A 72,089-nucleotide genomic window follows, 5' to 3' on the forward strand; every position below is an offset into this window, starting at 1 on the left:
GGATTTCTTATTACACATGGCATTAACATCATCAGATAAACCTCCTACTCCCAGTTTGGATACTTCCCCTGTCAATCTAATGAAGTCTGCACATCTCACTGACTGTGCGAGTCTCAACCTTGTTAGCAAATCATTAGTCTCACACACATTACCCTGATCATTCTCTGAGGATTAGCATTGTAGACTCATGTAGAAGCCTGTGCAGGAGCTGCACACCACACTGCAGTAATTGACAGAGGCAGCACCACCCTCCTGACACAATGCACTCATTGATTCCTCTTTGCTTTTGTAAATACATGCAACATGCACGCGTGGAAGCCACAAAAGAGCTGTTTTAAAGATGGCAGGAGCTTTTTAAAAGATTATCCTGTCCGCAAGTCATTACCGGGATTGATAAGAGTTTGTCATCGTGTGGTAATGTTCCAGAGATCCTGTTATTCCCCTATGTTGCCCCTGCCTAGCCCCTCGCTTCCCGCTTTTCTCTCTCTCGCTGATGCCTTTCTTAAATGGGAGCAGTGCGGTGTTGTGGGGAGGTGAGGCCATGGTCTGCTGAACACTGTGACATTCATCTAAATGGAATCAGATAAAGCTGGGGGCCTGAATACCTTCAACATAAACATCACCTGGAGCCCCCAGCAGGGGCCCAGGCGCTGCTGGGCAGCCAACCAGAGTCTGCAAACATCAGGGGCGCAACCAACAGCAGAGGCTGAAAGGAGGGAGGGAAATCATTTCTAACCAATCTGAGGAGCGACTCGCTCCAGATATCAGATGAGATCAGGCCTGTGGGTTCCTTCCACGCCAGGCGATACACCCAGATGTGGGCGAGGGGAGGTGATGTGGGATGTGAGAGGGAGTGTGTGAGAGAAACACATGACCTTTACACATGTAGATCAGGTTCCCTGTGGAGCGGACTGGGAGTAAAAAACTGTTAATATGTGGAGAAAGGTGAGGAAAGTGAGCCACAATTACAGTGATGTGGAGAAGACGGACAGTTTGGCTGTAAACAGAAACATCCAATAGGATGCAGGTAAACACAAAGGAAAGAATGCACATTTAATGCTATTCAGCACAGGTCAAAAGGACAAGAGTGAAACAGCAATCAACATACCTAGACAAATAATTATCCCCTTAAAAAGTGGAACAGCCACTCAACCCCAAAAATAATTCCACTACCTGGGGTGTGAGCTGCCTAAAGAATGCTCCAAAATGTCTGGGGAGGGTGTTGAGAAAACAATGGAAGGTGGGATAATTACAGAGAAAATGAGGACTGAACTCAGTGGTAAACCTCAGCAAGGGAAGGGGGGGGGGGGGGGGGGGAGCAAACTGGAAAACATTTCACACAAATGCAAGTAAGACACAGTTGTGTTTTTGTAAATTTGGCGAGCAGGCATGGACCTGCCCATCCTGGATGAAGCTGTCTGTCAGCACCAGAGGAGAACATGGTAACTGTCTGTCTTTCCCACACAGGCTGAGCAGCATTGGCTCTGCCTCTGCTTGCTGCACATTGAGGCCTGCTTCGATGGCTACTTATACAGATGATTGAGAATGCCTAACAGCGAGACTACCGTGTACGATTGATTTGGAGCCGGCTGTTCATTCTTGCCGTATGTAGCGTGAAACCAGTGAAGGCCAGTGATTTCCATCCGTTAAATGAACACAAGTGCTCCTCGCAGCTCTGGGTCCAAACACACTTAATCTTGTTTCTGACACTACTTTGAATCTTATTTCAGGAGGTGGGTACTGAGAGGTGAAAGCCAAGCAGCAGATGGAAACAAGGCTTCCAGGAAATTGGTGGAGGTGGGGTGCAGCAAGAACATGAGTTGGCATGGTGTTGGTCTGTTTTTTTTAAGAGGAAGAAAAGCAGGGACTGAGAGAGAAAAAAAAGGGGAGATACAGTACATACAAGGTGGAAAAGGGGAGTGACAAGTGAGGACGGCAGGATGGGAGTTGTTATCAGAGCCACTTGGCTAGCTGGGTGGTAGCCTAAAGTATAAGCAGTAGGACAGAATAGAAGTAGTGAGGCCCTGCATACTGATGACCTGGCTGTAACGGCTGGATCGCCTCTCCGGCAGTTATTCATTAAGCCATTAAAGGAACACAATCAAGTCATTTGTGTGGCCTTCTGTTTCAGCCTGTTTTCCCCCTCTTTGTGCTCTGCTTTTTGCAGCTTTTTGCAGGAGAGGGAGAAGAAACAGAATGCACGTCAATGAATAAATCTGAGGCGAAGAAAGGAGCAAAAACGGTTAGACCTGGGCAGCGAGCTGAAGGCAGCTGTTGGCCCTCCTTCTGAGCAGAAAAGAAGTAATTAATTGCGGAAGCGACTCATGCAGGAACTAATTCGCTTTTAAGACAGTTTGATAAATGAATGAACATTCAAATTCAGTCTACCTGGGTTGAAATTAAAGGAGGATAATTGCAAAGAGCACTTGATATAACAGGTCTTTTCTTACAAAGTGCCCGCCATTAAACATAAAGGCGCCACAGCCACTTTGCCTCTTATTGAGGGGTCAGAGCGCCCTCTTGTGTCAAGATGTTTAGACAAGGAAAAACACATTGAAAATATAAAGTTCACAATATTGATTTTATTGCCATCCATATGTACATATATATCTTTTTTTCCCTCTCGTAATATTTATATAGCTTAAAGCATTAGGATCACTATGTAAACAATGAACAGAGAACAGTGAAAAAAGGCTTAAACTTAGTTAATCTAAGTACAAAGAAAAGCAGCGAGTGTTAATCAAACTAGTGCCTTATCATAAAGAGGCAGTACAGTACATGTTATCCCACAATACTGCATGACATGATTGGAGGAAGATCCACAGCATCAGGTAAACTACAGCTGATTATCTGCTGGGTTATGTGACTCTATGCGATCCTACAGTATGCTAGTGGAGCTATGTGAAATGGATCTACAGCAACAACATGGAGTCCCCTAAAATAGGCCTTGGTTGCCATAGTGACACTGCCTGGGGTTAACTGTAACACAGAAGAGAAACAGCACTGACGTGTTTATGAAACACAATAACACACTAAAAAAGGTCCTGTGGATGGGGTTACTGTCTCCTTTCAGGACAACTAAACACGCTACAAGGCAATTAAACACACAATCACTAAAGTCTTTATAGTGTCACACAGATGATTTTCATGATCAGTGGATATTGAAAAGATGAGGCAAAAGCAGAGCAGCAAGACTAAACCATTTCCTACGCTGTGTGTCAGGCTTTGTGATTGTGATGAGCAACAGTGGGAGCAGCACAGATTACTGTTTGTGTGTAAATGATCCATCAGAGGTCTGATTAAAATGAGTTACAGCACATTTTGACAGCTCTTGTAATACACACACCAGATAACAACCTCATTATACAAACATCACATAATTCAGAGAGCAAAGTATCCTCTCAAGTCTTCATAAAAGTAGAAAATTAAAAAAAAAATCCATTTGGATTAAAGAACAACCGGCATCTATTTAACTGCACTGAACTCTACACAAGCTAATTTAATGGGATCACTCAGGTGGCAGCGGTCAGATTCCTCTCCCCTCTGTGTGCAGGGAGATAATATACTAACAAGTGTCTAATAAGTGCAGGGAGGCCTGGCTAACTCATTTTACTGCCATCCAACAGTTAGAGCTGCAGAGGCTTGTGTGGTAGCAGGCTTTGGTCAGTCACTTATACAGCACCATCTGCTGTTATGTGTCCGTTGTGTCTCTGTTACAGGGAGGGCAGAGGAATCTTTTTTTTTCAGCAATTTTTGGTTAAATCACAAGTGCAAAAAAACCCAAAAACATTTTGGAATTCATGCATGGAGTAGTAATGGTGGCCTTCTATAGTGGCAGTGCATTTTCAAAATGAAATAAGGGACGTATTATTTTGGGATCAATTCTGCCACATTTAATTTCACCAGCAAAAAGGCAATTTAAACCTGTAGAGCTACAACATTACTTTGAAGTTATTAATACAGGCACACAAAATAAAGCTTAACAGGCAACCATTAAAAAAAAAAATCTAATGAGTCAATTTCATTAATCAACACAGACCGATATCAACAATCTGCATTACTTCACTTGTTGGGGGAATCAGGAGAAAAGTGTGGGGCTGTTACATGCATACACATATGCACACAAACACACGCTGGTCATACCAAACATTAAGAAATGTCAAACTAGTCACAGACACAGGCAGACTCCAGTGACAAAACTTCACACTGAGGAAACTCCTCGTATCTCCTCTCTTCTCATCATGCGGAGATGACGATCATACTTCCCCTGGACACCCACACAAAGTTAATTCACAAACGTTATTGAAGTTAGACTGAATGGCCGACCCATGATTTGCACCAAAGAGTATGTCGTCCGGCCCCTCCCAAACCTCCCGTCTTCGAGGTCACTCGGTGCGCTCCTGGCCCAGCTCGACTTCCTCTTTGCCAAGAATGGTTTCTGGCACACCTCCCTCTCCCTGGAACAGCTCCTCCATCAGCTGCTCCCCAGCGCTGCCGGCCCGCGATGCCCACAGAGCAGCGCCCTCCCTCAGGCCCAGTGAGCGCAGCAGCCGTGCATAGTCCAAAAACGCAGCCTCGATAAGTTTATGTGCAAGCGCAGGTCAAGGAGAACTCATAAGATAAGATGTGACATAAATATACAGTAGGCCAATGAAAGGTATCATCACTCAAAAATATGCTTTCATTCAACTGTCAATGCAAAGTGACTTGAAGCTACCGGTCAGTAGATTATTACATCCTAAAAATGAAAAGGTGCAACACATAAGCACTTTAAAAAGTTGATCCAATGTTGTCAAAATGTTAAAGGAAAATCCTGAAAAAAATGATTAAGAAACATCATGAATGCAGATGATTCTAAACAGGGCCCAAGGGTCACTGAACAGTTCACGGAGAAAAAATAAAAGACATGAATTATGTACTGACATTTGCAGTAACCAGATCTTTGACACGCTGAGCCCTATTTTCCTGCCGACCCAAAGCCAGCAGCACATTCAGTTGCAATGCCATTTTGGCAGTTGCCTATTTTTTTGTGCTTGTGTGGTATTTTCCTGGCTCCAAAGGGGCATGCTTGCATGGAGGTGAGAGGAGTGGCACAGCTGAGCCTGCCTTCATGGATTAGGCTGCGCAGTGAAACTTTTGTACTCATTTTTGCATGTCATTTTGTGGTGTTAGTGGCCATGCAGACAACTCCAAAATCACAACCTATAAATCAACGAGGGTAAGCTACATACTGGAGACACTATTATAACGTAATACTATTAAATAAATGAATAAAATACAATACAAATACGCTTGTGCATGGGGATTGCACCTGCGTTTGAGACCAGTTTATGTTGGTTTTATAATAAATTTGTAACACACCTGTATTTCTAAAAGAGTAAGTAAGTATTTTCTAAGTTATTTGCAATAAAAAATGCGGCTAATAAAACTGATATGTCCAGTAGCCATAAAGTTAATTTCTCACCCTTTTGAGGAGTCAACAAGATAATCTCAGTAGTGTCATGTCAACAGTTGGATACTATGCCCTATCCTTTGAGTTAGACAGTAAACATACTGTGACCAAACAATACAGACTGACCTACAGATACTGTACCAATGTCTACTTTTTGCTTTATATATGTATTGTCAGTTGGGCAGCATAACTCTGCGACCACAGTGTGATATTGGCTTTTGGGAACATAATATAGCACAAAGTGCTCTGTGGAGCATCTAAATTGACCTTCATTGAGAAAAAGCTCTCTGCTATCGAGTGCACGTCTGTAGTAGAGATGGACAGAGTTAACAGCGGAGCTAACTCTGGTTATAAATGGCCCTCAGAGTGCAGTAATGGGTTTTCAAAAAGGATATTGGAAGAGTCGTTGGCCTCCATCACCCCATACTTCAGACAGGCTTCGATGAAAAGGGCGGCGCGATCAAAGTACCTCATACTGTCCAGGATATAGAAGGAGGAAGAGAAAGACACAGGAAGAAGAAGGAGGTGAGAGCGACGGTCAGAAACCAGCATCATCCCTGGCCTGACGTCTGCAATCCTAAAGCATACATCAACCCTGTCGTCCTGACACCACTCTAACTCTGCGAGAGTGTTTGCTCAGAACTAGAGCTGTCAAGGAGGAGGACAAGTAGACCAAGAGCAGATCAATGCTGAGGTAAAAGATGGGGGTCAGATCATACACTGTGAAGTGCCCTTCAATGTATTCAGGGAGAAAAGGAAAGAAGAACCGAAATGTTATGGATATAACTTCTGTTTTCTGAAGGAGAGGAACGAGGTACATACATTACGGGATATAACGCCTCGTGTGACCTCACTGATGACACCTCCGTTTACGCCTTTTAAGGCAGGTGACCTGTGGTGACGTATGAGAGGCACCGCCCACACCTACATACATACTTCTGTCACCACAGTCATCCCTTAGTTCGATAGCTGCTCTTCACTGAGCCCAGCTGTGCAGTGGGGCAACCAAGTGTTGTACCTCGTTCCTCTCCTTCAGGGAACAGAAGTTATAGCCATGACATTTCGTTCCTTTTCAGGCGATTCACTCGGTACAACACATATAGTATGGGATGTATTCACGGCCCGCAGAGCAGCCACCAAACCGTGGTCAAACCTCCAGCCCTCAGTGCATCATTGAGCTAACAGAAAAGACAGGATGAGCCACCAAAGGGGAAGTCACATCCAAACGATGAAACTGAACAAAGGTGTGCGGTGATGACCAGCTGGCTGCAGCACAGATATCACTCACAGACACCGCTTTGAACAAAGCCCATGATGAAGCCATGCCCCTCGTCGAACGTGCCCTCGCACAACGAGGCAACAGAAGATTCTACACTTTTCAAGAACTCAATCTTGGACAATGCCAAACTCTTGCGCATTTTTTAATGTCTGAATATATACAGTAGGCTCATAACAGCATCAATCCTGGTTCTTACCTGTGGAGCATCTCTCCCACTTTGGAAAAGCAGCCCAGGCAAAGCAGCACCAGGATGGCTTTGGACTTCTGGTTGACCTGCGGGGAGCACAGGTGCTCTGCCCAGCGCTTCAGCACATCTGAGCTCTCTGCTTGGCTCAGACGCACCTGGAAACACACACGACATGCAAGGCACTTACTGCTTCAAAGTTGCTTTCTTAGTGGCAAATTGTATGTACAGTGTAAGAACATGGCAGTGTCAGGCAGCTCTGAACGTTCCTAACTTGGTTGTGTTTCCCAGATGTATTACTTGCAATGCTAATACTACAGCTAATAAGAATACTTTTACAATTACATTTTTACAATCGTCTCATAATTACCATTAGAAAAGATTAAAAACTCAAGCATAAACACATACACAGTATGTGCACACTTAACACCCACCCACCACTCACATGGCCACACACTCACAAACTATCCAAACATTACACGGTATCTGATGTTTCCTGATGATGGACGCCATCATGGTGAGTTACCTTAGCCAGCCAGGCAGCACGGTTCCACTCCCCGTAGGTCTGCAAGTAGCGACAAGCATCCGCTGCCTTGTCAATCAAACACAACAGCTGTACTCCCTCTGACAGACAGCAAAAGGGGAGAATTTGTATAAAGATATGAGACAGAGAGACGATGACCTATCACTACGCAAGGTGGTGCCCAGACCCCATTGTAATGATTTTTGTATACACTGTAAATCTGAAATGCAAAATCTATAAATCTATAGGTTGGTGAGACTACGGTGAGAAGTAGCTGCAACCTTTTTAAAACCTTTATAAAACAGATGATATTTAAAAAGGCGTATAGTTCATTTAAAGGCCTCAAGAATAGATTAATTAAAGATATTTTAAGGCACTTTCAAGGCTGCCGACACACACACACAGAATGAATGCTGATTCTCATTAGAATAAGAGCGGAGAAGGTTGCTAACTGCTATCAGACATACAGTAACACTACCTGCTAGCTTGCCGTTGGCGATCATGTTGGTAGCCACTAGCTTGATGGTGGACTGTGAGGGGCCTGAGGAGGTGATGGTGGTCACTAGGCAGGCCTTGAGTGAATCACAGTAGTAGCTGGGGTTGTCTGCGCTTGTCTCCAACAGTAACTGCACCGCCCGATCCGTCTGAGCGCAACAGCAAAGAGATGAGAATGTAATGACTGAGGTAAGAGAAAGAAGCAAGGCATTAGCAGGTCAGGCAGGTAACCCCTGTGAGAGCTGAACAAGACGGAATAACAAGGGGAAATCATGTTTACTATCGTGCTTTTCATCTGCTGTAGATGAAGGCTCAAGCTCAGGCTGGGGTCAGCGCAGGCTGGCCTCTGCCTGCCTGCCCACAGGAGGACTGCACCTCCAGCACAGCCTGCTGATTGCAGCCTGTGATTACAGGGAGAGTGGTGACTGCAATCCCCACAGGCTGAGATGCCAGGGAGGACGGAGGCAGCACTTATCGTCCATCTTGCTTCATTAGGCTCAACCGATATGACCTATTTACCATTATAACAACAGGCATGAATGCACAGCTAAGGTGAGGTGTGTGTGATAGAAAAGTTATATAGATATAGTTATATAGTCGGAAAGCTGTATGTCAGAAAAAGGGAGAGAGATTTGAGACACATTTATTTTTTGACTCGTCAAAAGGATGTGACAGCTAATGACAAAAGCTAAGAAGATACAGTTCTAGTATGCTAACCACTGTGGTGAATGCAACATGTATCTGTAGCCTCCTTACAGACGACATTGTGTGAGCAGTATGTGCAGTGTAATACTTACCTGACCCAGCAGGAGGAGCTGGTCAGCACATTTCTTTGTGTGTTCATAACTGGAGCGCTTCACCTCCTGCAGGTGAACCCGATCCAACTGGAACCTCTGTTGAGCAGTAAAGGTGGAGCCACATGAGTTGGTACATACATAGATAATACACTAAGGACATCAAAAGCGTAATAATGAGCAAAAAAAGATATGGAGGACAATTATAGAAATACAGCATCCAGAGATGGAGAGTGTAATTATAAAGCCTTTAAATTATTCAGGAGTTTTCACAGTGTTTCTGGTGCCAGAGCCCCCCAATACTGCCTTTCATTATTGGTGGCTTTTTCCCCATTTCTTCATTACATGTTCCCTGATGGGAGATCAGAGTTTTTTTTTCAGTGAGCAAATGAGAGGAATGAAACATGCAATAGATATTTGAAAGTACGAGAGCTCATCAGTTTTATAAAAGGACTAGAGGGGGGAAATGATACAATGAGGGGAGAGATAACAGCATAGTAGAAAATTAGCTACATAGGCTGTATGTGTGTATGTGTGTGTGTGTGTGTGTGTGTGTGTGTGTGTGTGTGTGTGCACTTGCGTATCTACATATAACACAAAAAGCTTGACTTTTTTTGCACTTTATTTTGATGAATTCTTCTGTGAGTCACAGCCGTGGGCATAAATCCTTGCAGAGATACCAAATGAGTTTAGCAACTGTGTGCTCCGTATTGGAGTCTTAGATATTAGTAATTACAGTCATACTTCTGCCACTGAAGCTGTTTTATGACAACAGGAGCCAAATGTAGCTGCAGACAGTCTGGGTAGCTCTTTGAAAGTCTTAACGGCGTTGTGATCACTGTGTGGCCGCTCATTAACAGAGAGTATAACTTTCACAAAAACAGAATGGTATAAAAAAAAAAAACCCTGAAAGAAAAATTACAGGCTTATTTGAGACTTTTCCATAGGACGTCTACTGACTGTGTTAGAAAGTCAATTTATATTCTGCTACTTCAAACTTCAATGCAAGCTAAAAGCTACCTGTCTTTTTGCATAACTGGATGCTCGTCTTTGATTCAAAAAAGGACGTTCTTTCCTCTGCTTCTCTGGGTATACTGTGGGAAAGAGACCAGACCTTCCAAAATATCCACACCTTTTTTCAAGCTATTCCTTTAAAGTAAAGTCCGCAGAGGTATATTGTACTGCCTGGACACAGAAACAATGTGTGGTACATCACAACAACAATACGAAAAAATAAACCTTTAAATGAAAACCTTCGCATGCACTTTGGCAACATAAAGGTGGATGTCCTTGTTCAGTGGACTGTGTGGCTGCCATGCCAACCAGCAGAGTGATGCGGGCAGACATGGCAGAGGAGGACCAATCAATGGGCGTCTTCTGATGACACTTTTCTAACGCTCTGGGTCGATAATTAAAGTTGAAAAAAAAAGAAGAGAAGATTCAGGGTATTGTTTATAGGGGCCTTGTAGTCTGGTTCGGCTATGTCATCAGCGAGACGCATTGATTCGACCAATGACACGGTGCAAACAAGAGAGGGATGTTTTTTAATTGAGCGTGTCCCGGTGAGGGCTAGAATCACTGTGAGGAAATGTAGGGGGCATTAAATGCAGCGAGGGCAAAGTGAAAGATAGGTTTGACCTCAAAGGCTTAAAAGTGTGATTTGCTTCCCTTAAAGAGTGGGACCTAGTGAGACAACAGAGGAGATGCACGGTGTCATTAATAATAGAATGTACTGTGTGACCGGGCCGATGTTGTCGACACTGTGGATGACAAGGGACAGGCTGGTGGTGTTTGTTTGTGGAGGATAATAACTGTCTCTGTATGAGTCCGAAGGGAATTTTTAAATGTTGACTGCCGGGATCCTGTATTTGTCTCTATTGTCTCTGTTTAACGAAGGAGAGAAAAAGCAACAAAAACAGGCTAACACTTCTTCTATTGTTTCACTGACCTGGAAGTAAGAGCTCTCACACAGGACGTCGTTGCAGATGTCCAGGTGGTTCTGAGGTGACGGCTGGGTTCCTTCACTTTGGGTCTGACCCTCTGCAGTGGACACACTTAGCTGACGAGCCTGGGCAAATGACTGGAGGTAGTGCGACGCCACCGTCCAGAAGTGAAGGTCTGACTCGTCCCCGAACAGTCTGCGGTTTACCACAACAATGCGTCAGCTGGGCCCAGAGTGGATAACGCTCTCTCTGGAGTAGTTAGTGAAATTCTGCAGTCTGACTCAACATGCTGCTTGGTTCTTCTAGTAGTTTGCTCACTAATGACCATAGTTACTGTATCTTCCAGCCCACGCCTCGCTCTTTCAGCCAGCTCCCCTGCACCCCCCCTCCACATCCCTCTGCCTTTTTCCTCCATCGTTTACTTCCCTCAGCTTCCTTTTTAACATATCTGCACAGGCACACAGCTGTTGCTAGGTTACCTTGCCACATTATCAATGGCATGAAAACTTGGACGGACGGATGCAGAGACATCATGAGCTTTCTGTAAGAAAGCGGTCACAGTATTCGTCATACAAAAAGGGTCCTTGGGACTTTCCAGGTAAATCATCATGGCTTTAACATAGCTGTTCTGTTCAGACTAGTTGCTCTAGATTTGTCAGATGCTCGAGAGAAAAAGAGTGGAGCAGAGACGAGATCAGGGTTGCTCATCATGTCATGCTTTTTTATGGAGATAGAGAATGACGACTGTACAGTTACAGCAAAAATAAACTGGTATCTTGGCGGATAATTTGACTGCTTTAAAAATGATTTGGCTTGCCTCTTAATACGTCATCACTTTCTTTCCATATTACATTACATATTCTGAATGAAGTAAAATGTAAAAAATAAATAAGTTACAGTTTTTTTACAGTTACAGTTGAAAACTTACATGAAAGTACACTTAAAGAATGACTTAAAGTATACCATCAAGAACAGATTTCAGTAGAGAAATCACTCCTGATCCATCTAATTATGGCTTGCTCAGTTGAATTAGATCCTGAGCAATCAGTGAACAATAACGAGGCTAACAAGTAGCTTGATTGCAAACCCAGTTCGGCTTTAGATCATTGTAACAAATAGACCCACTCCACTGCATAAACTCAACATTCATTCAAACAGATGGGAAGACATTAGCACAAGCAAACATATTGAGTCAAAGACAAGTTTAACGTGTTCTGTTATACGGAACAGTTTCTGTCTTTACAGTTACTTTATCCTATAGTGTTTTTATAGCTTTCATGAGCCTTTGACATAGGTGTACTGAATGTTAACAAAATAATCGTGCTAGGGTTGCAGTAAACCCTCATGACCACAGTACAATCTGTGCAGACAACAGTAGTAACTCCATGCTGAGTTTTAACTCACCGTGAGACCAGGAGGCAGCGCTGCAGCAGGCTGAGCTCCGGGTCCTGTAGCACACTCTTCATATCACTGGGGAGCCAATCAGAGACAGACAATCAGAACACAGCGAGAGCCAATTACACTTCTCAAACACAGCAGGCCCAGTGTGGCTGTTATGGGGGATTCCTCTTATCTGTCAACCCACAGACCAGACTACATGTTCTTTGGGCCTGATGTCTAACACAAAGAACCCTGGGACTCGAGCCAAAAGAACATAAACAAAAACTTACACTTGGCACAGATACATTGGCAAACATACATACAGTACATAAACATGCACAAACATCTGATTTGTTGGCGTTTGCATCATGACATTAATATTAAATATTCTAGTTTGAGCTACAGTGTGTAATCATTACCATTAGAAAGTGGAATAACTCACTTTGACAATGAGTTGAGCTGCTCCTGGATCAGGCCTTTTATCTCGTCTTTCTCATTGTAGTCTCTGAAGCAGAGGGATCAAACTCAGTCAAATGGCTCCTCTCACGTCTCCCTAAAATCAAACCTGACCCGATATTAAATGGGAAGCCGAGAACCTGCTTGTTAAGAGAAGTCGATCTGTGGTGTCAGGCAACAATAGATAACTCTATCCTAACATTTATGCTGAGGTCAGGTAGCACCCTGCGAGCGCTGCTAATATAGCTGCCTGACTTGATGATAAGGCAGCTGTGTGTGTTTAATGGCAGAAAGTAGTGTCGCACTGAGGGCTCAGTTAAATGGGGCATAATTACATCAGGCTATAGTTAAACACAGATGTAGCTGTGTGAAAAAACTAAAATAAAACTCTCTCAGGACGGCTTCTACTGGCTCTGAGTTGTTTACAAAGGTGAGTTGCTTACACTGGCATATTGGTTATTTTTTTAATGAAGGTAATAAACTCAATGCTTGGGTGGTTGGCAGATGCTCCGGTGGTATAAGGAATACATGAAGGTTACTCTCATACCTTGATGGTCGGAAATTCAATGAATTTTTCAATTCTGATTCTTAAGAACGATTTGGTTTTTCAAATCTGATTTACTGATTTCAAATATTGATGTCATATATTACTAAACACAACTAACTTTGACCTTTAGACCATTCCTGCTCACAACTAATTCTAGTTTATAATCAGCCTCAAATCCAAAGGGAAACTGTATTAAACAGGGATGGCAATATCAATTCAAGTGATTCAGGTTTCTGCTGAAACTGAAAAGTCTACATTAAAATTAATGAAGCCGCAGCTAAAAACCTCTTCATACTGATGTATTGAGTTTTAAATGACATACTGTATGTGGTGAGAGGAGGTCAGTCTGTAACTGTTGCGGCAGGTAAGTTTAACAGAGGATAGACAGCCTGTCTTCATTCACAAGTTCTACAATATCAAGTATGCAAGTTCAAATGCAGTTTCACCTAAAGTAGCTCTGCTCAACCACTGACGCACGCTGTGTGGATATCAATAATTGAGACTACCGGCGACTATCAATGTGCTGCTCTGCTTACTTGCTCGCATTGGCTTGCTTTAGGGATACAGGTTGGTTCCAGCATTTGGCTTTTATTTTACAGCTGGTGCACCAACTACAATTTGCTACAATAAAAACAGCATCGGCATTGGATCAGGCTCGATATAAATAAATAAAAAACGCATTGGTCAGCCCTGATAATGATTTTGCAGACGTCTGCTGTTTTATTCTTCTACAAGCTTCACTTATCAAGTTGCTTACAAGCATGTTTTAACAAAATTTTCTTTGTGCACACGTACTGTACAAGAACATGAAAACTAGGGCTTAAAAAGATCTTAACAAGGTCATGACTTGGATTTTCGGCTTGGGTCCTTCCTTTGGTCAGTGTAGTGTTGCATATTCTACAAGTATTCACTTTTCACTCTTGGTTTCATCCCACAGTCCAAAGACGTGAAGGTCAGGCAAAGATGAAAACTTAAAACTGTGTCTGTGTTAGCCCTACTAACACTCCTGACACCATAGGAGGGGATGATGTTAGAGCGGACACCTTCACGTGAATGCACTCAGAGTTGATACTTACACTTGAGTGATGTCCATGGTGAAGGTTCCTGACCAGGGCTGCAGCAGCAGGAAAGCCTTGAGAGTGAGGGCAGCTCGGGGCACCAGCAGGTATGGACACCATACTGGGTCTGAACATATTCCCCACAGACCAGAAAGAACAAAATGTTACACCATGGCTGTGAATGCCATCATGAGTAGCATTACATCAAGCGTCATTATGTAATGTGTAATTGGATAGACATTTAAAAATCATCTCATTTCTTAAGCATTTAGCCTCCGTACGATTATTTTCTCTCCTCAAACCTCTGTATGCAATTCATCTTTCTTTCCTTCACACTGGCTCACCGGTCAGGTCCTGCTCATCCATGCGGTAGCTGGCGGACTTCATGGCCATCTCCAGCACTCGGATGCAGCCGTCGTCAGAGGCCAGCACAACCTTGTCTGATGTGCACCAGTCTATGTCTAGGATGCGGTAGTTCACGTTGCGACCGATCCGCATGCTGCTCACCATTTGGACCTGCAAGAGAGGAAGGCCATGGTAGAAGTTCCTGCTTCTTTTAAAGCATCTGCAACAACTCCAGGAGGATGATGGGAAATTAACTATTTTTCTTTCAATTCAAAAGGGAGAAAGACACAATACGGGAGGATTTTTGGATTCAATAAAAGCCTGTTGGATGGAAAACAGAGGATTCTATTGTAAACTAATTTATGCTGAGAGTAGCAGATTATAGAATGGAAGACTCAGTGTACAAACAGTCTTTTCAGAAGAGGTTCTCCAAAACCTCTCTCCCTCTGGCTTTCTATGGGGCTGTTTGGGAGTCGGTGCAACCCAGCTGTCAGCAGAGCGCTGAAGCATTTCGGAGATCTCTCCTGCACTTCCTCTCCTCCCTCATTCTCTCCTGCTCCTCCCTCTCTCTTCTCTCTCTCTCCCTCTCTTTCCCACCCCTATAGCTGTTGCTCGTTTCCCTCTGCAGCCTGATCCATCTGTCGTCTGGCTTTTACAATTGGGGACTGAAAACTGTGTCTTATCTCGGCTCCCTGCAAGAAAACACATCCCTCCACCCAGACAATAGTGCTCCAGTGGGACCCTCTCCCTCCACCCCTCCACCCCCCACTGCTTGATACACCAGAGCATCTATCTGTGTCCACATTCATCTGCTCTTCAATTCTTAACACACTGCTGCTGGGTAAGCTAACAAATATTGTGGCGTGGATACAGATAACAAACAAAAGGAGTCCAGTCTGTGACATTAGATCAAATGATGAACTGGAGCGCAAACTAGCCGGAAGGATTATTAGATGAGGTGAAATGAAGACTGTGCAGAGAGAGGACTTTCTGGATGATGACGACTTCGGTAAACAAAGTTAAAGAGGAAGAGAGGATGCGCGCCGCTTACAGGAATCAGGATCATCCATCCTGCTACGGTTGAGCTTATATATGTCAGCGGAAAGCTTTTAAGTCTTAAGTGTTTTAAGTGTATGTGTATTTATACAGTGCACTGTAATGATTCAATAAAACAACAGGGCAATTTCAGCAGACATACTATCACCACGGCGTTCGTCTGAGTGAGGACGATAGATAAATATACCCCACCACAATATTGTAATGCTTCAGTGATTGCTGTGCTACGGAAACACTTTAATTCTGCCATAGTAAATCTGTTCAAATGTAAACCACTGCTACGAACCTGCAGACCTTTGCGGATTCTTTCCTTTTATTTGAGTTATGCCGTGCAGTCAGGATATGATGCATGCTGGGAATTCATAATGTGTTACAACAACCAATCAATGAATCAACTGCATTGTCATAACGACACGTCAACGGTAACTGCCATGGGTTGGTGTGTGGAGCCTCACCTCTTTGGTGTCCCAGACCTCTGCTCCATCTGTGTACATGACTAGCAGCTTTTGGTTGCCCTTTCCCGGGGCGAAGCGAATCTTCTTCACCCAGCCACGATGTGTTGGTATTCCCCTGAAAACATTAACAGCACTGGTCATTTCTTTCCTGTTCTTTAAAAAAAAAGGAAGAAACATCAGCATACATAGACAGATGATCAATCAATGAACCGTCTGGGCAGGTATATTTTTGTTTATTTCTTTTACCACACACACGTGAAGTTCCAAGCATCGATCTAAATCTAAATAAAACAAATATATAAAAACCCAATGAAGGACAAATGCATGCTTTGGAGAATTGTAGAATACTGTAGGTACAGTGTAGTAAGTGGTCTTAAAGTTGAATAAAATCTTAGAGTTTAGCTGTTACCTGGACAAACGAGCTTTGAGGTCCCAGAAGTTGAGATTGCCGTCCACGTCCCCAAGCACCAGGGTGTCACCTTTCCAGGCAATACAGGCGATACTGCCCATACTGCCCTGCAACACAGGAGGAACACACATACTCAGTGAGAGGAGTGACAGGAAAAATAAGGGAGGACAGCTTCACATTTGTCCCCTGAAGTAAACCTACACATCTATTTACCAGTTTTGACAGCAGGTTTTGACTTTAAGCATCTTACCTGTGTGGATTATTTTCTACTTATAAGAATAATAAGAATAAGAATTACGCTACTACCTACTAGCGTCACAAACTCGTTACTGTAGTGGTACAGTTTAAGTACTGAGATAACCTGTGTCAATCTTTAAAAATCCTCAGAAGTCCATGATCATAACCATAGACATAAAAAGAGATGTTGCGATTTTAACAAGTCACGTCTTTAATACAGCCAACCAACGAGTAGTTAAAAAGTGCAATCCCAACAGCATAAAAACCACCTTTTCCCTCGACTATAAAAACATCATACTCTCTTGCATTTAATGTTCGAGTGTTAATCAAAACGGGGAAAATAAATTAAAAATATATGCGGCAGCCGAGTGGTAAACAAGCACGACATCTGAGTTTAAGTCAGGCTGTGTCACGAGTGCTGATGTGAAGAGCTCACCTTCAGCGTGTACGCAGTGGATGAAAGGACAAAACTTTTAAGGAGAGTTTCCGTCAGTTTCCCGACAGAGATATGAAGATCTTCTATCATCCTGAAAGGACTGTAAAACCTTTGGGGTATGCAAATCTGGGAGCAATGAATCTGCAGCCGTCACAAAGATAAGGCTTTAAAATCCCCAGGTAAACCTCCGGTGTCTGTCTGTGTGGTGTGAATAGATGCAGGTAGTGAGCGAATGAAACACAGACTGTCTAACAATCCTGCACAAAAATGGACTTGGGAATTTGATAAACCATAGCGGCTTTCCTTTGGAAGTACTGCATGGATCAAGATGAATTTCACCATCTTGTATGAAAAAATGAAATAAAATTGGATATATTTTGGTAAAGGTATGAAATTGTGCTCTTTTTATTGACAGAAGACGTGGGCAATCAACAACAAACAACAGAAGGTGCAACCTACTCTTTAGCATGACTCAGCATGACACAATCACAAGTCACAACTAGATAATGAATGCAAGAAAGTTCCTGAAGTTTAAGTCTTCCAAAGGACTTCTCAAACAATAGCTTTAAATCTATGGTACTGTGCGGAAAATGGACGCTTGGGCGATTTAACACTTTTCTTTAATCAACAATCAAAGGGTTCTTTGTTAGTGGTGACACGTCGACTTGTAAAGTAATCAAAACAGCCTGCTGCTATGCTATTACCACTGCATCATGTAGTCATTAAGGTGTAAAGAAATCCTGTCTCCAGTAATAGCTTGTTTCCGTTTACCAGCCTGGCCATTTTGCTGTCAAGGTAAATGAATAGTTGGCTTACTGTTAGATGCTTTACAGGTAAATACAGTAACAGTTTCCATTCCTCTGAGCCAGAGTCACGCTCTGAAGCAGTGGAGAGAACACGTGCAAAACGCTATCTGGGACAAAGTGATGACACACTGATGACACACTCAAAATCACACACATTCACTTGGCTGTTTGTTCTCCAGCAGGGTTTAATCTGGCAAAAAGCATAAAGCTGTAGAATTTAGCTAAAAAAAACCTTCACCTTGATTGCATGCAGTTTATTACTGAGTGTGGCACATTAAGTTGGCCACTTTTTGTTGTGGAGCCAACATCTATCTCATTCCCCACACAAGCCCCACAAAAGAAACCTGCAGGACACAGGATATAGAGGGGGAGTGATGGCTTTGACTTTACAGGGGAGGAAATTGTGCAGATGCTGGCTAGCAACCTAAAAGCAGTGTTTCTTTTAAGCTCCAAAACGAGGCAAAATGTTGACACAATACAGTTTGATGTGAAACACGTTGCTATCATCTTTTCGACAAGGAGAAAGAATAGTACATATTGCAAAAAAAGATTTAACCTTTAAACATAAGAGAGACGATGCCGGAGCAAGAACATAAGACAGAAAAAAGAAAAAGAAGGGGACTTATCAGTTTTTTATCTAAAAAAAACAGCGACTGCACAATAATGGATGTGGTGTGAAAAAGTCAAATACAGTATAAGGGAACGTATAGGTTACAATACTGAGAGAAAGTACTGATTAATAGATTTGACAGATAACAGATAATGGATACATACATTTACAGAGAGGGGGAAGGAGAAAGTCAGAGGTAGAAGCAGTGATAGGAGACACACTGATGTCCGCAGAGAGTAAACAGGGAAGAGGAAAGACAGATTTAGATCTTTGTGTACAGAAAGGATTGAATGGAGAGGGAGAGATATGAAACGGGAGGGAACAGCTTTGTGCAAGGATCTGTGTGGATGTGTGCAAGGATCTGTGTGGATGACCTTGAAATAGTTCAGGAGGATATGAAGTAAAAAGAGACACAAAGTCTCTGGACTCACATCAGGGGGAATCCGGGCACCGTCTTTTACTGTGTTGCCCTCTACGGTGATGTGGTAGACCTGCCCGTCGGTGTCAGTGAATACAAAATGCTCCCTGGCTGAGATGGCCTGGCTGGTCTCTGACTTGCTCTCTGCATCCTGCAGGAGACTGTAGTGGAGAAACATGTCAGGTTCTTTGCACTCTTACACATATTAAGTCGACTGCAACACCATCTGCTGCGATTGAGTGTGTGGAAACTCGTTAGCAAGTGACCAGAGAGGTCTAAACAGATACATCGAAACATCCAGCTTCTGCCACTCCAAGTGGTAACCCAGTAGTACAAATGCAAACTTGACCAAGCTGACCTTAACACTGACAGTTCAACTGCATGAAAACATTATTACGACAATATCCACTTTTATATAATCAACATAAGCAAATAACATGAAGTTTAAAATCAAATACACATGTTTGGAACGTGACGGGTGGTGTCCAAGGGGTACTTGAGTTCATCTGACACGAGTGACACTGATGTAGGCCGTGTTTTTTCTGTGGCTGGAGAATGTTTTATTTTTCACACAATATAGGAGTGCATTGTAGTACTGGATTGTTGACTTGTGTAATCAGACAATCAATCAATGAAACATAATAAGGGGTAAAGAAATTGTTTTACTAATTGGAGTGATTATCTGTTGAATTAAAAAACATTTCACTTGTTGCTTTTGATGATTTCAATTCTTCACATAGTAGCTTTGACTCATATAAGCCACAGGTTTGAGCCACAGATCCATTGGGTCTAGTTTCAAAAAAATGTATTAAAATATCAAATATTTTATGTACAATTTTATTAAAATCCTCCTCATTTCAAATGGGTGACCAAATAATACATGTAATCTCAATCTGGTGCTGGAGGACAAACTTGTCACACTCTGCCTTCGAGCTTTCGATCCTTGTAAAAGGCTTCCAGGAACAAGCTGAAGCTTTATAACGCTGACCTGATGACTGAGGATTCAACGCTACTCTGCTCGGCGTCTGACACCGTCTGCCGAGCGATGGCCTCCCTTGCTGCCATCTGCTTCTTCTTCAGACTCTTCAGGTTGTGGGACGGGGACCACTCCTGTTTACACACACACACACACACACAGACACACACACACGGTTGCAGTTACAGCGACAAACCCGGACAAAGACCCAGACACAAAGACATTTCCTGACGTAACAGCAAACCATTACAGTGCAAAAAGCAGACGGATAGAGACAGGTGGCAAGGGAAGTGATTTGCACGTACAGTAGATGCTCACTTAAATGAAACAAAGGCACACAGGAGAGCTGTTGTCCTCGGCCTTCCTGTCTAACTGCTGGAGCACTAAGGCTATAGCCTGGTTGACGAGAGGCTGTAATCAATATGGAAATGAGACAGCAATATGGGGCTAGGGGAGGCCCGCATGTATTATTAAGGTTACTGGCGTTTTTATTCGCACTGTGGAGGATTTTACAGCCCCACTGTAAAGTTTGTCCAGCATAACTCTTCTTTTATGACCATTTCTCTAGCCTAATGAAGCCACTGTTCTTTGCTGAGCTTGGGGAAAATTTTCAGACTAATCTTTCAAATGGCCCACACAAACACAAGAAGGGAAGGGGGTCAAAAAGTATAAGACTATTAACAAAGGGAAGAGTCAACAACGGCTGTTACTACGGCACTGACAGTGTGTTTTGTTAAAGTAAATATATAAACTGGAGATGTTCAGATACGCAGCTGTGAATTTACATGAGCATACCATAACGTCTGTTGGCAAACATTACATTATTATTGCGTTATATTTCAATTTCTACAGTATTTGTTGTATTTTTTCCGCCTTGTGTTTCACTAGCACCTCCGAATCATGGGTTGGTAAAGGACACTGTTATTATTAGTGTGCAGATTTGTCAGTACCAATGCAGTAACAGTGGGGAAGTTCTTGGCCATCTCCCGGAGAAGCGTCCCCGTCCTGGTGTCCCACAGCTCCAGGGGTTTGTCTCTGAACACCACCACCAGGTACTGTCTGAAGATGGACATCACAAACATACACATTCAATCTCTGTAAGATACTGTAAGGGCTTTGTGTACAATAACATACATCATGGCTGCTTGTGGTACTGATAGCATCCCTATGGGAATGCTTGTTTCTTTTATTATTTATTATTATTACTTATTCACTCTTATGTCCTAAGGTGGTCACAGAGGTGTTGTGTCTTGTTGTTTCTGTTTTGTTTTGTCTGAGCTCACCAAACCAAATCCTTATCGACCATGTTGAAAGTATTGAATCTTGAAAAACAAACACTGCCCACTACCCCACTATAAAGTTTCTTGTGGTTTTTGGTCTCAAAATCTGGTTGCCGTGTGGCTTGGATGTCTGCCACCTAGTTAGCAGTTAATGTGTCAGATTACCAGAGTGACAGCATGAATTCAAGTTTATCTGGTCATGTTTCAGGAAGTTTGTTTTTTGTGGTCATATTGCACAATAAAGTTTAAACTTTCCACAAGAGCCTAAATGCAAGTTTTCAAAACCACCCCTGCTTTGTGTTAAACCATATATATATATATATATATATATAAATATATATATATAAACCATACACCATCCCGGACGAGCCCTGTGTTTGTACAATTTCCCCCTGGGGATCAATAAAGTATTTCTGATTCTGATTCTGATATTGTGGTATGCCTTAGGTACGCATCTGTTTACAGCAAGAAACAAACAAGCAGCATGAACAATAATTTTCTTGCACATATGAATGAAATCTTCAGACTTGTGACCTGAAGTTAGCCAGTCTGAATCCCCCAACTAACCCGGCAAAAAGATCTGGCTAAGAAACAGCCTCCCCTTCTTAAAAAGCTACCATGCAATACCCTGAGAGCAAATATCTGACCTTCAGCTGGTGTAGAGGAGCAACTCAGAATTCAACAGTGCAAAAACACTGCAGCTCCTCAAGCACGTTACCCTCTCCTTCCCTGTAACTACAACCCCTAGGTCCTTGTTATTATAAAGATTGTGATCTGTGGCAGCCTGGAGAATATAGATAAAAAGATAGATATGCTGCACCGTCCAGTAATTACTCTTTTTTTCGCCTCCTTTCACTGCATGATGTGGTCTGAAGAGTGTACCACCTCAGTTGCACATCATACATTTTACTGTTCATCTTACAAGGCTGCCTAGCTTTTAAAGAGAGACTATGCAACTGTTGCTGAATAGCAGTCACCGCGCGGACTGGGGCAAATGTGGGTTTATCCCTCCTCACCTCAAGGTAGTTTAAGTAAAAAAAATTTGGAGCAGGAACAGTTTTTATTTAGCGTGAAATTGAACACATTCAGGTGCAAAATGTTCACCAATCTTTTTATCTAAGCAGTACATCATTTGTTTGCAGTTGTTAAGCAGCTTGAATCTGATATATATATATAGTATTTTCATGGCCATGGCTTGTGTGTTGACCCTTGCATTCATTGCCTCCACAGCAGCCACATCACTCTAGCGAAAGGAACACTTGCTGCTATTAGCAAAACAGAATTGCAAGTGTCAGAAGTCACCTAATGTAGGCAGAATAATCAGAGATGTCACATTCCAGTATAATACACTATACACCTAATCAAAATGAATATGAAAGGCTAAGACTGTCCAAGATACTTTGAAACCTTGAAAAGAAAGCAGAATTTAGAGTGAAACACGTCGAGAGCAACTGAGTATATAAAAGACAGCTGCTATCTGATAACCTTGTGTATAGTTTAATCTCTCAAAAATGAAAAATGTGTGATGACTGTAAATGCATGCCCTTTTATATTTTTGAATATCATAGTCCCATTAAAGGATCGTGACTGATAAAGGATTGAATAGAAAACTGACGATCCAAAACTGCACAGCATGAATATATGAAGGTTCTAGGGGACAATAACAAATAAGCAACACAATGAAGGGTAGATCTGTGCTTTTCAGGTCTTTCTGCAGACTTTCAATGGGATTTCAAGTCTGGTTATTGCAACACCCCGGAAAAAAGCCAGCAAGAGCAATCCACCCTTGAAAAAATATGCAATTAAATGTTCAGAAACAGAAGAAGAGATTGAGAGAGACAAAGGTGAGATGGCTCTGGGCCGGTAAGGTGATGGGATGTGTGTGGGTGTAAATGGTGTATATGTAAATGTACAGTTTGTGTTTATGTGTCCCAGGTTAACGCACTAGAAACTGTGTGATGTTGTTGGTATTTGATTTTGTTGGCGGTGGGGAGAGCCGGCAACTCACTTGAGATGAGAGACTTTAATCATCTCAATGGGTGGCTCATCGTTCCCTCTTTCGCCTCTGAATGCAAAGCATCTGCCTGGAAAACACAACAAACAGAGAGAGAGAGAGAGAAAGTGAGAGTGTGAGGGAGAGGAGGTTATGATGGAAGGCAGAGGACAGTATCTTTCCTTACACCTGTGAAGACAGTGATTCATCTCATTTCACTTTAGTGCCTAGGCGTCCTGGTTTCATCTGTTTTGCCAGAGCGGGAAGAGCAAACTGCAAACAACATATTCTCACCACCTGCTCTAATCCCTGCTTTTGGTTTGCAACTTTCCACCTTACCGAAATCGACATCATGCAGAGCATCAAGGTGCCCCCTCAAACAAAACAAAAATGCCCTTCAGATGCATCCTATCACATTTGCCTGAGGAAGTGCTGATCCGATTTTGAGGAGAACACTTAGGAAGGTGGCCTGTTTAAGATGTGTGACAGATCTGCCTGTGGTGGTTTGGGGGAGTGGGGGGTGACCTCCATCAGTTGTGTTGAGACGGCAGTTGGTGTGTACCAGAGGAGACGGAATAGCTAAGCATATGGTGTACAGAAAACTCTACAGGAGACCTGTGGTGCACTCAAGGCTAATGCAGCCCTTTTCATAATTTCCTCTTTTGTTTCCTCCGTCATACACAGTGGGAGGGGTCGCATGATTGCAGAGTGTCAATTATGGTGTCTCACTCTTCAGATGATCAGCTGAATATGCATTCACAAAAACACACACAGGTCCTGTGTCTCGAGGTCCTGAATGTCGCAAATGCAGCAAAAAAAAGACACAAAGGCGTCAAAAGGAAGAGGGTGTGCTTTCTCACAAACATGTCAGAACTTCGTGCTCTTCACTTACTGTGGATGATTATTAGACAGACTCAAAGTGTTGAGCTGACGGCACCTGCCATAATCATGCATGAATACATAATGTTGTAATTGTAATTAGCATCTGTACACACAATAAATATTTATACTGTGCAAGTAAATGCAAACTGAGTTCACTACCACTTCTCAACAACAACTTCCACTGCAGCACATAAAAAAATTCATAGATAGCAGCTGCGATCATTGCTGCAGAAACCAGGTATCACCACAGTTGAGCAAGGCGAGCGAGGAAGATGATTTTCCCTCCTAAAGTCTCAAATGTTATCAGAAAATGCTCCAGCTGTAAAGGGCAAAAGGTGTCTGCCTTAGAGGATTAGTCTTACAGGGGAAGAACATAATCTTTAAGTACAGAACTTAATTTTGTGCTGTTCGATTTGAGGACTTGTTTATGCAAAAAATATGCTCAATTTTCCCTGAATAAATAAGACGAACGCACATAAGCTCAAATAACAGTAACAAAACTGTGCAAGCCTGCCTGCAGTCTTACTGAATCTGGCCCAGGATGTCAAGGTGTAGCAGCAAGTTAAATGCTGGATGGTTTAATTGTCATTTAAACATCTAACATTAAAACGGTATATGGAAAATTCTGGAAGAACAAATCTGCAACTCAAATAAGTCGGCTGAAAAACGATACCTCACAAAAAAAAAGTGTCATCATTACATGCTTGTTCAATTACAATGTCTCGTTTTTTATTTCTACATGGAGTTTAAGTTGAAAATAAAGACATCCTGTAAATATGACATCTTGAGAGGTGTTGAAAGGCATCTTTATCAGTTTTGGTGGAGCTTAGGGAGCGGTTTCTCCTTGCTTGCCTTGTCATCTTGGTGCTATGCTAGGCTAAACACGTCCCAGACCTATTATATCTCTTTACTGAATACACAGATTCAATTGATATTGATCTTTTCCATCTAGCTTTTGGTAAAAAAAAAATGTGTATTTCCCAAAATGCTGTGACTGTAGCGAACACACACGCACATCAGAGATGTGAGGCACGACAGTGAGGATAGCCCACAGCCTATTTGCATTACCAGCAGCTACATTTGCAGTCAAGGACACCTTGGAGGATCTCAGTCACTTGAACTTGTTTGAACTGGCGAGAAAAAACAATTAAGTATATGTGTGTTGGAAAGTATGGGCCTGTAACCAAAGTTAATGCTGTGCACTGTTAACTTTGACAACTCTGGTGCTTAAGAGAGAGTCATTAAAGAAGTGACTTACCCTCAACGTCCTCCTGAATGAATTGGGGATAAAGACTCTGTGACCCAACCATTATAGAGACCATATTTTTTAGTGTGCCTGTGCCAAACACATTAAATTTAAAACTTATGAAGTAGACACATAAGACAAAAACTGTGAAGATTTGTTAAACTGTAAGTGTTCCTCAATTGTTCGTATCTAAGATTTCTTATACATTAATTCTAATGTAATTCTTATATATTTAACATTTCAGTGAAACCTTTAACCATCCCCTCCTGACCACTCATTACTTCACCTTCAGGTTCCAATTCTGCCCCTCTGGCACAGAAAATGTAGTGCTGTATATTGTCCTCCCCCTGGAGGAGGTAGAAACACACAACGGTCACTGCTGGTGCAGTAATTCTATAGGCCCGCCGATGGGCTCAGGCAAGGACATAAGTCGCTCTGTAGGAACTCATGATAGGATCTCATTTTCAGAGCTAGGTGTCCCTTGGTGGTACCCTAACGCTGTTTAGTTTGGACCTAATTTGGAGGAGTGTGTAAGTACTCCCTGGAGGAGAATAAGAAGAGTCTCTTAGAGAACCACATAGACACAAAAGGACAAATAAAAAGAGAAAGTCAGAGAGTGAGACTGAAGGGTCTATTTCCTTTGTTGTTCAGGCTGCAGGAACCCTGAGCAAAACAGAAACCTCAAGAAAAAGGCCAATACAAATGCTGATTGGTAACCTCTGGTGCAGGTGATAATAAGTGTGTGTGTGTGTAAGCCACTCACCAGTAGGCAGGTCGACATGCTGCAGTTCATTTCGCACCAGGCCCATGTTGTTGGGAGCAGAAGTGGCAAAAGATAGGAAACTGGTAAGACTCACCCATTCAATCCCCCTGTGGAATAAGCACACCGGTTTTAATTAAATGAATAATATTGCTATCTAATACTTGCAGTGTAGCTGTCAAATATTCCTCCTCTACATCCTAGCAAGCAGTAAGATAAATGAGACACCTAAAAATTCTACAAAATCCATTTGGAAGGTGTAAAAAAAAAATGCACAGCAAATCAAGCCAGCAAGTGTGAGATATGAATATTTTTGAGAGGTGGGCCTAGCTCAGGGAGCACAAACTCCACCGTAATGAGATGGTAAATAGCCACATGATTAATTAGTCGATTTCCCCACTAAATGTAAATGAGATGCTAAGTAGCCAGGCCTCCTTTGGCATGGCTGTGCCGGGGTAAGGGCTGCTGAGCTCATTTCCATGAAGCACCTCTGCTCTCCCCTCCACAGAAAACACGCCGCTTTAAATTAAATGTTGTACGTCACAGCACTGGAAATAACAGCAGTGCTCTACATGCATCCATGCAGGAGGAGAGAAAATCGATCTGATGACACTATTTGATGTGAAAGTCTGACTCATTTACTTTTTTAGAAAAAAAACATGAGGGGTTTAAAGCAAAAGCAGTGAGCAACATCAATCAACTAAACAGAGTGTAAGTGTTTGTTTGTGTCAAATATTATATGCAGTGTGTGAACACAAAGTACAGTAATGTCGAGCAAATTCAAAGTGATAAACTGGACCCAGAAACCAGGCAAAGAAAACCATTGCCTAATCACCCACTTTAATCCACACATAGCCACACATGCACAGGCAGAGGTAGCTATTTATTTAGCTACAGATATTTCAAACAACTTAAGCTTGTGTTGCATAGCTCATTAAAGTTTGTTGCAGTTTTGCACTTGTGGATACCAACTTCTCTCATTAAAGAAAGTCTGGCTCTGCTTGAACGGATGGTGTTTGCTCCCAATCAATCTCTTAACAGCATTAATTGATTCAATCTCGTGCTTAATTAATCCTGGTGAAATAGTTTTGCTGCTCATTAGAGAATAATAACTAATGAAGCACAGCCTGCTCTTTGCTGATGTTTGGCTGTTGCATTGTGGGGCACTCAGAGAGCGGTTCAGCATTCTGACTATCCCTTTTCAGTGTGGCTTTCCTCGCAGACCATAATTAACCAATACATCGCGCAGAAGCACAGCAGGAGAAAGGAGTTTAATGTATAACAAAACTGCATTGAAACAAAGCTAGATTTAAGTCAAGCACATCACTACAATTTATCTTGAATGCACCAGTTTTGTCCTAATTAGAGTAGCTTAACATTTACTTGATATTATTTGTGTATGCTAAACAAGTAAAATACTGAATGATGTTCTTTTATAAATATGCAACTTGATGTATGGTATTGATTTGAGGCCAACAAGTGTTATGAGTAAGTAAGTAAGTTTTGAAAACCAAATTAATGCAAAAATGTAGAAGACAAAAATATATAGACATAGGATACTGCATAGGAGACATAGGAGACTACCCCCACACCCCCTTGGATTTTACAGTTATCCCTGTGGAAAACTTCTTAAAATGTATTTTTGTTATTCTTCTCACAATCACAGTCACTGCAGCCAGCTGACATCAAGGGCAACATGAGAAACAAATACTTAAATATTAATAGTCAACTGAGAATGGGGTGTTTACGCAGAAGGTCATGGCAATGACGTATTCATACAACGCATCACAACAGGTATTGAACAGAATCTCTACAATTTATCTTTTTAATACCTTCAATCTGTATCAGATAGAAACGTATGATATTGAGTTTCCTAACTAAACAGCTCTTAATTGTGTTGGTGGTCTTGTCATTGATTTCAAGAAATGTCATCAACAACCGTTCAATGCTTTCCCGCTACTTTTTAATTTTTATTTTCTTGGTACAAATGCAGAGGTAGGAAGCCTCTTTAGTTCCTAATATAGAATACTGCTATTCCCTGAACGGCCCCTTTGACATGCTATTGACAGATTCATTAATTAGCTACTTAGACTTGAGGGAATAATGTAGCATTCAGACGTTAAAGGGAACACTACAGAAGACGAAGCCTGAGCATTTGGCTTGATTTCCACCATAAAAGGAAGTCATTTATTCCAAGTGACAAAGGAAAATGATATTTATATGCAGCATGCATTTCTCCCAGAAATCAATAGGCCCGTCTTCAGCAGACATTTTGACTTGTCATAGCAGGAAAAACACTGGTGTAACTAATAACATTAATGGTGGCTCTGTTCTGCTTAGGTGCTTCAGTGAGCCAGCCCGCTCAATACCAGAGCCTTACATTAATGTTATTAGTAACACCTGTGTTTGACAAGTCAAAATGTCTACTGTGAGAAAGGTGTGTACAAAACAGTTGTCTCGTTGTTGTCCTTTTGTGGCGGTCAGTAACAGGCAATTTCTTAATTGTGAATTGGCAGTGATAGTATATTTGTTACTGTTAACTGAGCAAATACAACACTACACTTACTGTATCTATGTGAGTGTTACATCAGCAGCTTTGGGTAAATATGTAACATTGGACATCACTAATCTAACACACCGTCTTCTTCTCTCTACCCAAAATACATATACAAACACATGTAATGCCATTTATTCGGTTGTTGTGATGAATTGATTTGCACGGTACGCAAAGCTGGTCTCATTTTTCAAGTGCATCTAAGCTCCCTCTGCGTTCACCCACACTTCAGGAAACAAAGTCACCATTCAATTACTTGTTGGGATAAATGTACCAAGGCAGCGCTGCAGTATTTTCGTCAGCTCCTCGAGACTGAAGGTTTTTTTTTATTAAATATGTCACTAGGTTGTCACTTAGCAACATGAAGAAATTTTATTTGTGGCCTTCATGATTTCATTTGCATATAATAGCAATGTTTCTACCATCTTGACGTTTGGACAAAAAAACATAACTAAAATATGGTGATTTTGATTTTTGTTTTAAGTTCAGTTGCTTTGTACAGGGCACTATACAGCATGCATACCATAAAATCTAGATCATGTACACCACATCTTTAACCATTATCTCCATCTCTGTTTGGATTCTTTTCATTTTGCTCGTGATTGTTGTCTTTATTTCTTCAAGTCAAGAGTGCCATACTCAGCTGAAGCAGAGAGGATATTCAGATAAAACCCCTATAAAGCAGGCTAGGGAATTATTTCTCTCTAACACACAACAGCTGACATGGCACTCTAATTATGTGATTGCCAATTGCCTCCGCAAACTCTAATGAGCCTGAAAACAATCAACAGAAAATCAATCCGCCTCGAGCTGATTGACTGGCCAGTGGGGTTCAGCTAACGTGTCATTTTACAGATATTTCATCTAAAGAGTACAATCAGTGCATGCCCTTCACCAGTGGGAATTGACAGAAACAAAAATCTTACCTGACTTCACAAGAGTGGACACTGAGTTCTTTGTGGAGAAGTCCACTGGTCAGATTATAGACCAGTACAGACCCATTACTGGTGCCTGAGAAGAAGAGTTAGACACAGAGAGCAGTGCATAAGAAATACGAGACAGACTGACACAGACAGACGAGAGGTCACAACCCATACAGTTACTTATCTTAGCAGCATCTACCCTCCAGCAGGATCAGAGAGACGGTATGTCAGTGTGACACCCCTGTGTGTTCCCTGTCACTGCAGTAGGTGTGGAGAGAGGCAGCACATCAAACCCTGTGTCACTCAGCTCACAGACTGAGAACATTGCATTGTTTTATCTGCTGCTTGGAAAATAGCACAACAATTCCCAAAACTCCACCTGATTAAATACTGCAGGTGACATTTGACACTGTGATCAGAAACACTGAGGAGGTTTGACTAAGTGTTTTTTCACATTTGTTCATACTGTAACAGAGAAAATCAAACCAAAATCTACCTAAAAGCTCCTTTTGATGTTTACCAATCAGGGGAAAGTTTCTAACTATAAAAAGGTGAAATTAACTTTAGCCGGGAGTTGTTTTTTAGCGATGGCACGGTTCAAGTGTTGTTGTTGAAGTGTGGAGTGGAAACAAATGTACCTTGCAGTGGTGATTTTGAATATTTTTGCATCTTCTGGGGATTTGATCAAGTGTTGTTCAAGTGAGTGCATATTGCTTATTGAGCGGATTATTTAATGTGTACTTATATCATGCTATATGATTTGTATTGGTGATTATTTCTAATCTTTCTTTCTATATTTTAACAAAACAAGTAATAAAAGCCATTATTAACACCTTCAGCTTTGAACAATCATAAGCTGACATCCTATTTACTATATTTCCCTTAAATGATATTATAGATATTAGCCATGGGCTGATTTGACATTAGTGGGAAAAACAAGCAGTTGTAAAAAGCACACAACAATTGAGGTTACACTCCAAGCAAGGAAGCTGAAAGACACAGCAATTAAAATGATTGTTCAATTCTGGAGCAAAAAACAAAACGCTGCAGCAGATGTGAAAGCAAATCAACAGTCCATTTTCATGCTGTTTAGAAAGTTAAACACTTTCCAAACATCACAACAAGGTTCTTTTTATTTTTGTGGTGAACACGGACAGGTGCAGGAACACATTTACGTTTATAATTATCCTGAGTGTGATGGAGCTGGGCTGATGTGCCCAGTCCCTCTGCAAAGGACTGCTCAGTCTGCACTGGGCCTCAGCGAGACGACCACATGCTGACACAACATCTGGAGGTGGTGATAGGCAGTGCCGCATAGGCATCTGTGTGTGTGTGTGTGTGTGTGTGTCTTCCCCTCCTGCTCCCTGTGTAGCTGATAGATGGCATGTAGTGTGGAACCGTAGGATGTTTCAGCAGGAAGTGGGTGGATGGAGATAATGCAGATAAACATACATACTCCTGTCCCTGAGTTGCCTCACAGGCAACACTTGTTCATTTTAATCAAGATGATCAAGAAGAAGGTGCCTCTCCATATGGCCTGGTGAGGTGAGAGATGAAAATCGAATGCAAAACTGTCACTTTGATGCTCATCCAGCTAGTGTTAAAGCATTTCTGTGGTTCTGAGTAGGCAAAGCCTGTTTTATAACAAATTAGGTTCTAAAAAATCAGCATTTACTATTCACTTTCTTTCTCTTAGTTAGATTAGAAAAATTATACCACTCTCAGATCTAGCTGTTACACATGACGCTACAGCTAGGAGATGCTTAGCTTAGCTTCGTTAAAGACTGGAAACAGGGGGAAACAACTCCCCTGGCTCTGTCCAAAAGTTAAAAAAAAGAAGACTGAAGGAAGTCACTGTTCCTGGCCAAGACATTTATTAGTGAGCCTAAGAGGTAAGATAAGGATCTTTTTGTTGCATCATTTGGTGCACTAAAATTATATTGTATACCAATCCAAAATCGAACATGTAGCAACACCAAGCACAGCTGATGACAGAGCTGGTCTATCCTCAGTTGAACCAAACTCAAATAAGTTTGAGGTGGCAGAAGATAATGTGTACTCTTAACTGGAGGCTTTGAAAATACTTTTTTGTGGACTTCATGCGTAACTGACATTCCCTTTGACACACCACTGGAGCTGAGAATGAGTCCATATGATAACTGTTTTGCCTTTTGAGCTGCATGCCTCAGTAGCTGCCTTCATATCAGTACGTAGGTGTTTATTTCCCAAATGTTGCAATTAATAGATTTGCTTTTGCTGTGTTGAAACTTTATTCTACTTTTAATGCTGTTTTATTTTGAAGATCCAAACAATGCAGCAAAGAATAGCTGTCGGGCAGGCACGAATAAATAAATTAGCCATACCACCATCAGATGATTAGGAATGGATGTCGGCTTGTCAGTGTTTGTGTACATGTCACTGAAAAGGAAGGCTTTGGGCCTTGTGCCTATCTGTAACGGAGGTGTCACATCTCACACAGATTACAGCTTTTTAGACAGGAGACCAGGAGGCATTGCTTCTGGATAGGTAGGTTGGCTGCACAGTTTCTGTATCCTTCCCTTTGGAGACAAGGAGCAAGAAAGACTGACAGAGGGGGAAAGTGAGAGACAAAAATAGAGAAAACGGAGATGGGAATCCCTGCCTTCTGTCTAACTGTAATGAAACTGTGGCTGGCAATTTCAACCACCAGTGCTTTCACACCATCAGCAGTGAGTCATCTCTTGCTTTATTTGCACCTAGCTGAAGGTGTAAAAACTCAGTTTCCCTTGGCTGTTCCTCTGACTGGGGTAGCATCACTGAGACTCAATGAGTCCCCCTTTTAACTCGGCTACACATTAGGGAGAGACCTAATGCAGACGGGAACAGAGGCCAAGAAAGAGACTGGGGTGTATCTGCCAAGCTCTCATCCATGGATCGCTCTGGATTTAGTGATCAGGTGTATTCTCTGGCTCTTGGTAAACGGGAGAGGTGACAGATGCCAACTCCTGCCAGAACACCTGTCACAGTGCCAACCTCGGCATCATTACTGAGAAAGTGACAATTGCTACTGCAACCCAGGAATGTTTCCAATTTATAAAGCATGACAGTGAGATCAAGTACCAGATTTCAAGACTCCAAATAGGGCAATTTCCAATGTTATTGTAACTTCTACCTTGCTGCAATAGTATATGTGTTATTCCTAACTGTGCAAATATAAGAAACTGGCTATAAATGAAACATACTAGCCTCAAGATACCATTTTAATTAAACATACCGTCAGCTTTTGAATCACCTGGACATCGCCTCCACCTTTCAGCAGAGATGTGTCCTCCATCTAAATACCAAATGTAATTATCCAGTCCCCCAAACTCACTATTCACAACCCAGCTCACAGGAAGCGGAACAAAAGGCACATTTCAATAATGCAGCAAGAGACTGTTTAACTACTTGACTCTGCAAGCTGACTATGGGGACCTGACAAATGATGTGCATAGAAAACTCAATCGCCCTGCTCTAGTTTTAGATTCAGAACGCCACTGGGAACCAGCTGTGCCGCGTCAACCCCACACCATCTGCGGCGTGATGGGCTCCTACTGCACCCGCTCCAGAATGCACACACTGATTGGGAAAAAAAAGATGACATGTTTCTGACTGAAAAGTGTTTTTGAAATGGCGGCTTTTGAGAGAATGGCGGTGGTTGTTTTTTTTGTGGTTTTTTTAGGTATAGATGCCCTTTCTCTTCTAACAAAACGTACCTGAGACAAACCTGTAAATAACAGATGGAGAACAGCAGTGGTCGTCCCTTTAGGCCTTTTAGAACTATTGCAGTCATTAAGTAATAATGTGTAGGGAACTTAAGAGATCTCCGTGTCCCACCATTGTGGACGTGATGCACATATCAAAGTGACAAAGAGACTCCGTTAAAAGGGTTGTAAGATGTGTAGGTTGAAGGTGTTATTATTCATCTGCTTGTCTGAGGGTCTGAGGGAGGCAATGTATCTTTGAGGTATGATTAATTTATGTGGGCTATGTCAGGGGACTGAGTGTAGCCTATTTTTCAGCTTAGACAACTAAACTGAAGGTCTGCTTCGTTGGGAAGAGAACAAAAGTACGCCTGGGTCCTGCACAGGCAGGAGTGTGTACGCACACAGACATACACACATAGAGACAGACAGACAAAAACAGGGACAGATGACATACACAATTCTGCTCTTAATTTCCCATTCAAATTGAGACTTTCATAATTTTATGCATCATTACTGTGGGGAAGACAGGGGAACAGCTTTTGTAGAAAATTGCCATGCTGATCTAAAATAAATAAATCCAAACTTTCACTGCCTCTCACTTTCTCGCCTAGCAGCTGTCTCGGGGGAGTAATAACAGAGGCTGATATTTCAGATTAAGTCTATGCCTTTTGCATCATTTGCTGGGACCGTAACCGTCAGATTGGATGGACTGCTACGTACTCACTTTCTGCCTCAAAGAGTCAAATTCACAGCAATGACTTGTATATTCAGACATACTGATTTCATCTGAGAAATCAAAGCATTTTTAAACTCAAAGATGAGAATTTCCAACGTGTCACAAGGGTTCAACAAAAGTGTCAGCCAGTTTAAGAACACTTTGTGACTCAAAAAACGTTTTGCTGCAACCTTAATAGTTTGAATTCATTGGACTACAAACAGCATAATAAAAGACTACTTCTGGGAATTGCTGACATGGAGATTTTGAAAAGATTAATTCACATTGACAGGTTCCTTAGGCAGAACATATGAATGACTATATCTCATAATTGTGCTGCTGTTCTGAGGTAAAGACCTGCTTGACTTCCTATCAGTAGCTGTTAATTTCCTGTTTCGTGATAGACCGATGTTTGAGGTCTTGCTGTGCTTCTATTAATTTCCAGTACTCATTATGTCTCATTTTTCAGACCCAAACCACAGACACACATTGAAAAAAGGCCTGGACATGCAAGCGATTAAAATGTGTAGATGCAGCTGTATAATCATTCAGCCCTGTGCCCTCCAAAGCACTCACTGGGTGTTTTGTGCTCTCATCACTGGGCAGCAACATTTCATAAATCAAACCAGACAAACTTCTTTTCCTCAATGCCCAAATCTGTGGCTGTCACAGAGATGGCATGATGAATGAGTACAATCTGACAACCATAGTTTTAAAAAACAGATACTGTACAACCATGACAGATGACAGAAATACAGCTCTGGCCACACACACAACCAAAAAACATCTGTATGCAAAGAATTGGGGTGGAGCTTTCATACAGAATAACTATTATTTATGATTCAACAATTCAATTATATATATATATATATAGTATTTATATTATTTATGTCACTTAGTAAGCAAGTTTATTTACTGAAGTGGTGTACTAAATTACAATTTTGAGGGACTTTTACTTAACTTGGGTTTCTCTATTTTACTCTACTTTATTCTTCTAACTCCACAGCAATTCAGAGGGAAATATTGTGCTTTGTACTATCACTGGGATTTTAACCTTTTAAAACCTAAACCTGGCTGTAAAGCGCAACGTCTCACCTTTCAGAAACCATTGGAATTTTTCCGATAGCGGTGATCCAAAGTGCGCTTGCTCAAACGTGTCTCTGACGTCACACTCAGTGTTAAAGGGTTAACTGAGCTTTTGTGTTTAGTGCTAATTAGCAAATGTTAGCATGCTAACACACTAAATTAAATGGTTAACATCATACCTGCTAAACAGCAGCATTTTGATATTGTAATTGTGATCGTAATAGCATACTGATGATAGCATTTAGCTCAATGCACTGATGTAACTAAGTACAGCCTCATAGAGCTACTAGTGTGGCTGTAGACTCTTAGCCTTTTTGAGATACTCACACTCTGCAATTGGTAGGCTTTACCATGTCGTTAAAATTAGCAAAGTAGCACGCTGTTGTAGAATCCTTGAGTTTTAGCATGCTCGGGTATTGCTGTATTTAGGTAGTGCCTTGTTCTGTAGGGAGCTTTGTGTGTGTGTGAAAGTAAAACAATACAATTTGACAACTTAAGTTGCATGCATATGAATATTACTAAGACAACTTCATGGCAACTTTTACAATCCACATGTCATCACATGCCAATTGTTACAGTTCAAATATACTTTCTAAACTGTGTTAGTGCACTGACGAAGCTTTTCTCCAGTGTGGATACGCTGATGAACTTTCAAGGCTGATAAGTCACGGAAACTCTTTTCACACTGGTCACAGAGGTAAGGCTTTTCTCCAGTGTGGATACGCTGATGCCTCTTCAAGTGCTCTAAGCAACGGAAATTCTTCCCACACTGGTCACAGAGGTAAGGCTTTTCTCCAGTGTGCAAAAGCTGATGAACCTTCAAATGTGGCGATTGCCTGAAACTCTTCCCACATTGATCACAGACATAACGCTTTTCTCCAGTGTGGATACGCTGATGAACCTTCAAATGTTGCGATTGCCTGAAACTCTTCCCACACTGGTCACAGACATAACGCTTTTCTCCAGTGTGGATACGCTGATGCCTCTTCAAGTGCTCTAAGCAACGGAAACTCTTCTCACACTGGTCACAGAGGTAAGGCTTTTCTCCAGTGAGGATACACTGATGAACTTTCAAGGCTGATAAGTCACGGAAACTCTTTTCACACTGGTCACAGAGGTAAGGCTTTTCTCCAGTGTGGATACGCTGATGCCTCTTCAAGTGCTCTAAGCAACAGAAATTCTTCCCACACTGGTCACAGAGGTAAGGCTTTTCTCCAGTGTGCAAAAGCTGATGAACCTTCAAATGTGGCGATTGCCTGAAACTCTTCCCACATTGATCACAGACATAACGCTTTTCTCCAGTGTGGATACGCTGATGAACCTTCAAATGTTGCGATTGCCTGAAACTCTTCCCACACTGGTCACAGACATAACGCTTTTCTCCAGTGAGGATACACTGATGAACTTTCAAGGCTGATAAGTCACGGAAACTCTTCTCACTCTGGCCACAGAGGTAAGGCTTTTCTCCAGTGTGGATACACTGATGAACTTTCAAGGCTGATAAGTCACGGAAACTCTTCTCACACTGGTCACAGCGGAAAGGCTTTTCTCCAGTGTGGATACGCTGATGAATCTTCAAACATATGTATTGTCCAAAATTCTTCCCACACTGGCAACAATGGTGTGGTTTCCCTAAAGTGTGGGTAGGCTGATTTTGATCCAGCTGTCCGCCATTAGTACTCTCCTCATCCTCATCATGAGGTTTATCTGGGTTTCTGTAGGTCTGTTTCTATGAAGCAAAAAACAAATGGAAAGAGAAAGAGACAGTAATAAGAATGACATGAAATGGTAAATGCTTTCTAATTACACAGGAAGAGGTGTCCTGTGCGGTCTGTGGGCTTTCTCAGAGCTTAGTTGTCTTTACTGCGGCCTAAACTGCACGAATATGCAGCTTTTCTGAAAACTGTATATGCAATTTGCCTGTTTTTTCCAATAGCAGAGAAACAGTGATGCCTGAATCTGAAAAGGGCACATTTTTATCTAAATCATTCATCAGCCGCAGTTGTGCTAAGGCTCAGCCACACTTTGAGCTGAAAATGAGATATTTTTAAATCTAAAAGCTATAATGTGAGCAGTTGGGGATCATCCCTGTAGTAGTTAATAGCTGGTAGTTTGTGTGAATAGCTAGCCAGGAAGCTGAAAGCAGTTGAGGGACTTTCTTTCCCCAAATTTAGCCTGTCAGACAATGGTTCCTCCCAATGAGGAACTGGTTGCATCAGCTGTTTTTAAGTTCAAAATTAGCCAAAATTATAATTTAAGTAATTAAAAAGTGAAGATTTATGTAAAACTAAATAAAAAAAAACAGTTGCAGCACACAAACTTGTGCTCATGTTATATTAGAGAGTTATAGCATACAGGTACCAAATGACCAGATAACATCATTTATGTTGCATAATCTACTATTTCTGAAACAGAGATATTTATCCATGTGCCACAAATGATCGGCAGTTAAGTTAAATATATCAATTGGCCCCTAAAACTAAAGGGAAAAAAGGAAGCTTGTGATGCTGTAGTGACTTCCTGTTTATATATTTGATTGCTTTTGATTGGAAGTTGCTCCAGATGTTTCCAAGTAACTGATTTACACATTTTACATGGGACATATTTAAATTCTACACATAAAGCTAGTGACTTTAAAGTTAGAGTTAAAGCAACTTACTCCAGTTGATGAACTAATTTTGCTGCTGGTGTTACTCTTCTCTTCTACCAGATATTCCTCCATCTGTGACTCAACTCTGGCATAATCAAAACAAAGACAGTAAGTTGGGGAAAATCCCCTAAATAATGAAATAATAACAGCAATTATGGTAAAGCTTAGCACCGAAACACACACATGAATAATATTTCTTTTTTTATTTGGAGTGTGAACATTGTTTCTTGATCTTGATAACAAACAAAACAGTCTCTACTAAGTAGCCAAAAGAGAGATAGTGTTAATCCAGTTAAGACACTTGCAACTATAAAAAATAACACACAGACCTTGTATGACCCTGCCATTTGGTTGTGCTTTTTTTAAATAACTACAGCTTAAAAATTAACTAGCTGGTTAAAACAAAACAATTTAACGAAGGCAACATTCCAGTCAGTCTTTACTTGTGCAAAGGAAGAAGGGTCTCCACTTCACAACAGGACAACTTAATTAATCAGCTGTAAAACGAATAACTAAATAATCTCCCAGTAAACTAACAATGGCTGGTTCCTCAGTTCTCTAATTGCCAGTCAAGCTGAAGCAGCCAAACAAAGTTTGTTGGTCATGATTTAAGTTTTGTGGATGATACACTCCTCCAAACTATAAACTATCAACTACAAATGAAACACCTTAAGAAAGCTTGTTTTTTCCTTACCGTGTATATGTGAATGAAGCTAAATTGACTTCTGCAGGTTAATGGACGTCTTCACGAAGGTCAGAGTCAGACAGGTTTGACAGACGCACGGATGGTTTCCATGACAACCGAGGCTGAATCCAATCAATCCAGCATTCCATGGACTAAATATATAATATATGAATCCTGACAGTTTTGCAAAACTGCACACTGAGCAAAGCTTTAAGCCACAGTAATAAAGGAAGAAGAACTGTGGATACACAAATGCATACACAGGATAATTATGGGAATTTGTCAATTTATACAACCGTATAAATAAATGCATGCATTGAATGACAATTCCCCCATTTTTTTATTACATTTTTGTCAGTCTTATTGCAATTACCAGAAGTATGTTAATATAGCAAGTTATATGCATGCTAATGTTGAAGGATCCCTCAATAATGTGCTGCCATGCTAATGTTAGCAACCTACTAAAGCCTACTGAATGCAGAATATGAGTCAAAAATCCAAAGGCTACAAAAACACAAAAGCAGTTAATTTATTATTGATTTTCTCTATGAACTGCAGCACTGATGCAACTGGTTTTAATCTGAAACAGCCACAAATCATGATGAAACAAAACAACATACTGGACACAAGTGTAAACATACCTCAAGCCCAGATGTACAATAATGATGGTGGCAGATAATGAGCTCCATACCATTTGCTATATTTCAGAACACTCCACAGTACTTTCTCTGAGGGACCGATCACAGCTCCTTTACATAGAACAGAATTTGCAGTAAATGGAGATGATCCCCCACCCTGCCAGTGGTAGTGCCTTCGTCTTCAGTGTGTTTTGTAGAATGTCGTGTGCATGTGTGTGTGTCAATGGTACATTATTACCTACCTACAGCCAGCAGGGGTTGGTAGTGGTTGATGTTTTTGGTGGTAAGAGGTGGACACATGCGGATGGCAAATGGTGGCAGCGGCAAACCAGACAGCAGGCCAGTCAACAGGAACTTCAACTGGACTTCTTGCTGGTTGGATGATGGAGGAGGAGCCTCACCAGCTATCAAGGTCTGACCTAGAAACAAAAACATAACGTGCTATCCTATTAATGGAAATAAAAAATGAAACACAGTAAATAGAGCATACTTAGCATTGCTACATAACATGAGAAGTGTCCATTGAATGTCCTCCTTTCTTTGCATTTTTTCTAATTTGAGGAAGAAGAGTGAGGCACAGCTTTTCCTGCATCTTCACCCAGGGGATACAATCAAGAATGACATTAAATGCCTCAAATCAATATCACAATTTGACGTCTGTTTACTAAATTACATATAAACAATTTATGTGATTGAAGCTCCAATTAGGAATGTCCGATAAGTCCTTTAATATTGTTCATGTGTTGATATAACTGTGTCCAATATTTAGGCGTACATAAAAATTAGACAACCTGATCCAATTTCGATGATATGTATGGCAGCTGAATAAGTCTGCATGAAGAAAATATGGCCTGCATTGTGACTTTACTTCAATGGTTCCCTTGAACGTTTCGTACTGTGATCTACAGTATTTTGTATAATATCTGTGGAGAGAAAAGTGTGTAAATGTTTGGGTGGAAAGGATTTAGACAGATACTCTGAAGCAACCATCTGTATGGATATTTCATGAACTGCTGGCAGCAGTTGATTTGTCCTTGCCAGTATGTGGTTCACTTGTTTGCAATAATGTGCATTAAGAATAAGTTACTTTATTTCCACGGAGCACAATAAGACATTTCTGAAAGCTGGCGTACCTGGAGCACAAAGCATTATAATAAACAAAGACTTGAGACAAAATTAAGACACAAACTAACAAACTACCAACCGAAGCCACCCAACACAACAACATCAAGTATTGAATAGTATCCCAAATTAGCTCCTGTTACATCTCCAGATGAGGCTGCATATACATGAGACAGACATGGCGTCCTAATTGTGTGAAGGTGTGAGTCATCCTACATCGAGCCCAGATTCAGTGTCCTTTGTACCCTGACGAAGGCATAAGTCGAAACATGTTGGAACACCCAAATCTTTAGTAGCATGGAGAGAAGTGTGTGTGTGTGTCTTTCCTTCTTTGTTTTCAGAACTCTAGATGCCTATTTGTAACAGAGCTCATTAGCACTCTTACAAATAAAACTTTCAACTTGGCCTAACTGATGTAATCCAAAGCTGTTCTCTGCCTGAAGTGGAAAAGCTCACACAATTTGATCGCAGCTGGAGCCAGCAAAAAAGATCCTATATTGTTTGTTTCATTAAGCTGCGGCCTCAGTTATCAAGTTGGCCAGTTTTAATGATCTAAAGGATTTCGCGGTGAGCTGAGAAAATTAAGCCCATGTTTTACAAAGGAGTATCTATATGCTTTATCCAGTTGAATCTACTTTGCTGATTTCATTAAATTTCTAATACCAGGCAGTCATACAATTATACCATATAAAACCAGTTTTCCCCATAAATGTAAGCCCCGGGTGCTTAACATTTTCAAAAACCTAAACATACCTCATTTTAACTGAGGCATGGATTTTGATGGCAATGCCTTTCACAATGAGACTGTTAATGACTACATTTTATACGTTCTAAATGGGCGATCATCTCCTTTTGTGTATTTGCTGCAGAGCTATAGGACATCCTCTGAGGGTGCAACAACCTTGAAGTTATAATTGGTACTGGTTGAAAAATCCATTTAGTTTTCATTTCATGCACCATAATAGCCTTCTTTGCATTGGAAATGTAATGTCTCTCAAAATGAACATCAGTGCAGCTTGAAGATATAATAAAATGAGAATAGGATGAATTCCAAACAAACCAATACTTCAATACAAAAACAAACCATACACACAGTAGATTGCCATGTGTAGCAAATACAAATATACAATGAAGGCAAATATGGTTTTCTAGGTGGCAGCTCTTGCCTATGGTGATTTGCCGTTGCCCGCTTGATGCCCTTCTTCTGTCAGCCAATCAGATTTTAACAACAAGATAGCTTTTCACAGCATTCTAGCAACCTGCAGGCCAGTGACATTCCCTCATAACAAGAGCTTTAGTCAGCAACTGTCAGACAGAGCTACTGCTCCAGGCAGTAGCTGGCTCCAATCTCTGTGTGTGTGTGTGTGTGTGTGTGTGTGTGTGTGTGTGTGTGTGTGTGTGTGTGTGTGTGTGTGTGTGTGTGTGTGTGAGAGAGTGTGTGTGAGAGTGCGTGTGAGAGTGAGAGAGAGAGAGAGAGAGAAAGAGAGAGAGAGAGAGAGAGAAGAGACAGCAAAATCCTCCCCTCTCATGCCAGCATAACTACTACTGCTCCACCTCCCCAAGGCCTTGCGCTCACTGGCAGTTTGACTCTCGCTAAGGACAACTGACAAATGTAAAAAAAAGCCCTTAAAATTAGAAAAAATAAAAAAGAACAAAAAACAAAAATCCTGCATCTCATTACCATTTTACACCTATATTCATCTTTTGATAGGCAGCTCTGTTCTAAACCAACAGGGAGGAGAGAGAGAGGGGGAGTAGAGAAGACTAGAGAGAGATGGAAACACATCATAAGCAAAAGGATGAGGTGGTAAAGAGATAAAAGAGAAAGAGAGGAAGGGCCAAGCACCCATGGGAGTCTTTGTGCAGAGCCGCTTAGACTCGGGAATAACGCTGGCCTGTGTAGTGCACAGAGGAGAAACCAGCAGTCACACATTAAAGCAGAAGGTGAAGGGGTGCCCTGAGGCCCACACAACTAACTGAGGTACAATAACAGATATAAGAAGGCCTGATGCACACATTTATGTACACACACTCACTCACTCAAGTTTTCACATTTTCTTTCAAAAATGAAAGTCATCCTTCTATGGAGAGAGGGGAAGCTGTTGCTGCAGCAAGAAGTGATATACATGTATTTTGCCTTGGAAACACCAAACTTGGTGGACCTGTAGACACCAACACCAACATGGTGCTCGGTAGGTGGCGTTGATAGTGATGTGTAATTTCCCCCCGGGCATCAATAAAGTATTTCTGATTCAGATTCTGATTCTGTGTACAGTCGTACCAATCATGCTGTTTAGAGAGAGATCCTGAATCCTCTTCTGGTTTGGACCCAGTGGAGCTCCACAAAACGACACGGGGGAGTAGAGCGGCGAAAGACCCGAACTGACACAGAGAGGGAGAGAGAATATTAATTAGATACATTTTGAAAGCAGGGCAACCATCCGTTATTGAAACCAAGTGAATGGAGTGATAAATGAATCTTGCTTGTGCGAATGATGAATGTGATCCGCTTATTAATAAATTACTACGCCTGAGGGAGACAGCAGCATTCGTAGAGGATGACATGTGTATTGATTCCTTGTATTGATTAGATGCTGCTCAATAAAAAACAGAGATGATTGCTAGAAAAATAATTTTCATGCCTGCTGCACACTGTGATGGAGCTTATACAATCGGGGCTTGACCTATAATCGAACGGGTACAGCAGAGTGAAATATCCCACTCTAAAAAACTCATCTTATTTTATCTCTACATGCTCAGCACACCGTGACACCACATCACAGAGAGAATGTAACAGGAATTATAATTCATGTCAGTGAAAAGCAAGCCATCTTTTCAGGATTTGTTTTGCAAAAAGATTATCAATTTAGAGTAGTGTGAAAGACAACTGCCATCTCCTGAAATAGAAAGCCCACCTGTCTGAATCAATTCAAACAAGACTATAATAAGACAACACATCACACAAGTGGCAAAAAGCAAAAACCTGCCATCCCTCTTTAATTCAATGCTGTAGATTTCTCTTCACGTTTGCCCAAAATAAATTCTGGTTTTGGTTTGCTCACAGGCAGACAAACCTCTCTCCGCCTCACGCAGGAAGCCAACTTAAGAGAGAAATACAAAACTGTCTCCTCGACAGCAGCAAGGGAGTGCTTCATCAAAGGGAAGCAGGGCTCATCAACGATAGCTAAACTCTGTGCACCCCCCTACCTGCACTACTCACAGACAAGACTAAATTTAGGTCAGAGGATTATGTAGTTTAAAGTCACCTTACCAAGTACTCAAACTTTTAGCCATTACATCTCCCTGCCATTTCAGCTACCACTTAAAAAAATGTAATGTAGCTTTGCAGAATTATTTGTGTGTGTGTGTGTGTGTGTGTGTGTGTGTGTGTGTGTGTGTGTGTGTGTGTGTGTGCGTATACCTAGGATTTGCAGCAGCCCTGCCAGTGTGGGCTTTGAGCTCCCACAGCATGGCTCTGCCGTCGCTGACCATTAGCGCAGCGTTGTTTTCGTTGACGGGGCAGATGACCATGCGATATGGCCGCACTGTCTTGGTGACTCGGATGGCATCGCACTGAGAGCGCAGGTCGTACACGAGCTCGTGGACACTCTGCTCGGGGTCTGAGGGAGAGAAGGAGGGATGGAGAGAGAAAGTAGAGAAATAGAAGGAGATAGGGGTGGTAGAGGCAGAGAGAGACAGTATGGGAGGGTGGGAGAGTGGAAAAGACATAAGAATGGTGGGAGAGAAAAACAAATAAGATGGAATCAAAGCAAATGAGTGAACACATAAATGGAAGGAGAAGACATTCAGTGGATGTTAATAATCAAGGGAATAGACAAGGGGGAAGGGAAGTAGATAAGAGTAGGAGAAAGTGCAATTGAGAGGCCGGTGACGTCAATTTTTGAGTAAGTGTGAGAGGAAAGAAGAGTAGAGAGTAGAGAGATAGAAGGAAGGATTTAAGGAGATAAGAACAGAAGACAGGAAATAAGCAAGAGAGACCCACAAAAGGAAATGGCAGGGAAAAAAAGCATGGAAGAGATAGCAAGAAGAGGGAGAGAGAGAGAGATTCAGTGAGACAATGGACTCCCATTGGCCCATAACACTAAGGCAAAGATAAATAAGACAGTAAGAGGCTAAATGTCCACTGGAGCATAGAGAAAGGCTACAGGCTCCGACTGCAGGGCAGTTTGGCTGGATAGATGATGACTGGGGGACGGCACGGACTGAGAGTGGTTTGCGAGTGAGCCCAGTACAATGAGCATGTTCTGCACGAGTGTGTGCACGTGAAGAGGTTTCATACCTGCTGCTTCCTCCGGAGTGGTGGTGGAGCGACACACTCGGAGGGTGATACACCCGTTCTCATGGAGACAGTAGAGGGCGTCCCGCTGAGCACAGGGAATCACCTAAACACAGAGAGTCAGGGAAACAGGTGATGATGTGTGTGCTCACGATCAAGTTTGCCAGCTGTCTGTTGACAGACTTAGTGTTGAACAGGTGGCGCTGAAGTTTGCTCTTAGCACTGCATCAATGTGTCAATCCATCTGTTCTACAGAATGAGAAATCTGTAACAATTTCATCAATATGGCATCCATTTTGAGATGCTTGTGTGTACAAGATCGATTGCAGTAAGCAGCATCGTGAAGGTGAAAAAAGTTACAATGATCAGTATATTTTCAAATTTCAAACAGAGGAACAGACTTTGAGTTGAATAAGGGGATATATCCTACAGTTTTAGTAACTATATGGCATTTTCCATTTATCATTTTTTCAATTTTGACTATGTAGCCACAGACCATGCCTCACACAGTCTAACCTCATTTATGCCAGTGCAGGTGAACAAAATATTACTTACAGTACCCATATAGTGCAATACAAATCAATAACAACACAATCTGCAGCCTTTTATCGAGGTGCATCAATACCTCTGCAGTGATACAGATTTTGTATTGGACTGCATTAGACGTGCAGTTACTGTGCGTGTACCTGATAAACTGGCAACTCTGTGTACATTGCGTATATGCCAAATCTGACACTATGTAGTATAGATGTGCGTGTGTCTGTATTTCTATGTTTTTCCTTGGCTCTCGAAGCTTCTACATTCCAGCCTAGACTTTTGCTGAAACTGTGTCATCAGTCATGCAAATTGGCTGTGTGACAAGCACTTTATAACACTTAGAGAAGGGAGGTGTCGGCCGGACAGAGCCTGGGCGGCTGAGTAATACCCCTCTACTCCTGCTTTGTGACTTTAGGACTTACTCCTTGACTACAAAGGCTTGTTCTCCGGCTTTGTACTGTTTAACCATGGACACATTTATTAAAACAAGATCACTGACAACCCCAAAAAAGTGTGATTAATGGAAGTACAAGAAAATGTACAGAACATAATTTCATGCACACAGAAAATGTCAACTGACTGTAGTGATTAGGAGTAAGGAACAGTAGACTGGTCCATGCATGTGGATACATGCAAAAATTTCAAGGTTATACATTTCAAAAGGGCTTAAGTAGAGTAGAACCACCACAGTGAGAACCACGAGATCTACCCTGCGAAATGACAAGCCACCACAATGGTCATTCCTTCAGACAGACACAAAGTTGGGAATGAAAGCAGAGTGAACAGTGTGACATTAAGAGAGTTTCTGTTCCATTACTGGTTCTGCAGCCGTGACAAATCCTCTATCTAATACCCCCACAGCATTCATCAATTTCCAATTAGAAATCCAGACTCCAAAAGAAGGGAATTGGCACCTAAAGGTCACCGGTGCTGCTGAATGTGACTATAGAAAGGAACAAAAGTCAGGCAATATGTAGTGCTGGGGAGATTTTTTGCTGTAGCCAAGGACTGCACGGCCCTCAGACCTTGATGAGGTGAGCACTGAGAGGGAGGAAGAAAAGTAGAGAACTTTATCATTCATGGCAGGGGGAATTGGCTTCCTGGAAGAATCATCCATAAAAAAAAGGGACAGATTTTGGTAAAGCCCTTCGAGTAATGCAATAAAAGTAGAAACTGTGCACCAGGTTCATTTGAGGGGAGGGAAAGATGGTGATGTAGGAAGCGTGTTAGATCGAGACAGCACAGCCATACTGTCATTTATCTCACCTAGGCCAACTAAGACGTTAGTGTAAACAAGTTGTCTTTGCATGTAACTTCCAAATGCACAGCAGGAATGTCCCTCAAACCCATTTAGAAAAAGGCCTGAGAGCTGACAGAATTTTGACCTTGAAAAATTAATGCAATTGGCAAATTAACCACCTCATTTCCACCAAAAAACTAAGTTAACTCTTTTAAGGTGTGCAATTTCCACAAACTTTGATTCCGTCAAGCTTTCCCGAGATCCTTATTACACAGAATTTGCTGTACATGTATGCAGAGCCTCACCTGAATGAAGGGCACCCCAGAGCGCTCGATGGCCACCACACCCACCGTCTGGCTGAGCTCCAGGTCCAGGATGAGGATCTCTCTGGGATAAAGCAGCAGCATGTGGTTCCTCTTGGATGGCAGGTAGGACAGCTGCAGACAGTCGTTCAACGTCACCGCCTCCGCACTGCAGTGCCACAAAGCAGAGGAAGGACGGGAATACACACAAGTAGGAAAAGGAAATTAGTCAGGTTATTTTCTTGAAAAAATTGGCATGTGCTCCAAAAAGGGTAAGCTAAAAACCTAATACCCATCTATCTATTTATTGATTAATTAACTTATTCCTGCATTTGGCCACTATTCCGCTTGTTTTAAACTCAATATACTGCACACAAGACATGTTTGAAGAGGCAAAGAGAACATTTTAATGACTAGAAATGAAGACGTAGATAACAGGATGTATTGCCAGTCTTATTATGCACATCACCGAAGACATAATGAGACTCTGCTGTAACAACACATGCATATGAAATATGCAAATATTATGTACACCAATGTGATGATGGATAAGAAAGTCTTAAAACAAGTTGAATAAAAACTGTCTCATTCCTAAGATCAACTTGATCTTTATTCATGTCTTTCCATACAGAGGGCTGAATAAATTAGTTATTACTGCTGTGGTCTCTGAGTCCCAGGCAAATGAGGGAGAACTTAAAAGTGAATTTGGTGTAATGATGGGAGGCTGATGAATTAAGCAGGTATTGGCAGCGTCAGACACAAATCCCTTCCATTAATTTGATGTTAAACAAAGTCTGTTTGCTGTAACTTCTTTTATGTTTGTTTAAATTTATTATTTAACCATGGCAGCGGCCAGGTTCGATCCATCCATATGACATCAAAGCAGTCACAAATACTTAGCAGTTCAGTCAAGAAGGAACAGAGGGCTGATTTTCACAGAATATATGAGCAGGTCCGTGGCCATAACTCATTTCTACAGCTTCATTCCTCTAGGTCACCATGAGATCAAATAAAGGAGAGACAAATTTTATAACACAATGGAGATCATTATCATCCTGGGGAAAGCGTAACAGATAAAACTGACTCAATAGGGGGACCTTTAGGAGCTGCCGAGCTAAATCACACAGTTACCAGATTACTGGAGTCAGGCGAGGCAGAGATAGGGGCTGAAATGTCTGAGCCACCAAAGGCAAAACATCAGAAAGAAACAGTTAAAGAGACTTCTGGTAGATGCAAAACAGAAAGCAACACATCTTCAGAGAGAAAGAGGAAAAACAGAAAAAGAGAGGAAAAAGTCCTGTAACACCAAACCCTCCCAAAATATTCAGCTGTCCAATTTCCAAAACATCACATGCTCCTCACATCTCTCTCTCTTTGCTGTCAATAAGGCATGAAGGCAACAGCAGTCAGTGGATCATACATAGTTATACTTTGCCACACAAACAGAGCGTGAGTTATGCAAGGTGTGTTTGATAGCACAGGAGGCAACCTCTGAGGACTGAAGTTTCGCAGAACTCTCGGCTTGTATTATTTAATCATGTTTAATAAACATAAATGACCCAAAGGACATTCAAATCAAATGCAGTGTTTATACATTATGTAGTCACATCAGCTTGCGCTTCTGATGTCTAGACAATACAGGATAAACTCACACAACTTGATACTGGCAGGCAGTGGTGCATAAATCACGACTTTGGCTTTGATTTGCACATTGGCACCAAATGTGTACATATTTATGTTTAATAACTGAGCCCCCCAGTCTTGGCTAAGAGAAAACCAGCAGCATCTGGGAATGGCAGAGGGGACAAAAAAACAAACAGATAAAACTGAACTGAACAAACTCTCATAAATCACCACATCAAAATCAGGCAAAAACTGTTTTAACAACATCAAACTTGGAAAACTTTGCCCACTTCAGTTGGTGGCCCCTTTCTTGAACTTTAGATAGCGGATCTTTTGTGGGGATTTTTGGGGTTTGACCGGGTGCTCTTTCATGTCCTAGTGTCACAAGTCTATCAATGAATACTTTCTTTGTTTAATGTTTTATAGGTTCTCCCTCGTCCTTGCACTACTCTTACCCTAGCCTTAAACAACTATCCAACTGTTAATATCCTTAAATATGTATTTCAATTATAATCCTTGACATATTCATGAAATCAAACCCCAGTTTTGATACCATCTATGGCCATTCAATATATTTACATTCAGTAATTACCTCTATACATAGTAGTCTTCATTGTTAGAGGCAGAATCCGCCATTCCAACACTGAATTCAAAATGACTTTAAACCCATAAGGGATTCACAGGAAACGATACAAACGATACATAACATGTTACTAATGTTAACATTACTTGATAGAGTTGATAGATGGAGAGTTGCAGGTAACAGGCTGCACACCTCTAACTCCCCAGAAAGATAACCAACTTTGTGGTGCCCTGTTGTGTGGAAAACTACTGGCACTGTGTGCAGCATGAATTCAGGTTGCGGTTGCACAGCATTATGAAAAAAGACTTAAATAAAGTAAAAAAAATAAAATGTAGTTTGACCATGTGTGTTTGTGGGTGAACAGGCATGCTCGAGTGTGCGCGTGAAGCCAATTTCTGTCATCTTGATAAAGGGACCGAATCTGTACTGGATAAAAACCAGATTAATGGCTGCCTGATGAGACACTAATGTGCATGATATAGTACTGTATTCAACGAGTTTCTGATAACAGTCTGGGAAAGCAGAGTCTTGCTTAAATCCCCCATCCATCAACCACAGGCAGACAGGGCCAGAGAGGAGTGATACTGTAACACTGAACATGATAAACACCCATAACCGACACACAGACAAAGGCAGACTGAAGGAATACAGCATCTTCAAGAGCAATTACACACCACGTGGAAGGTGAGGGAAGAAGGTGTCACATACTAGTAGAAGACACAAAGACTGAAATGGAGACGAGGAGGGAGGCGAGAGAGAGAATAAAGGCAAGTAAGATTAATGGGAGTGTTTGTTATTACAGCTGGTTGGGTGGGTGGACAGAGAGGCCGGGGTGCTGCTGCTATAAATAAGCCTGTTTGACAGTCACAACCGCTCAGGCAGGAAGCTGCCAGCACATCAGACAAGCCTTTAGTTCCAAATCCGCTGCAAATTTTTGTAAAGTAATACCTTACACAATTTTTACTCGTTTGTCACTCGATGGCATAAAAATGAGGTTAGCTACTACTTCTTATGTGTTTCAGTGTTAAAAAGCAATGTTACAAATCTACCAAATAATCAAATCTTTCCCTGTTCTCTGGGGAAATGTGGGCCCCTGACAATTGGATTTATTTATCACCAGATCTGAGTATTAAGTGATATGACACTTTTAACCCCCCAAAAAGCTTATTTTTCATCATATCGATCAATGACGGAAAGAAAGGCGTCAGCTGTACACCAAAGTCTACAGTGAATTGAACAAAACACACAAGCCCTCCCATGCAAGTCAAGCACAAAATGAAAACAAGCTCCAAAATCCATGATTATTCTCACATATCTAAGCCTCTCATTTCATTCTGTTACAGAAACATACTGTCTGGCAAATCCCTCAGGTGTGATACACAGTTTCTCCTTATGTGTCATAATTCCTTCAAAACAAACAAGCTGTCGCGATTCTCTTCCAACAGACCAGTTAACTTGCTAAAAAAAAGAGTGAAGAGCCTCAAAATCTCAGATCTCAGAAAGAGAAACAACTGAACAATGGACGGTGCAAAGCAGCATTTCAACAAACCGCGATACAGGCAGGCAGATTGAACCTGTTGAGAGTTCATTCACAAAATGGCACGGTATTGTGTTAATGTGCTCCCTAGACTGCATCTTTTACTCTGCATTTTACACTCATCTAATCAAACAAGACATCAGTGCCTGAATATGTTGTCCAGCAGCAGAGGACAAAACATAATTAACTCATGCAGACAGGTGCAGATTCACTACAGGTCAAGGGCACATTCATACACTTTGTAGCTGAAGATGCCCCGAGTCTAAAACTTGTCTGATAAAATTATCTCCTGTTTGAATAAAGCTCAATTGAGTTGAGTCTGAGCAATGCCCTTCAATCCCAGTTGCTGGGAACTGCAAGGGACCTATTTGAAATGCAGACCAGGTTAGGGCAGATTTCTAAGACTGATACATAGAGAGATTCGGAGATACAGTTACGGAGGTAAAGTCTACGTCAGTGGCTCTTACGTGGGTTTTTCATTGGTGATGAGCACTTTGACTTTGTTGAGGGCCTTCTTGGCACCGGTAGGGGCCGGGGCAGCGGCGGGCGCAGGCTTGGTGTGGGCGGGGCTTGCATGGGGGCTGGCGATGTAGACCTTTTTGCCAGCGCTGCCTGGTGGTTTGGAGTGGGTAAAGTCTGTGATAAAGACTATTCCTTCGCTGGTCAGCACTGCCAAGAGAGATCGAAAAAACATTATGAAGATGCATGTGCATGTCACTAGGGCTGTGAAATGGCTTATAAATAATATCTCGATATTTTTAGGCCAATGCCGCAATATACAATAAATATCTTGATATACACTATTTCTCTAAAACAACATACCGTACATTCTCAAATAGTGCAAACATATGATGATCTTGTAGAATATGATGTATTGCTGTACATTAAACTACAGTACAGTATATAAAGTGGTATAATAGTATAGTAGTAATGTAACAGTAAAACACTGACAGGGATCATTTTACTCAGTACATTTTGCTAAAATACTTAATTTTACCTTAGTAAGGTTTAGAACGCAGAACTGACTTATAGTTGAGTATTTTCAAAGTGGGGTATTGGTACTTTTGCTTAAGTAAGGACCTGATCCTTGTGGCCACTGTCGGTATACTGTTAACAACTTTGTATCTGTCACTTAAGAAATATCTGTTTTCATTTACCTCTGCTTTTTCCAAAAAAGTGAAGTATGAAACATTAGGTCTCGTCAACAGTTATACATACATGTCTCTAGAGGGGACACTGTTTCTGATATGTGTTAAGATATATTCAGGCATAGTATTGAATTTCAATCCATACTGAGATCTATGAATCATATCGTATATGACGACATGACGTGTATATGTGGGCAAGACAGTGAAAAAGTGAAACAAAGTGAATAAACTAAGGCTGAGTCTGATTTTTGGACAGTATGTTGTTCACCTACACGCCATGTTGGAGGGGTCAAAGGGGTCAAAAGAAAAGGAGAGGATGTTCTCAGCATAGCTCTTCTTCCACAGCTTGGTGCCCGTGTCGCCGTTCCACAGAACGATGTAGTTGGGAGGGTGGATGGCTAACAGCAGATCACGAGACGCATCCTGATTCCACAACCACTCCAAGTCTGGCAGAGAAAGAGAGCAAGACAGAGAGAGGAGAATGTGAGAATGAAGAGGATGGAGGCGTAGTGTGCGCCAGAGGGGAAGACAGAGAATGATGAAAGAGCATCTTAATGAAAACAAATGGCCAACAACAGAGCAACAGTTCAAAGCTGCAGGGCTGCTAGGTAATATCCCCTTCCTGTACAGAGCTGATGGACAAAGAATCAATCCAAGCCTACATAACGGGAGGAGGGTTTCTGGAAGACCTCTTACCCTGGATAGGTTTGGAGTGCTCCTGGATCTCACAATGGGCAGTGCCGCTGACCACATCCCACACTATGATCTTCCCAGAGGCATCTCCTGAAGCCAGCCGCAGACAGTAAGGAGAGCTCAAGTTGTGGTAGTAGTTTTCCCTGGACCATTTCACCTACCAAACACAAAACACATGCTGAGTATCTGGCAGTCGCTATGGTAAAACTGCAAGACTTCAACATTTTGTGCAAAGAAAGTAAACAACAGAAGCTGACGGTAACATTTTTCTGAAACAGAGGATGATGAATTTCACTAATTACATCAATTACATCTTCTCATTGATTTTAGACCTATCCAGAACAGGTCTGTATTTGTGCTCTTACAGATTTTAACTAGTAACTAGTCCATATAAATGTGGGATTAGCGGAGAAAGATACAGAACATAGTAGAAATAAGATGCAGGCCTTATAGGAAATAAACAACACTGAAATGCAGCCAATGCAAGCTCTACACTTAAAAGACAAATGACTCTGTGAACAAGTTGGTGTTTAAATAATTGATTATGTCTGTGTATTTGCTCTTGAGTAGGCATGCTCTTTATTGTGGCGGCTACTTCTTTTCTTTTTTTTTTTCATTCAGCAAGCTTTCTTGTGTCAGGCTGGGTGGTGAGGAATGGCCCACTGCTGTGGCTCCGGTGCTTTACAAGATTAAATTGTGCTTCGGAGTGAGGAATGAGAGCCTCGGATTGAGCCCAGGCACTGATAATCACTGTAGAATTGATTGCCCATTATTTACCCTTCTACAAAACACACAAACATATATACACACACATGAGCAAAAACACAAACTGATACAAACAATAGGACTATCCGTCAATACAGAAGCAACCTATATCAGTGTTGCTAGTGCTGACTTAAGACAGTGAAGCAGAATCTGTCTCGCAGAGAGGGAGGGAAAAACTGTGCAAGGTCACACAGTGCTAACATAATACTCTGATAAAATATTACTTCATCAGCAGGTGTGTGTTTGTGTTTCACCTGGAAAGCACAAAATCAGAGATAAACTGACATGCATGTAAAGGACATACAGTACAGTACGTACAGTAAGTGCACTGAAGATATTTAAAGCTTACAAACCACACTTCACCTACATATATACTGCCTTACAGTGCAACAGGTAAGATTTCAGGTATTCAATAAACACTTTTTGTTATTGAGAAAGACCAAAATAGGAAAAAAGGAAGTGAAACAAAACAGAATTACTTCATCCAATGTATTCACATTAATTCTTTAACTTTAATCTTAGATTTATCTATACTAAGTCGTCAGTTATTTCTCTGTGGCCTTTTTATGTTTACAGCTTTACAGCATAACTTACATATTGACAGATATCAAATTCTATTTTATAGCCTACGGAGCAGAGCTGCAACTATTAGTTAATTGATTTTTATAATCATTATTTCTCAAGCAAAAAAAGCTTCTCAAATTGGAGGATTTGCTGCTTTTCTTTTCTTGTTTCTTTGAGAGTCAATGAAAGTCCTTTGGCCTTTGGATGGTTGGACATTACTTTGGGCTGTGGGAAATTCTGAAGGGCATTTTTCACAACTTTTCTACATTTTTAAAACAATTAATAATTTAATTGAAAAAATAATCAAAAATGAAAAGAATCATTAGTTTATTTTTCTTTTGTATCTCCTACTATGAAGATAACAGTTAAAGATATTTTATGTTTGTATGTTTGCTTTGGAAGCTCACCTTGACCACATTAGCTTTGTGCCTCTCCAACACCTGGATGGTCTGGGACGTCTTTGGATCGATGATGAGAATACTGGAGTGACATCCCTGAGCTATCAGCCCCTGCCAACCCCTACAGTAAGTGAAAGCCAGAGAGAATGATAGGAAGAGGAGAGCAACAGATAAAGAGGAAAGTGGAGGAAATAATAAAATAGATGTTTTTTAAGTGGGAGACTGAGCGAAGTGATGCACAAGACCACATAAAGCAAATTTTGAGATGTGAATTTAAACATTATATTTTATGAGACAACATCAATGAAGGTGTCCATGTTGCCTAACACAGGGTTTATATGTGTATACCATCTATTATGAATACAGTATTACTTGAAAGCTGTGTCTGTATTACAATTTCCTGCTTTCCACTCACTGTCTATATCTATCTTCATCTATATATACGTCTGCATGCACATGTGGCTTTGTAACTTGAGATAATATAAGCTAAATCTGTTTTTGTACACACAGACTTTCAATTAATCCTAAGTCCTGGTGCAACAAGTTGATACAATTGAAAGAAGTGTGTGACTGTAAAGCAACATAGGAGAATAACTAAAAAAATAGTTAAGAGTTACTGCAGGGGAAGACTGCACTATTTACTACAAAAACCATCAACTATATATAGTTCTTTATACACACACACAAACACATGTACATTTATACACACATATATTCATATATACATATATGTATATATATATATATCAAATATATTACCATATAATTCACATGCAGTCTACCTGCATGAGGCTAATAATATCAAGATCATTTACACTGAAAGTGTTTGATGATTAATGAAGTGAGAGTGAGAGTTCTCAGTTGGGAATATTGTTAAATGTAATCTATGAATCATTGCCAGCTTCTTGTATGTGGAGTAAAACGACCAGGCAGTCACACTGCAGTCACAGTCTCTGCTGGTTTACAATGGGAAGATGAGGCTTAAGAAATCCATCAGGCCCAGCAAAACATCACATCACATGACACATGATGGCCTTCAGTGTCTCTGTTTTGTTGAGAAAAATCTACATTATCAGCGTCAATTATCACTGGTATCTTTCTAGGCAGCAATGACAGGAAACAATACGATAACAGCCACACAATGTAATTAGCAGTTCGTAAACATCATGTGTCTGTCGCGCATCTTAACTGAATGCAGCAGCAACAAAATGATGCTAACGGCAGAGGTGCAGTACTCACCAATCTACAGCGGTTTTATTCTGCAAATTGAGAGTGCCAGTCAACGTCCGAGCCGCGAGTTTGATGTTGACAGTGTACGGAATCATTATTGTTGACCACTACGTATGCTACATTAACATTTGTTGACCAAAAGCTGCTACAAATGATTAGCTTCCGCGGTTCGGCTCTGTTGAGGTTTCTAACAGGAAGTAAAACGGTGTTTTTAAATGGAACGCCGTGTAGGAACAAATAACAGCGTAACAAGGTTCCACAACTGGCTCTCACGTCATTCAATTCGGAACCAAAATGTTGAAATTGATTCAATTCTTCGTAATTTTTATTGACAAGACAACTAAAATAAATTGTTGTATTAGCATTTTATACTAATTTACTATTTCAGAGTTAAACCATTGTAAAATTGAAAATAATTGGATTTTGTTGTGCTTGTTTTGTGAAAAAGGGTTTAAGATAGTACATATCTCTTATCTATCTATCTCATCTAATTATTGGGGAACTGCATTTGTTCCATCTTTGACCAGTGTTTGAGAATGTATGTGTGAGAATATGTGCAGAACGAATTGGTGGGGTGAAAATGCATAATTATAATAATGGTAGACAAGCTGGCAGCATTTAACATCCCTTTCTGTCTACTCAGACATTGCATTTTAGTTTATTGTGAATGTCACCAATTAAACCCAAAATATAATTAGGCTCTCTCTTTGTTTTTCAAATATTGTTTGAACTATTTCAATTTAAAAGTACTGTTTAATGCTAATAGGACCTTGAGAACCAATTTCCATCACCAGAAATAACTTATTTACTCAAATAGTGTGGTTTATTCCATAATAGAAAGTGTACAGCTTATTAAAAACAACATCCAATGATAAACAATTGTCCCAGCAACTTAGCCTTCTTTATAAGTTGTCCCCTCTGTGATCATCATACATGAATGATCTTATGCCTACTGGGTGCAGAAGAGTCTGAAATACTGGAGAGACGCCACATGGTTCAGAGTGGGTATGCTGCTAGGAGCAGTGTCCCGCAGGAAGGTGGTGACGTCAGATTCTACTCTGATGGGCTTGGAAGCAGACCACAAGGGAGAGCAGTGAATGGCGTTTGGCCACCACAGCTGTGCAACTTAAATATAAACTACCTCAAATAACTGTTGGCAGTTCAAATCCTCAAAATCTTTCTTCCTTTTATTTGACAGCACTATGACTCTGGGCAAAGAACATCTGACCTGGATGATTCTTCTTAGACCCTGAACTCACAGGTTTGACTGACTTTCAGTTCATTTAAGGCTCTGACACACACAAAGAAAATCTGTAAACCCTGGCAGGTTCTCCTGTCCAGCTCTCTGATCAGTTGAACATCAGGAGCTTGTCCTGACAACCACAATTAAATTCTGTCATTTCCTATATAACACGCATATTCAAGCTTACTGTTGCAGTCAGATTTGTCTGTCATGCTACTTATATCTGTATACAATTTCCTCAGCTCAGGGATGAAAGGAGTAACTTCCACTAAAAATAGGCCAAATTTCACTCAAGAAAAACAGTTACCTTGAGCCTTTTGTTCCTAGATAATGACAGACTGTGACATTCTGGCAGAAGTTAGCCTTCAAGTTGGGAAAGTGAATTGAGGCAAAGCTTGCAGCAGCAAGCTCAAAGAAAATATACCAGAGCTAAATGAGACATGTCATAATGAGGATCTGAAAGTGCAGGAAAATGTTCTGAATCAGAATCAGAATCTGAATACTGAATTGGAATATAGACAGACAGTTTATCTGTTATACTTTAGCAACCTTAAGAAAGTCCATTATACAGACCCAGGCATAGGTAAAAGGAATTCTAATCTTCTTATGTTCCCTATGTGGCAAACTAAATGAACATGTCTCATAGCTTTCTTTGTCACATGGTTATTGGATTGTGTGCACAATACCCCGCAGCTCTTTTCTGATTTGCATATTCATTTTCAGTTGGTTGACTTAAGATTGCATCTCACTTTACATCCTTGATGTTTGACTGTCTGTCAAAATCATCTTGTGGTCATGGTTTTCTGCACATGCAATGTACACACCCAGAATCTGTCACATTCCTCACAATTATTGCAGGTCTGCTGTCTTTAGGAGCACTGCTCAGCTTAAATAGAATTATTATAATATTTCTCACTCTTCCCTAAAGCACACATCTTTAAACTTCAGTCAGACGTATAGGTGGTTTATGAATATCATTTTGATCGGTTATGGCTTAAATACATTGTCGATAAATGCGATATCATCTGAGAAACTTCAGCAGCAGCACACTAAATCTCTTCCCACACTTTGAAAGTACAATATGTAATTTAAAACTCTCTTTCAACAGTGACCTGGAGAAGCAGTTCATCTTTCCTAGACAGCTCATGGGAGAGGAGGCTCTCATCACATATGCCACAGAAGTCACAATTTGCATTTTGACTCCCGGACTCATTCAATCAAAATGGATACATTATATTACATATACTGGTAAAAATCTACTTAGTATAGCATGATATTTAATTAGCTTTAGGTTGGAGAATGTGAGACCTTACGTCATTTGGAAACCTGGGGAAACAGTGTCTAATTTAAGCATTTCTCCTTTAAGTTAGTTTCCCCTACTTGAACGGATACATTCTAGGGTAAGACTTTAAAAAACCCTACCCTCTATATGAAACATTTATTTATTTGAAAACTGAGGAGGAACAGTAGCCAGTGGATGCACAGAAATAACATTTATATTGATCTTCTCATTTGAATGCATGAGACCACTTTGAGACCACTACCAACCATATATCCCAAAATGTCAAAGTGTCCCTTTAAGAATGATTGGTCTGGGTGGAGCTAATGGTGATGGTCTGGAAGGATGTACGTAGTAACTATGACATCCCTGGTTCAATTCTGTCCGGGGACCAACATCGACCCGTGTTTTCAGTCCCATTTTACTATTTATCATCTACTGTCAAACTACCTCTTGATGTGCTTCTATCATAGAGCATTATATAGATGATATCAGCGCTATCAGAACACTTGATTTACACTTAATGATGGTCATTTAACTTACAATTCTGACCTGATGTGCAGTGTTTCACATCTTGACATCCACATACTGTACATAACTTTATTTTATTTTTACAGTTGCAATTTCGTTTTACATGAAACTGCAGCTGCATTGAGTTATTTTTAACCAACAAGGGATATAAAATAAACACAGGCCTGATACACCATAAGTTGTTAAGACTAATATGTTAACAAACAGCGATAAGAGCATCCCATCAGAGTCATGCTTCTGGCCCAATATGTCTCCCAATTAAACGTCACATTACATTGTTTGTAACTGCCCTCCAGAGTGACATATACAGTCGTTGCAAAAATAAAACAGATTTCTGATGCCATTGCGGTTTGATTGGGTTTAGGGACAAAAAGACACTCCACTCTCATCAACACTCAGTAAGAGGCTACAACCTGCAGCCAATTAGCTTAGCTTAGCATAAAGACTGGAAGCAGTGGGAAACAGCTAGCCTGGCTCTATCCAAAGGTAAAAAAAAAATCATCCTACCACTAATTAACTAATTAAAGCTCACTAAACAACACTGTTTATTTAATCTGTACAAAAGCATTAGTGTGAAAAAAAATGTAGTTTAGATGAAACAGCCACTTGACAAATGTAATATTCACTGTCCTTATATCTCTGTTTTGGTCTATAGCAATTCCTGAGGAACAAATATCTGGGTCTTAAGCTTGCTAGATGCACAACTTTCTCCACCAGTCACGCGCTCACCTCAGCTCTCCCCTGTTTCATGCTGGAGAGGCAGCGTTTAGTCAGGTTATCCTCTCAGGACAGGCCTTATTTGACAGAGTGAAAGGTAATAAATCAGTCCTTTATTTCCCTCTCTTGTTTTTCTTCCTACAGCCTTTAAGTTTCTGTGGCTGTGTTGAGGCCAAGGGACCTGGCGAGCTGGCGATGTGTAATGAAGGCTCTGTAATGAAAATGGAGAGCAAGGATAATCACACTTTGGGTCACGTAAAAACCCAATTAGAGCCTGAGTGCTCTGAGTGCGCTTGACTGCAGGTCGTCAGCCGTGTGAAATATCCCTATTATTTCCGCTACCCATCAGTACATCCAGCCTCAATATCCACCCTGACTTTAGATGTGTTTATGAGCATGCTGAAATATTTTATTGATGTACTGCGTGCATCACACAAACACTATTGATTCCAACCTCCCAACTTTATGATGTGCCTCGCAGGAAATAATTTACAAATATTTGCTCATGACAAATGAAGTAAATGTTGCCAGTTAAGGGGATTCCCATGCTTTAGTTTCAGTCAAAGAATGACATATTTCTTTCAAGGGAAATTATGTAACATTTAAAATTTGTAAGGAACAAAACATGAAATTGTGCAATTTACTTAGGGGTTTTGCTGCTACAGGCTAGCTTAAGGTGGCTAATGTTAGCTAACATTAACTTTATGAAGATATTGCTCTCAAAACTGAGTCACTTTACTAACTTGATGGTTTGTCCCTTCTATTCATTTCTTTTTATTTCTAAGGGACCATTTGCAATGTTAAACATACACGTTATAATTTGATGTATTGTACCAGAGTTAGCGTGAAGCTAATTTTCACCTACAGCCACTTGGCAGGTCTCAATGAAAACCTACACGCAGTGACAGAACAGCAGCACCAAGCAAACTAGACAAACAAGGCCGGACACATTATACAAAATTACACACAGCAGCACATCACACACATCATGTCCAGTGTGTTTGATGTTTCAGAAGATTTGGCACTCGCAGTACCATTACCTGTAATTCTGTCTAGCAGAAAACACATAGATTCCCTTTAAGGGTTGAGAAATTTAAGCCATCCATGATGGTCTGTAACTATTTCCAAATCCATCGGATGCAATGGACAAACTCAGACATTGCTGTCATACTGAAAGCAAGCCTGAGTTTCTGAATTCATATTTAGTTTTTTCACTGGACGGTAATACATTTCTTTGGCAGTCGGGAGTTTCAAAACTGCACAGTGTATAATATATTTTACAAAGAAGGAAAAACAGAAAGCATGTGGATCCCCTTATCATCATCATCTGTCCTCCAAACACAATGGCAATTTTATTCATATAGCACATTTCATGACAAACTAACTCAAAGTGTTTTACACAAAATATAAACATATAGACATAGGTAACATAGGCAACAGAAATATGAGAATATGAGCATGAGTAAAATGCAGAAACTCAATCAATGAAGCACACACCCAACATACATTAAACATACCACACAGCAACACAATCAAATAGAAACCTCTGCCCTGTCTTATAGCTGCACACATAACCAAGAAACAAGTGCTACCATGCCAGTACACACACACACACTCAATAATTCCCTCTGCGAGCACAGTGGTCTTAGGGAAGATGAAACAGAGGCAGCAGTGCCATAAAATTCTCATTGATTTCTCTACAACCGTAGCAGTCCATATGGGAGCTTCAAGTTTGAGGTAGCTGAAAAAAAAAAAACCCCAAATGTTTTTCTTTCAAAGTTCTCATCACCAGATTAGACTCATGAAGCATGTCAGATGCACATGAATGGAGTGGTTGAATCATGCCTCCAGAATGTGTTAACAGCTCTCTTCCATATTTCAAACGGTCTCGCTTGACGGTTACAGTGCTAGATGTCAGAATGAGTTACGATGTCACACTTTGAGAAGAGAGATCCCCACAAGATATCCCTGATTTACTTTTATCGGCAGGCAATTGAACATCTGCCATGTGTATATTAATAAAAGCCTGAATGAGTCGTAGAGTAAAGGTATTGTCATCTGTGTAATTGGCAGCACTGTTTCTATTACTTCTCCTGGCATGAAATTGGTTCAAAATTGCTGGCTTGTAACAGCAAAATTAGTCATCATACTCAGGCTGCATAATTTCTTCGTACTGGGAAAATTATACATAATGGGCGCATTTTATTTATCAAAAATACTGTGGAAACAGGAGTGACAGGGAGGACATGAATGGCATAAACCATGGGTTATAATATATACTATGACATTGTAGGGGATGGAATTGATAACCTTAGGGAATTGCCATTTGATTGCATGTGAATACTCAACATCCTTTTCACCCTCACTACAGATAATTAGGCATGAGCATAGCTTTTGGCTGACAATATACATGTGTAATGAGCTTTATTGTTGAGCACCATCATGTCATGAAATCCCAAAGAGAGGATGCTGCCCCAGTATTGTGACATGCATAGACATTTTCCACCCTCAGAATTGTCCAAAATGACCCATAGAGGAAGGTAATTTTTACTTTTAACTGAGTGCAAATGAAGGCCTCGTATTTGTTCGACATCTCTGCAGAGCAATAAAAGTGTCTGAGCCACATCTGAGTGCAAAGTAGGAGAGTGCTTTTGTAGGATAGTGCCAATGGATTAACATTATTGTGTTTTTTGCTCAGGAAAAAAAACACACATTTGAATGTTGAGTTCATTCTTGACCTTAAAGAAACGGCACTTGACAAAACAGTCTAACCTAAAGGCCAGTTAAGTAGCTAGACCACTTGTCATGGAAATGCACAGTAGATGTTCCAATTTTTTTACTTATTGGACTTTTAACTTTGAAGCCACCGTGGTGAAGAAGTCTGTTAAGTGCCTAGAAAAAAATAATATTTGAACATCTAAATGTTCACCTATGACAGTGCTCTAACACTAGCATTGCAAGAATGTCTCCCATGAGCATCACTGTAAAGCTGTTCTTGTGGTGGCCTAACACCCTACTTTACGTAATTAGGTTGATTATATAGGTTGATACATAGGCTTTTTCCTTTAAATTTTCTCCCATCGGTATCTACATCTCTAACATGTGTTTGTGAATAAGCATGGTAGCAATAGAGGATTATTATTAAAAGACATTTGAGAAGCCATCAGTTTTTTTCTGTATGCACAGACATTCTCTTTTCTAATAGTTGAGATGTGAGTGGGATGGAGCTTAGTTAAACTATGCATAATACTGGTCATTAAACCCTTTATGAACCATTATCTACAGACTCAAACCATTTAAACATTAGAGGGAATGAGTCAATAAACCACTAAGCACTCAGCAATGACAGCAATGAGAGACTCTAGGATGAAAATTAATTCACAGAATTTGACCAAGGCACCAAGAAAAACTGACAAATAATGACTATGCATTTACCTTAAACCAACATTTGTCAGCTTAATTTTCCAAGCACTGTGGAAAGAATATTTAATGTAGTGGAGTCACACAGTGTCACATAAACCCTGACCCTGAAAGAGCCCTAAGTGGTTCTTTCTGTCTCCCGGCCACACTGAATGCCTCATCAACACAAACCACACATGCTGATGTGGCTGTCAGCACTTATTACTTATTCTTGCTGTGGCCTCCATCTTGATGTTTTATTAACATCTAATAAATGACAAAGTGACGGACGGTCAGACATGAAATGCTGTTAAAGAAAACGAGCCTCTCCCAAGAGAAGCATAAACAAAATGAATTAAACCTTGAGTGTGTGATGTTTCAATAGAACAGTAAGAGTATATTCAACATGCAGGACAAACGAGACTTCACAGCCTATTAGTTACACCAAGGAAGAGTAACGTGGGGATGGTATAAAGGCCATGATAGACCAGCGCAATGTGATGATGAAGCCCGTAAATTTCATGATAAGCTTTAGATGTCTTACAGTTATGCAAATCATTTGTGTTGATCACTAGCATATTTTTCTATGATCCAGACCTTGCATACTTGGTATGCTTGGAGAGTACAGCTGTGATACATAATTACATTACAGCCTTTTGCGCACACACATTCTTGTTTAATAAACTACTACAAGTTTTTCTGACCTCCTAACACTGTTATTTGGCTCCGTGCTCTGAACTTGTTTTTTTTTTAACTGAAGTTTAAAGTGACATTTTATAGAGTTAGTTTCTAAGTGGTCATCCCTGGCAACCATACAGTTGTTGGTGAAAGCAACAATAAAGACCCTGTTGCCAGGGATACACTTAAATCATGGCCAGATACGGTGGCATACAAAGACAAAGAGAGCAAAGAGAAAGAGAGGCAATGAATGTTTTTCTTCTATCTCTGTGACATCTCATTGCATTCCGAAGCTTTGGCAGTATTGATCATGTAGGATTTATAAAAGAATTTCGATTTGACGCAAAATTGAATCGAGACTGAATGGAATGGAGGGAGTGAAAGTGAGCTGGAAGGGAGAAAGTCAGGGAGAAGCAGACAGAGAATGAGGGAATCTCAAGGTTGATGCCAGAAACCCACAGTAAGCTCAGACACTCATTATCACAACTTAGCTGCACAGCAAGACACTGCTGCACTCTCTACACTCCCCCCTCTTCATCTTCTAACGTAAACGTTCCCAACCTATAGACCATAAAGAATTGCAGCTGAAGTCAACTCCTCTTAATTGTGTGCATATCTGTGTCCACGCACGTGAACACACATTATGTGCACTCGCGTGTTCACTGGTGCATGTGTGTATGGGCTTGAATTAGAGGCACTCGATCTTGGACCAGGGACGAGTTATGTGCTAATTACCCCAGTTTCAATTAAGCCGGATTACTTTCCAAAACCGAGGATGCATGACAGCTCAATATTAATTGACCGCCGCCTTGGTGCAAGTGTAATTGTGTGTGTGTGAGTCTATGCCAATGAGTGAGTGAGTGAGTGAGAAGAACAATATGTCAAAGACATACGGCAAAGACAGGCAAAGGCCACCAGACATAAAGATGAACACAGTAAAAAAATAAAAAATACAGTAAGTAAGTTAGTTGTTAACAGTCCCTAAAGAGTAGTAAAAGTAAATCTTCACTTCAGGCTGTTGATCTAACTCCTCTGTCTTGTGCCCTCCCCTGTCAGAGCAGAAGTCTTGTCTTTGCCAGGTCAAATCCAGATGAAAAGAGCTGGAAGGCTAACTGAATGCATTACAGTATGGACATAGAAAATGGAAGCTGTTTTGAACCACTCTGGACTAGTAAATGGTAAACAATGGTAAAGCTTTACAATAGAAATGTATCATTGCAAATTTCCCCACTGAGGGATTAATAAAGGATTATTTTATTTTAGATTCCCAGATTAATGTCGACCCACCCTCCCTCTGCCCACCACTGTGTTACACTACCACAGCATAATGCCAGTATCCTCCATAGTTACACCAATAATTCAGCCATCAAACTTTACATTCAGCTCCAAAATGTCCACTTCCCTTATTCACACAACAAGAAGAATCCATCCCTCAAGCACTTAACGCTTGCACATGACAATATTGCACATAAACAATTCCAGCTTCAAGGACTTATAGTAACCGCTGACTGAAGTCATTCATCTTACACCACCTGTCACACATGTGCCCATCTTCTTCTGAGCATCGGCAGGGTTAACCAAAATGTTTTTACAGCATGAACACAATGTTTTTAACAGTATTTATTTTTGAAATTTCTGAGAGCTATGATTATGGAGTAATTACTGTGAAAAGAAACAGAGTACTCGATTAAAGAGGGAGTCATTTTTAAAGAGTCAGTGCAGAGGTGAAATTTCAATGGCATAAGACAATGTGATGCAGTCATGACTAAAAGATGACTTAACGGCCTGTTACAGAAGATGAGAAGTGACTTTGATCTTTCTAACTGAAGTGGGAAGGTCATTCAACTCTTGGGGAGCCAAGAGCTGAAATTGGTTAGAGTAACGACCAAGATTAAAGGATTTTCACAACCCTGAAATGAAATCAAAGTCGGTCACACCCTTTTTTTTGGCTCTGGTGACCTGCTCTGACCAATGCTAGCCCTTAAAAACAAGCAGCGACAGAGCAGCAGTGATGGTAAGAGTAGATGAGTCTGGGTGCTGAGGGGTAATCAATCATCCTCACGGCTGAGATGAGAGCAGGTTCCACCGCAGTGATCCCGAGGCAGTGACGGGGGGGAGAGGGGAAGAGACACCAGGGTGGCAGGAGGGAGGAGGTTAGTGAGATAAAGTGCAACAGAGTGGAAAAGACAAAGGCAAAGTTTGATCACGTCCCTACCAGGCACAGAACCGAGTCCTGACCACACAGACGGGGAACGCTGAGGGGGCGAGGAGCTTAGCAGTGCAGAAGACCTTGGTGTAAAGTTCAACCTCAAACTTTAAACCTCAACACTGTCTCAAATATTAATATAAAGTGAAAAAATAGCAACTCCCTACTTGTGCAAAGGTTGAGACTTACTCCCCTTGTTTGAGAGTTGATCCCCAAATGTGTTTCAGGCAACCCAACAATATTAAAAACCCCTGACCATTTTGAAGGATTGCATCTCATTTTTCTTCCTACTTAACCAATCTGCGTTTTCATCAGATGTGAAGGAAATGGGATTGTGTGTTATTCTCTGAACTGGTGATGGATTTATTTTGCTTTGCAAACAGTTTGATTACAGCTTGTGTCAATTACAGCCAATCAGGATGCACTTTGTGCCCTGCAGCTATTCAGACCTGACTTTGGGGGCTTGATGGCTTGCAACCAGGTGGGAGTTAAAATGACAAATGAATGCAAACTCATAAATATGGGGTATGCATTTACTGTAAGCAGCCTTTAATTGTATAGTCAATGAGGCGTTTGTGTGAAGACTGGCCATGTGCAATAAATCTACAAATGGATAGAGCATACAGTCTGTGCCTAGGCAGCTCCATAGTGACCGTTCTGAACAACTATACGCACTTTTGATCTCTGCTCTGTTCTAGCATACCCGAACCATTAAAATGTATATGTGTAAGCAAAATGTGAAATAACTCAGCTTGTGGCCAAGAGCAACAATCTTGAAGAAAAGAAATGGACTGTCAATTTAACCCACCTTGTATGTCCTAAAAAGGATATTGGACAACAAAGGAATAGCCTACAGTTTGAGTACCTTCAGTTTGGGCTCTGTGCTGTCAAAAAGAGGAACATTTCTGCTGACTCCTCCTCCTCCCCCTGCTTTCCCTGTATCTCCCCCAACTGAAATGTTTTTATTCCAAGGTCTTTTCTTTTCAGAAGAGTGTTGAATAAAACATGACACCCAACTAAGCTGTGTTGCTGCTAATGTACTTTCTACACAGGTTGCTGTACATTGGTGCTGAAGCACATCAAAGCACTCAAATCTGGTCTCGTGTGCATCTCAAGTGGTCACCGCCGCCTGGTCTGTCGGAACTTGACTATAAAGAATATATCACAGGAATAATTAATGAGTCATTCACAGAAAATCATTTCGGCAGTGTAGACGTCCAGTAAATGAAAACATATATCAACCACAGTAGACAGTAGACAGACGATTTGATCTGATTGTTTGTTCCTTATACACTGAGTTTGTGTTGTTTTTTTAGGTGGTGTATTAAAAATCAAGGATGCATAATGTTCCAAAAGATGGTGATTGTATGAAAACACATTGAGACAGGGTGTGGGCTGACACTGTCAGTAGAAATTAACACAAACAAGCCTTATTTTCCCCCTGAATGCTGTGTTGCTGTTAGTACCTATTACGATGCCCTAATGGCAAAATAGAATTTTTAAATGAATAATTTATTGCACAACCGCTGCCATTCAAGAAGGTTTGCAATTTTAAATAGCTGCCATGGTGAGATGAATAAATTGAACATTTAGATGGACAGACGTGAAGCAGTGCTGTTTAAATGTGCATGCTCACCAGGACTGATGATAACCTTTTAAGCCCGTACTGTATACATCAGCAAAAACATGTTTGTCTTTCATCTCAGCAGAGTGCTTATTAAAGTGAACTTGGGAACTTGCTAAGAACCAGGTTGCATCAGGAAAACATTTCATGGCAGCATGGTTCCACAGTGACCTCGGCTGAGTCGGACGTTTAACTGGTGTCGATGGGAGAGACAGCGCTGACCTTTTAGCCACTTGGTGGGTGGGAGAGGAGTCGTTAAAGTTCAGACAAGACATGGATCTCCCCTCACTTCAGATGGTAAAAAAGACACACTATCAACTGATTATATGATGAAAAAACAAAACATTTTGTAGGAAGATGCCACAATGCATATTGTGTGGTTTTAGCCACGCTAGTGGCAAGGCTCTGGGGATGGGAATGTCGTTCTGTGGGTCAGTCAGTCCACATTTTGGTTCATTCATGGTTCCCAAAGGAGATCCTGCTGACTTTGGTGATCCCCTGACATTTCCTGTTGTGCCAACGTGAGGTCGACATTTATGTTTTTGAGTGATATGTCTCCCTGTTCAACAACTGTTCGATGGATTGTACTGACATTTTCTACACACATTCAAGCACCCCTCAGGATGAACTGTAATCACGTTGGTGATCCTGACTTTTCATCTAGCGCCGCCATAAGTCTCAGCTGTACTTTGTGTTTGGTGCTAATTAGCAAATGTTGCAAACATGCTAACACCAGAATCAGGATTAGAATCAGAATCAGCTTTATTGGCCAAGTATGTGTAAACAAACAATGAATTTGACTCCAAGTTGCTCTCAATGTACTTACACACAGATAGGAAAAGACTATATGTCTATCTAGAAATAAGGACAACAAAGTCGAAAAAAGATTGTTAAAATTAAACATAGAACTATAATGTATAAACAAGTAGGTGGGAAAATCATTGTATATATAAATATACATAAAAAGCAACGATGACCAACAACATACAATGTCTATATACAAGTGATTGGCATGTTAGCTTTGTCATTTAACTCTAAGCACAGCCTCATAGTGCAACAGTGCCGTTAGCATGGCTGTAGACTCTTGTCTTCCTTTTGTCATCTATGCACACCATTACTTTACTGTGGTCCAAGAAGTAAGTGTCATGGGGTGTAATAATTAAAACCAGCTCAAGCGTCTAAAGGGGAAAGGACCTAAAATTTAGTGTCATTACTTTTTCAAGTGTTGCTGAAATTGCTGCTAAAACAAAATTTTCTGTCATCACTTATGCACATGGCAAAGTCCTTATTTTTGAGTACCAATGCCAGAACTTGGTGTTTGTTACGTGGCTGGCATCCCATAGTGGAAAACAAATGTTAATTCCAATAACCAGATGCCAGAGACAATAATGTAATACTGAAACTCTCTGTCTCTCTCTCTGCCAGAATGTTTGGTGCTATTTTGCTTTTTATGTGTCTCCACTGTACGCTCACTAATGGCCACTTTTAATGCTTTCCCTCTTAATTCCCATACATAGGGGAACAGGATGGACCTACATAGGACACTGTGTGGCCACATCTCTTCTAATGAGCAGCAATTTAGCCACTGAACCAACTAGAGCGGCACAGAGAAAATTAACAAAAAAACATTTCGTTTTGCAGTTGCTGGGTTGAATGCCACATTTCTCCATTTTCAGGGCTGAGACGAGACGCAGTGGGAGATGAAAGAGCAAGGCCAGCATGTTTTTGTGCTTGTGTGTAAGTGGATGCATGGCCATTGTGTCCTTGCCAGGATGCCACAGTATACAACACACTCTACTGACTACTGGCAGACACACAGAGAAGCTGCGAGAGGCCATTTATAGTAGTGAAGAGGGCCTTCCAATAATGAACACGACAAGGTTACAGTCACCAGAAATCACGCAACTATTCCAAATTATGCATGCATGCTTAATTTAAAGCGCAAACACAGCACTGTATGATGTCGATTATCCAACTTTGCTAAATGTGTATAATTGTTATGCATTATCAGTTTTTGCAGGAATGTTTCACTCAGTCACAACAGTCGAGCAAACAAAGCTTCTCCAGCAGACAAGAGGAAGAGCACAGCACGTCTGTGAATGTTTTCAGATAGTATTCATGGCGGGTGTAAGATGGAATCCCTGGATATGGTGCAATTTGTGCTACCGGCTGCAACTAAATGATTACTGACTACATCTTCCGCCCGGACACACTCACAAGAGGAGAGAGCTTGAGGGAAGAAGGAGAGGGAAAACACACGGAGGTTTATTCAACGTATCAGCAGTCAGGTAATCCGACTGGCAGTGGAATAAGAAGATTAGCAATACACACTGATGAGTGTGAACTCGCAGGAAATACTGCTGAGGAGTCTGTGCTGAATTTAAGAGTGAGCCTGGACAGGCTCTGCACTGGCAAACAAATCAGGGACTTAGTATTGCAGGATGGAAAGGTGGCAGCCGGAGACTTTAGGAGGTTTTATACATTTCCTAACTCCTTATTCACCTTGACATGTTTTAGCGTATCATGAAGGCATATTTGAAAAACATGCAGCAATGAAACACTCCCTGGTGTTGTTCCTCTTAACCCAAAGTTCTTTTATTGGATAGCTTCTTTTCATTGTTTGCTACTGTTGTGCTGAATGTGCTACAGGCAAATGTTTTGTTACGGCATCTTTGCAGCTGCATCTTGATTGTTGTAAGACTGTGTTAGCCATGTTTGCCAAAGGCCACCCTGTTCACTGGTGCCTGGATGCGTCAAAGATGTGTTTATATCCATACAGCTTGGAATGTAATTGGCTTCAATTATTAGTGAAAGTTGGAGCAACTTTGGTGCATCTTTAATTACAAATCAAATGCAGATGTAGTGTTCATAAATCATTTCGAGTAAGAATGATGACTGAAAGACAGAACAAGACAAGGCAAACTTTGAGGATGCATGTGTGTGTGAGATGTTACAAGGCAGACAGTGAGGCTACAGGTTGCTGAAAAAAGTCACACGTTTTTCGTATGGATTAGCAGAGGAGTTGTATCACTTGCCAGATGACATAGTACAAAACATTAAAGATTCATAGACAGGAAATCATCTGTAAATCACTGTAATGACTCATGCATATTTAATGAAACCTCATAAGCAAGAAAAAAAAACACTGTGCCTGAGTGTGGAGCCAATATGTCTTGCTGCTTTATATGATAATGAACATAGGTGCTCTCAGCAGCCGGCACCCCATCGACCAGCCTGAAGGCATCATCTTTCACTCGCTCTTAACAAAGCCCCTCAGATGGATGAGAGGCGTGTCAGCCTAAATGGAAACGACTGGATAAACAAACCTATCTCTTGCTTGTGTGCATCCTTCCGGATTCTTCAACAGCTGACAAAGCCCTCTCCATTAGGAAATGGACTGAGGCAAGCAAATTGAGAGAAACTCGTTCAGAGCAGGTTTTATGTCTCATAGCCTATTACTCTACAGTAACCTCCTTAAAGGTTAAGCACAGTGGAAATGAACACTATTGTAAGAAATACCATTATGGCAGAGCAACAACAGGGAGGCTGATGCACGGGAAATGCATCTCATTACAGCTGATCCCGTAGTAACCAAGGCAACAAGTAGACATGCTGTCCCCCACAATTACTACACAATTAATCAGTAACAATAACAATTTTTGCCATATTTTGTGAATGAGTACTGTATGTCTATAAACTATAGTGAAAAAAATGGAAAAGGCTGGGAAAATTAATTCGTTTTTAAGAAGGAATTAAATCCACTCTTGTGGACATGGCTGGTCTCTATTTGTTGAGCAAGAGTAGCTTGTTATGAGCACCAGGCTTCATGCCAATTGACCTTGCTGTGTGGGAAGCATAGCTTGTTACATTTTTTTTTATTTTGACTTATGATTGTAGCAGCTGAAGTCCTCTAACTCCTCTAACAATATGTTTTATTCTCCCGGGGACATAGACACGGGTCAAGTCAGTCCAGTGGATGGAAAGAATTATTTTCTAACTTTCTAACCTTTCCAGGAAAACAGGGCGAACACGGTCTGCCAACTTTATCCCAGCAATGTCACTTCACTCTCACATTTTCACACTTTCATACCTGAATGCTGCCCAGTATGAGCAGTCCTTCGCTTAGTGGCACTTTCAACATAGGTGATGAGTTAAGGGACACACTTAATCCACATGCTTCCATTACCCAAATGTACACAGGGGCTGCAGGCTTTCTTTATTTGCCCACTGGGTTAGTGCTTTATGGCCATTGCCAAGTAGATCATTTCCCTGCTTAACACGACTTCTGCAGAGAGGAACCAGTCTGTATAATCCATAATCTTTAAAGCAGCTATAATCAATATTTTTTTATATTTACAGTGAATCACATCACTACTGCTGCGACACATCACCATAGTTGTTGCTTGTAGCGATGAACCCACAGATAATTATTACCCAACTCTGCAGTCCCGTGTAGCTACAACGGAGCGTTTTAGTGTCTTTCACCTCATTGTTCAACTTTACAGTTCTGGTTCACTCCCACCGCTCTCACGTGAACACAGTGGAGCATTTAGCAGCTAAAGAGCCAAATATTTCCCTCAGGAGTTTGTGGAGAGCAAAACAGCGCTGCCCCCAAATGAACAAAAAATCTCTGCAGGTTTAAGACGGAAACCTGCATGCTCCTGATAACCTGGCAGGGGACTTGCATTGTCCCAGAGCCTTAATCTATAACCATCCAGGGGAGGGTCTGGAAAAGCAACACTTCTGCAAGTGAATGTACATCAGCAACAGACAGGACAGGAATGACAAAGAGAGGAGACCCCCCCACAGATTAATCCAGTTATGGTGGCCAGCTTTTTGCTGTAACAGAGGGGATACAGGCAGTCCAAAGAGTTGGGCAAGAGTACCCATCCCAAATGCAACATCCTGAATGCTGGGGCAGATGACAGGACATTCAAAATTCAAATTGACTTTGAAAAAGAACCACACCACGCACAACAACCATTCACAAAATGGTCTTTCAGACATACATCTGTTCACACTAAAAGAGTGGGCAACAGAAAGTGACATTTTGTGATATAACTGAGAAAATTCTGTTGGGTTCTGATTCATACACAAAACTGGGACATTCACCTCACTGTGAACTCATCTCTCATTGGCTTTCTTCCATTCTTGGCATACATCTGCGATCCCCACACACCGCTTGAGTTGTTCTCAGATGTTGAATCAATATCAGACAGCATCAGATTGGCTCAGATGTCTGCAAATGGACTGGGCAGGTTAAGTTTGAAATTGAATCTGCAGTAAACCTGCTATAACCAGATAATCTTTGCTGAGCATTTGGTCCAGACCAAATCTCTGATCTTTATAATGTTTCAAAAGTTTCATCTTATTTTAT

The 72,089-nt window shown here is 41.1% G+C and overlaps 2 protein-coding genes across 2 annotated transcripts; both read right to left on the reverse strand.

Annotated features, from left to right (window-relative positions):
* Window positions 1–2,577: 2,577 nt before the first annotated feature.
* Window positions 2,578–55,130, reverse strand: wdr11 (WD repeat domain 11). The gene is made up of 29 exons (XM_070915441.1): window positions 55,045–55,130; window positions 53,815–53,926; window positions 52,082–52,235; window positions 51,658–51,831; window positions 50,705–50,906; window positions 46,498–46,663; window positions 44,419–44,521; window positions 43,540–43,738; window positions 42,400–42,500; window positions 39,239–39,415; window positions 29,501–29,585; window positions 26,024–26,130; window positions 23,148–23,223; window positions 20,810–20,918; window positions 19,872–19,993; window positions 18,897–19,044; window positions 16,377–16,483; window positions 15,968–16,082; window positions 14,456–14,627; window positions 14,130–14,238; window positions 12,493–12,555; window positions 12,075–12,140; window positions 10,676–10,865; window positions 8,731–8,826; window positions 7,917–8,082; window positions 7,442–7,539; window positions 6,928–7,073; window positions 5,848–5,927; window positions 2,578–4,588 (listed from the first exon to the last, which is right to left on the reverse strand). The coding sequence occupies exons 1-29, from the start codon at window positions 55,128–55,130 to the stop codon at window positions 4,386–4,388; spliced, it is 3,732 nt and encodes a 1,243-aa protein (XP_070771542.1). The 3' UTR covers window positions 2,578–4,385.
* Window positions 35,616–37,745, reverse strand: LOC139294542 (zinc finger protein 271-like). Its single transcript, XM_070916457.1, has 3 exons — window positions 37,683–37,745; window positions 36,261–36,752; window positions 35,616–36,176 (listed from the first exon to the last, which is right to left on the reverse strand). Exons 1-3 carry the CDS (start codon window positions 37,743–37,745, stop codon window positions 35,616–35,618), a joined length of 1,116 nt encoding a protein of 371 aa, XP_070772558.1.
* Window positions 55,131–72,089: the final 16,959 nt, after the last annotated feature.

This window comes from Enoplosus armatus, chromosome 12 (assembly GCF_043641665.1).
Source record: "Enoplosus armatus isolate fEnoArm2 chromosome 12, fEnoArm2.hap1, whole genome shotgun sequence".
In the NCBI taxonomy this organism is placed as follows: domain Eukaryota; kingdom Metazoa; phylum Chordata; class Actinopteri; order Centrarchiformes; family Enoplosidae; genus Enoplosus; species Enoplosus armatus.

Excerpts from the sequence above, each read along its gene's own strand:
- wdr11 (XM_070915441.1), bottom strand. The coding sequence starts at position 55,130 with ATGATTCCGTACACTGTCAACATCAAACTCGCGGCTCGGACGTTGACT. Across the intron at positions 46,664-50,704 it reads ATCACCAATGAAAAACCCAC|TGCGGAGGCGGTGACGTTGA; the intron begins GTAAGAGCCACT and ends GTGGCACTGCAG. Across the intron at positions 7,074-7,441 it reads GTGCTGCCTGGCTGGCTAAG|GTGCGTCTGAGCCAAGCAGA; the intron begins GTAACTCACCAT and ends GTGTGTTTCCAG.
- LOC139294542 (XM_070916457.1), bottom strand. The coding sequence starts at position 37,745 with ATGGAGGAATATCTGGTAGAAGAGAAGAGTAACACCAGCAGCAAAATT. Across the intron at positions 36,753-37,682 it reads AAATTAGTTCATCAACTGGA|AAACAGACCTACAGAAACCC; the intron begins GTAAGTTGCTTT and ends TTTGCTTCATAG. Across the intron at positions 36,177-36,260 it reads GGCAATCGCCACATTTGAAG|AGGCATCAGCGTATCCACAC; the intron begins GTTCATCAGCTT and ends GAGCACTTGAAG.